At 32.0% G+C, this 72,089-nt stretch overlaps 4 protein-coding genes across 6 annotated transcripts in view; 3 read left to right on the top strand and 1 right to left on the bottom strand.

The window, feature by feature from the left end:
- Positions 1 to 3,127, top strand: part of LOC120089174 (putative leucine-rich repeat receptor-like protein kinase At2g19210) — an 8,810-nt gene extending 5,683 nt beyond the window's left edge. Inside the window, exons 10-14 of one of the 3 annotated variants that reach the window (XM_039046594.2) lie at positions 55 to 181; positions 736 to 798; positions 895 to 1,087; positions 1,266 to 1,661; positions 2,454 to 3,127. In XM_039046594.2, coding sequence (XP_038902522.1) covers positions 55 to 181; positions 736 to 798; positions 895 to 1,087; positions 1,266 to 1,661; positions 2,454 to 2,457 — 783 coding nt within the window. In that variant the 3' untranslated portion in view covers positions 2,458 to 3,127. Of the gene's footprint in view, positions 1 to 54; positions 182 to 735; positions 799 to 894; positions 1,088 to 1,265; positions 2,036 to 2,453 lie in introns of those variants that run through there. The other 2 variants (XM_039046587.2, XM_090307660.1) reach the window with 2 other exon arrangements.
- A 29,227-nt stretch (positions 3,128 to 32,354) lies between these two features.
- Positions 32,355 to 40,996, top strand: LOC120079735 (LRR receptor-like serine/threonine-protein kinase IOS1). The gene is made up of 13 exons (XM_039034089.2): positions 32,355 to 32,482; positions 33,286 to 33,820; positions 35,453 to 35,937; positions 36,684 to 36,822; positions 36,956 to 37,027; positions 37,378 to 37,449; positions 37,572 to 37,652; positions 37,812 to 37,969; positions 38,978 to 39,231; positions 39,357 to 39,486; positions 39,582 to 39,644; positions 40,105 to 40,297; positions 40,426 to 40,996. Exons 1-13 carry the CDS (start codon positions 32,389 to 32,391, stop codon positions 40,823 to 40,825), a joined length of 2,676 nt encoding a protein of 891 aa, XP_038890017.2. The 5' UTR covers positions 32,355 to 32,388; the 3' UTR covers positions 40,826 to 40,996.
- A 1,745-nt stretch (positions 40,997 to 42,741) lies between these two features.
- Positions 42,742 to 49,426, top strand: LOC120079728 (putative leucine-rich repeat receptor-like protein kinase At2g28990). The gene is made up of 13 exons (XM_090314611.1): positions 42,742 to 42,832; positions 43,370 to 43,904; positions 45,066 to 45,550; positions 46,108 to 46,249; positions 46,324 to 46,395; positions 47,376 to 47,447; positions 47,524 to 47,604; positions 47,726 to 47,877; positions 47,963 to 48,216; positions 48,324 to 48,450; positions 48,573 to 48,635; positions 48,743 to 48,935; positions 49,027 to 49,426. Exons 1-13 carry the CDS (start codon positions 42,742 to 42,744, stop codon positions 49,424 to 49,426), a joined length of 2,667 nt encoding a protein of 888 aa, XP_090170737.1.
- Positions 49,427 to 51,513: 2,087 nt separating this feature from the next.
- Positions 51,514 to 55,439, bottom strand: LOC120075980 (PWWP domain-containing protein 5-like). The gene is made up of 3 exons (XM_039029747.2): positions 55,176 to 55,439; positions 54,736 to 54,811; positions 51,514 to 54,336 (listed from the first exon to the last, which is right to left on the bottom strand). Exon 3 carries the CDS (start codon positions 54,060 to 54,062, stop codon positions 51,852 to 51,854), a length of 2,211 nt encoding a protein of 736 aa, XP_038885675.1. The 5' UTR covers positions 54,063 to 54,336; positions 54,736 to 54,811; positions 55,176 to 55,439; the 3' UTR covers positions 51,514 to 51,851.
- Positions 55,440 to 72,089: the final 16,650 nt, after the last annotated feature.

The raw sequence follows: 72,089 nt of genomic DNA, 5'->3' as shown, positions 1-72,089 counted from the left end.
TTCATCAATACTAGAAGTTATCGTATTTGACACCCAAAATTCAAACAATTGCAGGTTGAACTTCTTATGAGGGTTCACCATAGAAACTTGACTGGTCTTGTTGGGTATTGCAATGAACCAGCCTACAAAGGACTTATCTACGAGTACATGGGCGGAGGGAACTTGGGATCCCTCATGTCAGGTCTGCTTTTGGTCATTGTGCTGTAAAATATTTTGCTGACTTAATAATGTTTTCTTGTTATCTAAATCTTAAGAAACAGAAATATTTGAAGGCTAATTACAATTTTGGCCTCAGTAATTGTGTCAAATAGGTTCTGCAACTTTAAATAGCTTCTAATAGGGCTTTAAATTTTTAATTTTCCGTTTAATATGTCCCTAAATTTTGAAAAATATCTAATGAGTTCAAACTTTTTATTTTATATCTAATAACTTCTTGAAATTTCAAATTTATGTCTAATAAGTCTTCAACCTATTAAACTTTTAAAATTTCACAAATCACCTTTGAGACAAAAAAATGGAAGGTTTTATACAAAATTCAATTGTATATCTAATAGATTCATTAATTTTAAAAAATATTGAATCTATATGAGACGACTTATAATGCTGGTCTATTTGATATTTTTAATGTTACACAAAATTGAAAGCTGAGAGACCTATTAAATATTTTTTAAAGTTTATTTAACCTATTTTGAACTTTAGTAATAGATTCTTACTTTTGATATGGATCGCATGCAGATGGCAAGTCAGCTTTGTTGAACTGGGAAGATAGACTTCATATAGCAGTGGATGCAGCACAAGGTTAGTTAATAATATTAAGCTCAGTATGCTCAGATTTGTTTGGTGGATGCCACTTCTTTCAGTTTCTTATTGTTGTTTGATTTCTTTGTGATTTAGGATTGCAATACTTGCATTCTGGTATAAAGCCAGCTATTGTACATAGAGATGTAAAATCTTCCAACATCTTATTGGATGATAACTTTCGAGCAAAAGTATCTGATTTTGGCTTGTCGAGAATTTTTCCCGTTGACAATGGTGCCACTCATGTGATAACCAATGTTGTTGGCACTCCTGGTTACCTCGATCCTGAGTAAGTTCAAATTCGTTTGAAATGATTTTCCAAATGTTAAAAAAAGTCTTATTTTTGAGTATTTGGAAAGTCATTCCAAGTATACTCTTATTAGTTATTATTCAAATAATTTTCTAACAATTATCAGATAACTCCAAACTATCTTCCTAAATCTTGCGACATTCTATTTGCCTTTCAGATACTACACGTCTTATAGATTAAACGAAAAAAGCGACGTTTATGGCTTTGGAATTGTTCTTCTAGAAATCATAACTGGGAGACCAGTTTTAACAAAGACTCAAGACAATGTAACTCACATCTATCAATGGGTTGACTCAATGGTTTCTCAAGGTGATATCAGCTCCATCATCGATCCGAAATTGAAAGAAGACTTTGAGGTGAACACCATTTGGAAAGCGGTCGAAATAGCGATGTCGTGTGCATCTCCCGTGTCTACAAATAGGCCAACCATGAGCCAAGTTGTGATAGATTTGAATGAATGTTTGAATATGGAGTTACGTCACAGTAATAACAATCATCATCAAACTGAATCTGTAGTTGAAGATGATGTTTCTCTGTTTGGTCCAGAAGCAAGGTAAATAACCATCACCTCATTGTCAGGTATTTTCTTTAAGGCATTCTTAAAGAACTCTTATGTATTATACTGAGATTCCTTAGATTGTACATGAAAACATTCATCATCACAATACCATTCTTTTATTAGGGAGGAGAATAAATAGCTACCCATTTTCTTAATCTCTCAACTAGTTAGAAGTAATTTTTTATGTGTATTTATTTGCTTAAAGGTTATTCATTTATTTTTTCTTTTTTATTGATAGGATAGTTTCTATACAATGTTGTACAAGAATTTGTCTTGGGAAACTATCACTTTTGAGTCTTAAAGGATGAATGTTCTGAATTCGTTTTTATTTTTTAATGTACAAGCTATTGGATATTATCATCCCAAAATGTCCTTTTCTTTGGGGAGGTGGGGGCATTAACATATTCTATTTATAATGTTTTTTAAGAAAATTAAATAATTTCGAAAGTTATTTTAGGGTTGACTGCGAGCTATTATCCTTGATGACAATTTTTTCATGGCAACAAAAACTCACTCAAAATGGGTAATGTAGAATGAATTTGATAACCATTTGTGTTTTGATTTTTTCTCCTCACAATTTTCATACAACGATCTTCATCATTTTTAATGTAGCTCTTTATATGAGATTACAGAAGAAATTTAATTCGTCGATTACAGAAGAAATTTAATTCGTGGAGTTTGAACTTTATATTTGTATTAATTTCAATATAGTGAGTATAATCTCTAATACCATCATGTGATGCTTTCTCTCAAAAAATAAATTTCAATATTTGTTGATCTTGTTAGATGATCGACCTTTGGGTTTGATGATTATTTTCTTGGAGGATCGACTTTTGTGTTTGATGATCTTTTTGGAGGATCGACCTTTGGGCTTGATGATCTTCGAGGATTGACCTTCGGGCTTGATGAACTTCTTGGAGGATCGACTTTGGACTTATTGATTTTCTTGGAGGACCAGTCTTTGAATTTGTTGATTGTCTTGGATCAGCCTTCAACTTCAATCTTCTAGTCTTTTAGACTGAGAGCTTAAGAGCTTCAAACTTTGGAGCTCGTGAACTTGGGAACTTTAAACTTTTTTGCTTGAAACCTTTGGGAGCTTCAAATTTCGGAGCTTGAGAACTTTGGGAGCTTCAAGCTTTAAAGTTTTCAAAGCTTCTGATCTTCAAAGCCTATTATCTCCAAAGCTTCTAAGTCCCCCCAAATGTAGGGGATGAGGCCTCTATTTATAGAGGTTCCTTTATGGGTCTTACATAGGCTTGGGCCAAAAAATTGGGCTTGGGCTAAAGTTGAGCTTGGGTCCAATTTTTTTTGCCTAGATTTCCATCATGAGCTTGGATTGGGTTGGGCTCGAGCAATTTTAGTTACTCGGCCCAATCCAATTATAATTTCCATAATGTGCTTGAACTTTCATTGTGATGATGTGGCAACTTGTGATTAGTCGAAATTTCTCATACAACAAATGCCCATTTTTGAGATTTATGCACGTCTATACGGTGGGTGAATCTCATAAAACATAATTTTAAATCGAAATATGATTTGAACTCATTTAATTTGGTGCATCATTCTGAACAAAATATGAGAATTTAGCTCAAAATTATAATTCAAAATTTGTTTCTTGACACATTTTAGGCCATGTAAACAAAAAAAAAAGGAAAAAGAACTTTAGTAGTTGACTATCTTATTTGAGAGTAAGCTTTTATTAGAATTAAAGTAGAAAATTTATACTCCAATTTAATTGCAAATTGAATTTCAGTAGTATTTCATATTCTATCAATCCTCTTTGTTTCAATTTGGAATTCACTTAACTCTTGATGTGATTTTGAAGTATAATTTTGACTTTGTCTTTCTCGTCTTTCTCTTTCCTTCAACTTTGATTTGAAGAAGCTTAGAGTGCGCCCATATTATTTTATTTGAGACACTATTATGCTGAAGTTTGATATTGGAATAAAATTGGTTGGTACCCTAAATTTTGACTTGAATTTGGAATATGATTTTAATTTTATCCCAATTTTGATTTGACATAAAACTTGGATTATGCCAAATTTGAATATGAGAAAGATTTGATTTTTAGTTTAATTTGTATTCAATCCAAATTTTTAGTTTGGATTTGGATTACACTCCCATTTATATAAAGATTGAAATATACCTAAGAATTAGTAAAAATGAAAGTTTCACCTAAATTTGATTTTGATTTAACTTGAATATTACCTCAATTCTTATAATTTGGAGTAGAACTTGTGGAATAATTTGAAGATTTTTCTATTGGCTTGGTAGTAAATCAGAAATGGGATCTTGAAACTTTGAGTTTTGCCTAATTGGGAGTAGAATCACAACTAGCCTTGAGTTCTATAAATTGTAAAATCTATTAACCACCCAAATTTTGAAATAGTTGAGAAAGATTTGATCTTCTCGATAGAATTGGTATCATAAATCTCTTATATCTCGTAGTTTGTAAATATCTGTAAAAAAATTGTTATTAATATAATAATTGTTATTTTATGTGCATAACTCAATCTAATAAACTAAGATCCTATATTATTTTATGTAATTTAAACATGTATGTGGAGACACAAATGAATCATGTTTAAGTAATAATCTGAACGGTATGTAATAGATGAATAAGGCTAGGTACTTTATCCTAGTGACACTATGAATATGACCCGTTTTGTAATTGTTATAATTGTTGTAAAGTATTACAAATGATCTGATCATTCATATGGAAACATGTGAGCAGGGATATCCTATACAAAGACTTTGTATAAGATCGGGTTAATTTGAAATGTTCAAATTAATAAGAGGAATTTAATTCTATATAACATAATTAAATTGTTTCAATTATATATGATATAATTGTCATAATGTATTTGATACATTATAGTTTAACGAGAGGTATTTGAATGAGATTCAAATATATTTTCTATGAATGTGATTCATAGTTGTTAAATTTAATATAAATATGATTTATATTAAATGCCATAAAATAGAGAAAAGAAACTATAGTTATATTGTATGTGATACAATATTAAAAATATAGGTTATCTGTTATATTTGATATAACATATAATTTAATATAAATATAATATGATAAGTTAGTTATCATGTTTATTTATATTATTTTATTATTATTTGAATGATAACTTCCCCATCTTTTCTCTCCAACCACTTTAGTGGGTGGTTATTAATTTTATGGCAAGAAGAATAAAAGAAAAATGGTTTTCTCTTCTTCAACTACAATTTGCTTTTGCTAAACGATTGGAGAGTCTTGGCAAAAAAGTTGTGTGTTCTTGATTTCTTGAGAGAACTCTCAATCTTCTTCCTCCACCAAATCTTATCCCTCCTAACCAAAATAGTCAGAGCCCACCACTCCTAAGTTCTCACCCCGAGAATACCAAGGACTCTTCGTTGTTGTGTTTGGGTTACTATTCGAGGTTTCGATGAAGAAGGTCTTCAAGGAGGAACGTGACTGTTCGAGGGAGTTTTGTGAAGAAAGGTTCTTCAAAGGTAATGTATTTTGAACTTTTTTTTTTCTTGTAAAAGGCATGTTGTAATTTATTTTGAATGCACATCTATTGTATATTTACTGTAAACTTAGAATTTCATAATTTATGGAATTTGGACGATCCGCTTCCGCTCAAGATTCTTTTCATATGAGTTCCTTCAATATTATATGTGATATAATATAGACTATAGGTTATATGTTATATGTGATATAACATATATTTTTATTAATATATAATTAGGTGGTCATTATATATATTCAAAATTCGAAATTATGAAATATGATTTTGTTTTGAATTTTAACTAATAGAAAGGGAGTTATTTTTATAACCATCATCTCTGAAGGAACTCTAATTACAAAAGACCTTTGAGCAGAAGTGGATCGTCCATACCCCATTGTGAATGAATGCATGCATTTACAGTCCTACAATACATATTATGCATTATAAACTAAATTACGACATGCTTTGAAAATAAAAACAAAGGTTGAGAGATTATACCTTTGAAGAACCGTTCTTCAAGATAATCCCTTGATCATTCACGAATGCAGCGAGTAACACGATCTCCCTCGAACAGCCACAGCCAGCAACTCGATCCTTGAACTAACTGGACACTACCACTAGGTTACCTTAGTATTCTTGATGTGAGAATCCAGGAATGGTGGGCTCTGGCTTATTTTGGTTTGAGGGAAGATTTAGTGTGGAGGAGGAAGACGATCGACGAAAACACGATCGTATAGAAGATGAAGTCTATCGCATATGCAATATACTCGATCATGGAGGCTCTCAAATGATTGTATAGTAAGACTCTCTCACTCGATTACTAATAATGTCAGTTGTATGAGATTTTTGAAATCAAATTTCATTTTATCCCAAATTTACCATAAAACTTAATAACTACCCACTAAGGATGGTTATTGAGAATTTTTTTTTATTATCAAATAATTAATAAATATAAATAAATATGATAACTAACTTATCATATTATATTTATAACCTATAGTTTTAGTATTGCATTATATACAATATATAAACCATAGTTCTTTTTCTTTATTTTATGGCATTTAATATAAATCATATTTATATTAAATTTAATAACTATGGATCTCATTCATAGAAAATATATTTGAATCATATTCAAATATTAGTTCCTCCAATCAAACAATAATGTATCAAATACATTATATCAATTATATCATATATAATTTAATTAATTTAATTATATCATATATAATCAAATTTCCTCTTATTAATTTGAACGTTTTAAATTAACCCAAAAAATGATTCTCAACTTGAATCCATTGAGCTACTAAGGGGACCTTATGGACCTAATGGACCTGTAGCTTGAAGCTCCAACGGTACGTGAATAACTTATTAAACTTTTTAATCACATTATCCACCATCCATTAACTACCAGACAGTTCACTAAAGATCGATAGCTGCACTTTTCGCACTACAGATATATTTCTGTGTCCATTGGATATAACCAATCAATAGTACGATGACCCTTGCTTGTAAGTACAACTGGACCAAATTACCGTTTTGCCTCTATAGTTACATCTAACTTCTTAAGTACCATTGATCCCTCTAATGAATTAGTAGATCATAGTCCCGCTATAACTAAACCTTTCTCGGACAAAGAGAGGGTGTGGCACCACATTGTTCAAGTCCCGAAATCAGCCCTTGAGGGAACAATTTATCTACTTACCCCTGCTTCGGGAAAGGAGTGAATTTCATCTTGTGTAGCTGAGTTTCCAGAATCCTAATCAAACGAATCCCCAAAATGGTAGGTTTGTTGAGTAGGCGATCTGGCCACTCTCACCCATACAAATCAAAGCATCGCCTTTATAGGCAGGAGCTCACAATTCACTCAGGATTAAGGTCATGTTACCTATGGTCATCCTAGTGAAATGAAAGTCTCAATTATGAATGACATTATATAACGAGACTAAACATTTCGTGGTCTGGTCTTATGCAAACTCCTTTGTATAGAATATCCCACTCACATGTCTAATACATGAATGATCAAGATCACATCATTTCTAGCACTTTACAACATTTGTAACACTTACAAAGCGGGCCATACTCGTAGTGTCACCAGGATAAGGTATCCAGCCTTATCCATATACTACAAACCATTTAGGTTATCACTTAAAACACGATTCACTTGTATGTCTCCACATATATGTTTAAGTTACAACGATAACTATGGATCTTAATTTATTGGTTTGTGATTAATGCAACTAAAATATCAAATATTTCATAGACAATGTGAATAAAATATCATATATTATAAATCACAAAATATTTGTTCATACAAGTGTTTACAAACTACAGAACCTTACGAGATTTAGGGCATCAACCCCAACACTCTCCCCCTTTAACCTCTCCATAACATGAAGCACAGAGAAATTGTAGGAGTGAACGATTTTGTTCATCTTCACCTTCTCCCTTCCCTAAATTAATCAAGAGCGAGCCCACAACTCTTTTATGATTCTTATCTTAGAGAATAACGAGGATGCCCTCATGGTGGTGTCTTCTTATTGTTATGAACTCCCTGTTCATGATGTTGTGATTATGAGACTGGGAAGGTGTCTATTCATGATCGTGCTGTGATTTGGGAGAGGAAATCGAGAAGATGTATATCTTCAAGGGTGATTTCTCGATTTTTTTCCTCTGTAAATCATAGTCGTAAAAGTATGCTTGATGAATTTTGTTTATCATTTTTTGATCATTTGCTTTATTTGGTTCTTTAAAATGTAAATTGGGACTCAATTGTATTAACATACTTCCACTACAGGTATTCAAATCCTTTCACTTATATTTGAATTTAAACTCGCCGTTGATTGTGATTATATTTACCCCTATAAATACAAATGGGTGTCGCTTGCTTCTCTTCCATCTCTTTCTTCTATTCACCTTTTACAATCTTTCTTTGCTCTGCATATTTTTTTTTTTTTGTTGCAGGCTTTCCTTCTTCCCTTTCAACATACTTTTTAGTATTTTTTTTTAAGTGAGTTTTGAATTCATTCTTTCCTTTCCATTTTTTTTTCAAAGAATTTTACCTTTGAACTTTCATTTCATCCTCTATCTTCAATGATTAAATTGTTGCTGTGAATGTATACTAAGTGATGTGAATGTATACTAAGTCTCCTGTATACTAGGTCTCCTTTGGAGAGTCTTTAGGTGTTGGTTAATTTAGTTAGACTCTATTCTTAAGGTGCTAATACAGTATTTATACCCATATATAGTTCCTTGTAAACAATCCACTTGATAAATACATCTTTCACATGGTATTAGAGCCTTACTAGCTGGTCTTTTCTTCCTCTTTTTCTCTATCATCTTTTCATTAGGTCACCGACCGACCACCCAGAACCCCTCTCCGGCATGAAGAAGAATCACATAGACCCCCTGTCCAAAGCCACTGTGAAAAAACTCGACCCGCGATCCCCACTGTGAAAAACTCGATCCTCGATCCTGTAGCCTATGTGAAAAACTCGATCCTCAATCCCTACTGTATAGAACTCGACCCTTGATCCCTAATCCAAAACTCGATTAAACCCGATCCTTGGTTCTCGATCCAGAACTCGATTTGGTCTAAAACTCAATCCAGTCCAAAACTCGATCCTTCGATCGAACTCGATCCCTGATTCCCGATCCAGGAATCGACCTCCGATCCCCGGTCCAAAACTCGATCCTCAATCAAACTCGATCCTCGATTCTCGGTCTAGAACTTGACCCTCGATCCCCAATTCAGAACTTGATCCTTGATCGAACTCGATCCCTAATTTCAAGAACTTAGCTTTTGATCCCTTTAGCCACGCCACCTAGCCACAAACTTGACCCCTGATTCCCTAGAATTCAACAGTTGATCCCCTCAGCCAAGCCACCAAGCCTTTCTTGTCGCTGGTTTTCTTCTTTCTCCAAGCTGCCTAGCCACATGGAAAAGGATCATTTATTTCGTCCCTAGCCATAGCGACCACCAGAACATACCTCTAAGTCTCGATCTTTTACACCTAATCCTGACTCTGGCTCTACTGTTGCTGCTGCTGCTTTTTCTGCTACCTCTGAACCTTTTCCATCTACTTTTCAAATGAGTGACTTACAAGACTTGCTTGAACAAGTGATTTGATCCAATTTCTCCGCGCTTGCAGTCTCCCCAGGTAATAGATGACTTATTGATTCCATATGTTGCAACCATATGATGTCTAATCTGCTTGCACCTATTCCTGTCAAATCTCTTCTTACCATTTATATTGCTGATGGTAATTGCATAACCATATCCTATGTTGGCTCCATTGACACCTTCCTGTTACAACTTTCCAATACTTATCGTGTTCCAAATTCGTCCTTTAATCTTGTCTCCGTTGGGCAATTATGTGACCTTGGTTTAACAGTGTCCTTTTCTTCTACTGGGTTTCAAGTTCAGGATCTGTGGTCGGGACAAACGATTGGTACAGGCCGCAAAGTGGGAAGATTGTTTGAGCTCACATCTCTTTGGCTTCCTATTTGTTCTCTTTATGCCCTTGTCACCGACTCTGCTATCTATTAGTGGCACCTTCTTCTCGGTCATGCTTCTTCCGAAAAACTCCGTCGTTTAATCTCTAGTCATAATTTGAATAATGTCTCTAAATTTGCATCTTTTGACTGTTAGAATTGTAAACTTGCAAAACAACCCACATTGTATTTTTCTTAGTCTAGTTCTATAAGTGATAGTCTTTTTGACTTAATTCACTATGATATTTGGGGACCTGCTCCTATTTCCACTGTTAATGAGTATCACTACTTTGTTTTATTCATTGATGATTACTCTCGATCTATCGGGATATATTTCATTAAACACCGCTTTTCCCTGTCTTTAATATATAACATGGTTCACACTCAGTTTTCTCGTCCAATCAAAGTTCTGCCTATAGATAACGCCTTGGAATAAAAGGACTATAGGCTCCTTTCCTTTCTCACCAGCAAAACACTCTTGTTCAGTGCTTTTGTCCTCATACCTCTCAATAGAATGTGTGAGTGGAGCGGAAATATCGTCACATGCTAGACTCCGTCCGGGCCTAGCTACTGTCTGCCTCATGTCCTGCAAAGTTTTAGGGTGAAGCCGCTCTTACCTCTGTTTACACAATCAATGGTTTTCCTTCATTTGTTCTTCAAAATATTTCTCCATTTGAACACTTATATGGTACTTCTCTTGATTACTCTAACCTCAAGGTCTTTGGTTGTGCATGTTTTGTACTTTTTCACCCTCGAGAACATACCAAATTAGAACCACGTGCCTGTCTCTATTGCTTTCTTGGCTATGGAACTGAACACAAAGGTTTCCGTTGTTGGGACCTTTTCTCTAACACATTGCGTATCTCCCACCATGTCACTTTTTGGGAGCACATTATGTTTTCTAGTCTCTCAACCAACTCATACCAACCCATACCAATATAGAAGACAACCCATACCAAACCAAATACCAAAAAACACGAACATCGTCTCACGATCGCAACTAACCCATTCTCCATCTTTTTCCATGAAGAAAATTAGTCAGTAGAAAGGGGCTAAGAAGAATTTCCATGTCCAAAATCAACATCAATCTATTCCATATTTAATTCATTACCACAAACATTCAACTCGAAAATATCTTCATGTATATTCACATCAGAGAGAAGAAGATTGGGAATAATAGGATCAGTATAACAAAGAATATCTTCCTCAAAGATAAAATGATCAAATACATCTTTATCAAAGCTATTTTTACCACTACCTGGACCATCATAACTCACAACCATTTGATCAACCAGACCATTATCAACATTTATTTTCTTAAACACATTCAAATCAGCAAGTCAATTTATATTAGTAACACTAGTAGATATATCAGTAGAAGTAATGTCATCCTTTAACACAATCTCAGAATAATCAACCAACTGACTAGTTGAAGCAATATTAATAAATTTATTAACCTCAGGAACACAGACAATGCCAGCAGAAGTATTATCAACAGCAGACACAACATTCCATACAACATTCTCAGAAAAAGCATGATCAAAAGTTTCTTGGGAATCAATGACAACAACAATAGAAGTAGTGAATTCAATTTACGTTTCTAGTTGTAATAACAGATTCAACAACGATATTAAAAGACACAATGACTTTACCCAGAGATTCAGCAAGAGCACCATTATTAATAACTCTATCACACAACATATGAGGCTCAACAAATGTCTCAGTGCCACAATATGATCTATCAGAGTTTCAACAGAAGTAACATGGTCAATATAATTCACATAATTAATCTCAGTACTTCCAATGACAAGTTTTGTGAGTACAACAATATGAACAACACAAGTTAATACAATAGTTCTAACAAGGACAATATTACCAATAACAGAGGAAACAAGTAGATCAACATTCTCATCAGTGGGTTCAGTATGCGCATAATGAGAACATCAAACAACTCAGCATGATCAACAATAGACAAAAATTCTATCACAGTATTATCAACATCATTAATAATTTGATCATCACTCTCAACTTTAGTTTCTTCAGTAAACACAAGCAAGTCAAGAGAAGTCAAATTTCTAGACATCTTAATAGAAAAATCAGATTTAGCAGTAGATGTGTACCCTTCAAGATCTTTTCTGTATCCATAGACACATACTTGGAGAGCTCAATGACATGACTTATGAGGTATTTCATTGTTAGGACAACCAATTTAACATCACACCTTTCCTTCTTAATTTTATTATGTATCATAGGCTCACCACTGAAAGAGAAACAAAGGCCTCGCACTTGAACACCATAGGTGTTGACTCTTGATGGAGAGTTGCCCTTTTTGACACCTTTTTTTTCCCGTTTTACTGATCTATTAACCCTTTTACTTTCAGAAGTCTGAGTATCTTGACAAGAATTTACCCTGGTGATAAAAAGTAGAATATGCACAATTGAGGATAAATCAAACACAAAACTGACAATCTTAATATATTTTAAAATCACAATCAAGAATTTCCTACTTATAAAAGCTAACTTGACCCACTTTGACTTTCTTTGATCAGATATCTTTAGTTGCTATATGAAAGTTCTGCAAAGATATAAGGTTTTCCTGAGAAATTCAAATTGACAATCTTCACAACTTCCATTTGTTTATTTCGAAATCTTAAAAAGTAAGTACGTTGTTTGACCAAACTCGTTTCAAGCTAAGTTTGTGTGTGTTGGACAGAATGTTCCACCATCTTCTTAGACATCCTTTTGAAAGTTATGTCATCTCCATAAATTTGAAAAACAATAAACTTTCCTTCCGTCTTCTTGAAAAATAGACATGCTTCAGTTTGTACTTATGATACACTCGACTGTTGGTAGAATATCTCATAAATATATTGTCATCACTACATGGAACCCCTTTTTGTCTCAAGGCACAATTAGCCAGAATATAACTACGCCACCCAAGTGATGGAAAATTTTAACATTATTAGAATTATTAGAATTCCTTCCTTCTCCATATTTCAAAATTTGGGCACATATAAAATCTACTTGGGTTGATGCCCTAAATCTCGTAGGGTCCTATAGTTTGTTATTGTAATGTATAAACATCTTATTTATTTAATAAAATATATGATGTTTTATTTCAATTTTATTACATTAACCATACACCAATAAACTAATTAGATCCAAGGTTATCATGTAGCTTAAACATGTATTAGAGATATACAGGTGGATTATGTTTACGTGATAACCTAAATGGTCTGTAGTAGATGGATAAGGCTGGATACCTTATCCTTGTGACAACACGAGTATGGCCTTCTTTATAAATATTACAATTGTTGTAAAGTGCTACAAATGATCTAATCCTGATCATTCATATGGAGACATGTGAGTGGAGATATTCTATACAAAGGGGTTTGTATAAGATCGGACCACAGAATGTTTAGTCTCATTATATAACGCCGTTCATAATAGAGACTTACATTTCACCAAGATGACCATAGATAACATGACATATATCCTGAGTGAGTTATGAACTCCTGCCTATGAAAGCAGACATTTTATTTGTATGGATGAGAGTAGCCAGATCGTCAACTTAAAAAGCCTATCATTTTGGAGATTCTTTTGATTGGGGAGCTGGGAACACAGTTACAAAAGAAGGAATTCACTCCTTCCCCAACATCAGGGTAAGTAGATAAATTGCTCCCTTAAGGATTGATTCCGGGGCTTTAACAATATGGCGTCATACCCTCTCTTGACCCAAGAGGGATTTAGTCATAGTTGGACTATTATTTGTTGTTCATTAGAGGGATCAATGATACTTAAGAAGGTAAAAGTAACTACAGGGGCATAACGGTAATTTTGGTCCAAATGTACTTACGAGTAATTTGTGAAAGGTAATCGTACTGTTGACTGATTATATCCAATGGACACATAAATATATCTGTAGTGTAAAGAGTGCAGATGTCGGTTTTTAGTGGAGTGCCCGACAATTAACATATAGCGAATAATTTAATTAAAGAGTTTAATTAATTATTCATGTACTATTGGAGCTTCAAGTTACAAGTCCATGAGGTCTCATCTGTAGCTCAACGGGAATTGATGAGAATCAATTTTTGGATTAGTTTGAATTGTTCAAATTAATTGAGAGAATTAATTATATGTGATATAATTAATTTAATCTAATTATATATGATATAATTACTATAATGTATTTGATACATTATAATATAAAGTATATATGAGAGAAAATAAATATTTGAATATGATTCAAATATTAATTATGTGAATTAGATTCATATAATTAAATTTAATATAAATGGATTTATATTAAATGTCGTTGGTGAGAGAATAGAAACCATAAGTTATATTGTTTTTTATACAATATAGAAACCATAGGTTATATATGTTATATTTAATATAACATATAGTTTAATATATATTATATGATAAGGTAGTTATCATATAAATATATCCTAAACTATTTATTAAAATTAAACTTATTTATTTATTTTTGAAGAATCATTTTGGAAGGACTCCCCTCTTTTCTCTCTTGTACGTGTTAGTGGGTGGGGGTTGTTTCATCATCTTCTCCCTTTGCCTTCTACAGTGACTAACATACAGAAATAACACATATGAGTTTTGTTCTGTTCCATCATCTCCTCTCATCTTTCTCAAACTCCATCTTCCAAAATAGTTAGAGCCCACAAAAACTCTTGGATTCTCACCTATAGAATACAAAAGAAATTTCTTGGTGGTGTTCGTTTGTTCAAAGGAATCCATTGAAGAATTGTTCTTCAAAGGTAAAAGTTCTGAACCCTAATTTATTTTTATGTATTTTTTTTTAAGCATGCTGTTAATTTCTAAATTAAATGCATAGTTTTTTGTTCATCTCTGTAAAATTCTGTGTTATGTGAAATTGGGAAATTGGGACAATCTTGTGTTCTGCTTAAGGATCCATATCAATAGGTTCCTTCAACACCTTGACTCAAGAGCAAGGCAATTCAAAACATGATAACTAGTACATTGCATCATATCAAAAGTCGTCTCTTTAAGAGTACTAGTCTTGCACTTGAATATTCCACTTTTCTGTGGAGAGGCTACAATTTCATTGTGCTTAGGACTGTTAAAAATATGGTTAAACAACATTAGGAGTCCATAAGTAATAATTATCAGATGAGCACATACCTGACATGATAGTCACATTTTCTTTGTTGGTCACCAACATTTATCTTTTGAGAAGCTTACAGTAAGACCCTGATCATATAGCTGTCTTATGTTGATGAAGTTTGTTGTAAACGCTTCTATAATAATGACATCCTCTAGTGCTAGAAGGCCAAGGTACAGCAGTTGTCCTTTCCCCAATACTTTCCCTTTTGTTCCATCTCCAAAAGTAACATGACCAGAACAGCATGACTGCATATTGGACAAATAACTTTCCGCTATGATGAGAACATCCCACTATTAAAGTATCAATATTCTTTTGTAAAGGTACGGAAAGAGGTGAATGCCCTTTGACATCGAGACTCAGAAGAAGATCCAGACTTCTTAATTCTCCATTTAAATTTATTTCTATGTACTGGTTTGACAGGATTGGCAAACATCCTGGTCTTTCTAGAGTGATTCTAGAAATGTAAATGACACATTCTTGTTAACAAATTAAAACAGTAAGGATAAATGTATCTTGCCTTTTCACAGTAATGACAAATCCATCTTTGTTTCTCACTACAACTTCGAGTGGATATTGACACATCCTTTGTCTTTGTGAAAGGGACTGATATCGAAGAGTCTTGGGCTAGAAAAAAATGATTTGACAAAGATGATTCACCTTTATAAAATCGTTCACCCTCCTACTTGAACCCAATGCCATGCTTATCTGAAACCTACTTGCCAAAGGACATAATCATGTTAAGATCATCAGTGCTTGAATTCATCATGCAAATAGGCTTTGACATCGATTCAAGTTCAAATTTTGATGGCTTCAACTCTTTCTTTAGCTCAGAAATGGTGCTTAACAGACGATGATTGCCTTTAATTAGTGTTACGAAATCGATAATTAAAGAACACCAAAAGGAATGTAGAGATAGAGAAGATCGACACACAGATATATGTGGTTCACTAACAGTGTATTAACTACATCCACAGACAGAGGGAAAACAATATTATTTGAGAGAATGTTTTCAGAAATTTCATCAAAGCGACGCCTCTAGGGTTAGAGAGTTTATATAGCGCATTACTCTAAACCCTAGGGTCAAAATCATAAATAACTACAAATAAATAAATATGTTGAATATGAAATCTGAATAGGTCAAGCGAGACCCCCGTACTTGGTTGTTCAAAGCGCTAATAAACAGATTCAAGGCATTTCAACAAATATCCACCTTGACTTGAAATTCTCTCCCAGATAACAAATGTACCAAATGCAACATAAATCAATATCGCCAGACGTACCCAGACTTCTCCCTCATGCCTCAAAGTGTCCCACAAAGGGGACCACTAACAATTCAAAACATTCAGCAAGTCCAAACAATGTTGGAACTTGCCTTGTGGAATCGGTTTAGTGAACATATCAGCAGGGTTATCAGCAGTACCAATTTTCATCACTTTAACTCTCTGCTCACCTCTTAAGAAGTGATATCTTACATCTATGTGCTTAGTTCTCTCATGATGAACTTGATCCTTGGCTAGGGATATTGCACTCAAACTATCACAATATACAATAGCTTGGTCATGATGCAAACCAAGATCACCAACTAACCCCCTCAGCCATATTCCCTCTTTAGCAGCTTCTGTCAAGGCCATGTACCCTGCTTTAGTAGTAGACAAAGTAACTGTAGGCTGTAAGGTTGCCTTCCAACTAACAACAGAACACCCAGAGCGAACACATAGCCAGTCATAAACCTCCTACTGTCAACATCTCCAGCATAGTTAGAATCAGAATAACCGGTCACCAAACACTCGGTGCAATTCCCATAAACAAGACCAACATCAGATGTACCTCTAAGGTAACGAAAAATCCTTTTAACAGCTTGCCAATGCTTCTTCCCAGGTTGACCCATGAACCTGCTGACAACACTAACAACATGGGCAAGATCAGGCCTAGTACAGACCATAGCATACATCAAACTTCCCATTGCAATAGCATAAGGAATTGAGATATGTACTCCTTCTCAGCTTCAGACTGTAGTGAAAGCACAGATGACAAACGAGCATTTACAGCACTAGGAGTATCTATAGGCTTAGCTGATGACATACCAAACCTAGACAATATTTTCTAAATATATCATTTCTGTGACAAGAAGAGCTTATTCTTATCTCTATCCCTATAAATCTCCATACCCAGAATTTTTTTAGCAGTACCCAAATCCTTCATATCAAACTCAGCACTGAGAAGATTATTCAATTTCAGAATATCAGACTTGGACTTTGCAGCTATGAACATATCATTTACATATAAAAGTAGATAAATCATTGAACCATCATCAACTTTGTTGTGATATACACAATAATGATGCGGACTCTTCTGTTATAGCCAAGTCCAATTATATAGCTGTAAAATCATTTGTACCACTGCCTTGGAGACTGCTTTAACCCATACAAAGTTTTCTTCAACTTGCAAACATAATCTTCTTTACCTGGACACTGGAACCCATCTGGTTGAGTCATATAAATCTATTCCTCCAACTCTTCATGTAAGAAAGCTGTCTTTACATCGTTCAAGTTCCAAATTCTGATGTGTTACTATAGCTAGTTACACCCTGATAGAAGTATGTCTGACTACTGGTAAGAAGATCTCATTATAATCAACTCTTTCCTTTTGTGTGAACTCTCTAGCAATAACTCGAACTTTATATTTAATGCCCTCTGAAGGTGATATTTCTTCCTTTTTCTTGAAGACCCATTTACAAGTGACATTTTTCTCTCCTTAAGTCATTTAACTAATTCCCAAGTTTGATTTTTGTCAAGAGATTCCATCTCATCCCCCATAGCAGCAAGCCATTTAGCAGACTCACCACATGACACAACTTCTCTATAGGTGGATGGCTCATGAGGATCCACCTCTTCAGCAACCTGCAACGCAAAAGTAACCATATCTTCAAAACCATACCTCACAGGAGGTCCAACACTAACTCTTCTAGCTCTATCATGAGCTATGCTCGATTGATCTACTCGTGATCTAGAATTCTCAGGCAAATCAACTTCTGACGTTCTAGGCACATTAATTTCTAGTTGCACATCAGTTTCTGTAGTAACGTGTTGATCTTCTCCACCTTGATGTTGTAATTCATTCACAGCTGAAGTGAATTACATCTCCACCTGCTTATCAACACTACTACTTTCTCCCACATCAGTAGACGTCACAAAAGGCTTTACAGTTGAGTTAAGCATGGAATTTTCATCAATATCATAGTCCTACTAAGTATAACTCTATTTTCAGAAGGTGACCAGACTCTATATCCCTTAACTCGATCCCCAAAACCCACAAATATGCTCTTTTTAGCTCTCGGTTCTAATTTACCTTCATTAACATGATAGTAGAAAGTACAACCTAAAACTTTTAATAAAGAATAATCTGCAGGCTTACTAGACCACACCTCGTAAATACAATCAATAGTTGTGTGAGGTCCACGATTGATCAGATAACATGATGTATTTACTGCTTCTGCCTAAAACCTTCTAGCCAACCCTGTATTAGAGAGCATGCATCTTTCTCTCTCCAACAACGTCTAATTCATATGTTCTGTAACCCCATTTTGCTGTGGAATATCCCTAACAATGTGATGGCGAATAATCCCCTCAGCTTTACAGAACTCATTAAATTAAGATCCACAGAGTTCCAGACCATTATCAGTTCGCAACCTTTTGATCTTCTTCCCAGTTTGATTTTCAATCAACATCTTCCACTACTTGAAATTCTTGAGGGCTTCACTTATATGTTTCATCATAAAAACCTAAGTCATTCTTGAGTAATCATCAATTATAGACAAAAAATACCTACTGCCTTCAACAGATTCAACTTTGGAAGGCCCCTAACAGTCTGAATGAATATAATCAAGTGTCCCTTTTATATGATGAACACCTCTTGGAAACTTGTTGCGATGAAGCTTCTCAAATACATAATGTTCACAAAATTCAAAATCCTGCACCTTGTACCCACAAAAAAGAGCTCTTTTTGACAGAATTTGAATCTCTTTTTTACTCATATGACCAAGTCTCATATGCCATAACTTAGTCATATTATCCTTGTAAACGACCAACGATGCAACAACAACATAACCTGTTATTGTGAAATCTAATAGAAAATGCAGTGTTTCACGCTTTATGCCTTTCAGAACTATCTCAGAACCTTTATAGACATACATTGCTCCACATTTACCTTCAAAACTGTAACCCTTGCTATCGAGTACACTAAAGGATATCAAACTCTTCTTCATTAGTGGAACATGCCTAACATCTTTTAAAGTTTAGAAGGCACCATTATGTGTTTATATCTTAACTGAGCTGATTCCAACTATCTTGCACACAACACCATTAGCCATGCTAACATTCCCTCTATCTATTTGCTGATAGGTTGAGAACCAACCACTCTCTATTTGGGCACATATGATAAGATGCCCCAGAATCAAGAACCTATACATCATTAGAATGTGAATGTTCATTCACAACTAAAGCTAGATCTCCTTCAGAATTGATCTCGACTTCTTCAGAATCAATCTCAACTTATGCAACAGAGGCAGATACTTCCCTTTTGTCACTCTTTTCCTTCTTTTCCTGATTCCTTTTTATCTTAGGACATTCGATTTTACAATGCCCCTTTTCTTTACAGTAGTTACAAATATCATCTGACCTAGAATCTTTAGACTTCGAAGACCTTTTATTCTGATTCGAGTTATGCTTACCAGAATTCCTATGTCCCTTTCTCCTTGTAGCAACTAACCCAGATGCCTGACTTTTTGTAACTGAACTTCTTGCATTTTGACGGTCCTCTCTCATAAGCAACGTGGACTTTGAATCTTCTAAGGCCAGAGTTTTTTTCCTTCCAATATACGAGTCAACGAAAGTCTCATATGACGGGGGCAAAGATGTCAACAGAATTAGGGCAGAATCCTCATCATCAACCTTAACCTCTACGTTACGCAGATCTAATAAAATTTTATTTAATTAATCAAGATGGTCTCGAAAAGATGTACCTTTCTGCATACGTAGATGATACATATGTTTCTTCAGAAAAAACTTCTTGGTTAAAGATTTCGTCATGTAAAAACTTTCCAACTTCAACTAAAGACCAACGATAGTTTCTTCATCTATGACCTCGATGATGACGTCATCAGCCAAACATAGTATGATTGTCCAATGAGCCTTCTCCTCAAGAGTCTGCCACTCTTTATCATCCACGGTAGCCTTCTTTGACTTACCTGTCAGTGCCATCCACAGCCCCTGCTGCTTTAGCAAGGATTGCATCTTAATCTGCTATAAACCAAAACTGTTCCTCTCGGTAAATTTGTTGATCTTTACGTTCACGCCAGACTTCTTCAATTGTCGAACAAATGCGAGATTTCGAAAACCCTAACTAGGCTCTGATACCAGTTTGTTACGAAATCGACAATTAAAGAACACAAAAAGGAACGTAGAGATAGAGAAGATCGACACACAGATATACGTGGTTCACTAACAGTGTGTTAGCTACGTCAGTGGGCAGAGAGAGAACAATAATATTTGAGAGAATGTTTTCAGAAATTACATCAAAACGGCGCCTCTAGGGTTAGAGAGTTTATATAGCGCACTACTCTAAACCCTATGGTCAAAATCGTAAATAACTACAAATAAATAAATATGCTGAATACGAAACAGATTCAAGGCATTTCAACAATTAATTTTTCTAAATTTTCAAGACTTTAAAGTTCTCCATCCACAGTTGATAGACTTCTTCAAAAAATAAGTTTTCAGAGGTAACTGCATTTTGTTCTGTTTCCTTTCCTACCATAGAAATAAGTTCATTAGAATGATCAATCACATTAGAATATTCAAGAGAAAGACTTCCCATAAGAGCTCGAACTTTCTCATCAGAGTCACTCCTTGACTCAGTTTCATCATCTAAGAGGGTAGGAGAATATTCTTTATTTTGTCTTCTCAGAAAGTTTAAACATTCAGTTTGAAAGTGTCTGAACCCCTCACATTCTTGAAATCTAAAATTTTTTCCTTTGACACCTTGATTACTGCGGGCTCATTTATCATTTTCTATCCTCTTGGGAGGAACTTTTGAGAGCTTTGAATTAAGGTTATTGCTGATGTTACTAATGTCTTTGACATGGGAGGACACATAGTTTCCACAGGATCTTGAATGTGTGTCCAATCGTATAAGAGCTTTGCCAAACTACTTTGCCATAAGGGAAATAAAGTCAGCTAGATTTTCATCACTTTCTTTATTCTTACTCTTAGAAGTTTCATTGCTCACAGAGGATTGTAATAGCATTCCCTTAGAATTCTTCTCAGGTTAACCTTCAACGGAAATTTCAAACGTTTAAAGGGATCCAAACAGTTCATCAACTTTCATGTTGAAAATGTCATGGGCCTTTTCAATAGTTGTGACCTTCATATCAATTTTTTAGGTAAGAAGCACAAAATTTTTTGTACAAGCTTCCCCTCTAAAATTTTCTCTCTGAGGGCAAAAGATTCATTGTCAATGTCCAGAAAATGTATGTTAAACTCTACAATAGTTTCATCATCAAACATCTTTAGAGATTCAAATTTGGTAGTCAAAAGCTGCAACCTTGGCATCTTACCGTAGATGTTCCTTTATGAGCAATAACAAGTATATCCCAAATCTCTTTTGCTGGAACACAAGTATTGACCAATCTGAATGTGTTCTTATCCGCTCCATTGAAGATTGCATTCAAGGCATGAGAGTTTCCTAACGATACTTCATCTTCAACCTCTATCCAATCTCTTTCAGGTTTTGGACTCATAACTCCATTCTTATCAGCAGCTTGAGGAGGAAACCCTTCAATCACAATAGTCTTCCATGACTTACTATCAATAGATTTGAGAAAATCAATCATCCAAGCTTTCCAATATGAGTAGTTCGTTCCATCTAAAATAGAAGGATGAGTAGTTGATCCACCTTCCTTCCATCGAATACTCAATGAATTGGCAGTCAGCCCGCTCTGATACCAATTGAAAAATTAGGTAGATCTAACACAGAATACAATGTCAAGTACGATGTCACAGACAATATGTATGACAAGTGGACAATATGATAGCAAATAGAAAAATAATGAAACAGAGATTGGTCATCCAGTTCGGTATAAAAATTACCTACGTCTGGGGGACAGTGTGTCTGGTAGAACGAAACATCAATATAAAGAGTTTAACAATTACAACGAAAGTACTTATCTGATAGACTCCCTCTTTAGTGACTTACATATTGTCCCTCTTTAGTTTCAACATATTCCCCTCCTAAGTTTGAGACCCCATCACTTCCACAATAATGCTTCTTCAAGCTTTGTATGAGATTCCCTCAATACAACATACCTAGGCTCCCCCTAAGAGCAAGATCCCTTCACATTCATCATATTTAGGCTCCCCTAAATATGAGTTTTCATCATCTTCAACGTACTTAGGCTCCTTCTAAATACAATATCAAATCAAACTTCTTCCAAGTTCTACAATAGTTGCCGAACCAAAATTTTCAACGACAAATACAAAGATTTTCAATAACAATACATGAAGGTTAAGGCTTAGACAAACCCTAAGCTCAAAACTCTTAATACACACTTTTCTAATAAATAGGCTAACCCTAAAAATGAATAAGAGTACAATAAAAATAAGGCTAGCTATAGGAATATATTTCTAGAGTGAATAAATACTCTCTGTAGGAAAATAAGGGAAGCAAATACGAAAATTTGAAAATCATACGGACAGATATGGAAAAGATATTCTGCAAAATCTGCTGCCAGCATGTAACAATATTTATGACAATGTCTTTGATATGTTGCACATCATGTTGTTCAAATTTTTCCTGTAATAAAATCAGCTAACCACACTACAGACCATAATAAAATTAGTCAATCACATTGTAGTAACGTTAAGATTAAGCAATAAAGCACTCAAACAAAACCACTAACACAACCTTAAATGTCATTTAACTACTTTTTTAAGCCTAAAACTAATAAATCAAATTTGGCCGAGGATTTTATCCCAACGTTCCTCGGGAGATGAAAACTATGGTAAAGAAATATAAAAAAAAAAGAGCATATTTTTCAAAAGCTAAATAACTATGAAATTGACCCTTAATTTTCAAATGAATTTGTACCTTTTTGTTGCATAAATCATCAATAACATTGATCTATTAAATACAAGGTAAAAAAAAAAACACTTTCAATCCCTAAGGCCCTGTTTGGTAACCATTTAGTTTTTTTCATTTTTCTTTTTGAAAGTTAACTCTATATACATTACTTCCCCCTCCAAATTTCTTTCTTCATTATCTACATTTTACCAATAGTTTGAAAAAACCAAGCAAAAATTTGAGAACTAAAAAAAGTAGCTTTTAAAAAGCTTGTTTTTGTTTTTGGAATCTGGCTAAGAATTCAATCATTATACTTTATAAAAATGAAAATCATTGTTTTAAAAAATAAAATAGTTACCAAATGGGACCTTAAACTTTCATACAAGTAATAATATAGTTTTGGAACTTTAGTTGGTAACGATTTGATCGCTATACTTTCAAATTTATAACAATTTAAGCTCCTAAACTTTGAATAATAAATAAAATTTTGTCCCTGTACTTAATTTTTGTAACAAGTCTCTATCATGAAAATATTTTCAAAATTAAGGGTCAACTTTTATATATACACATAGCTAGTATTTATATATAATTCACAAAAAAAAAACAAAAAACAAAACAAAACAAAACATCGACTCCCCTATCATTTTACCAATCTAGTGTGTAAGAAATTTCATAAAATCTTAACAACATTCTTCATAATAAAGACTAAATTGTTACAAATTTAAAAATATAAAGACTAAATTATTACCCACTGAAGTTCATTTTATGCAAAAAAATAAAAGGAGCATGGCAAAATTTGTGATTTAAGAACCATAAATCTTTTTACGACCTTACTTAAACAAGAAATGTTCTATAGGTTGTATAATAAGTCTTCTTAAGTATTTGTCCATATTGGATTGACTTAGAAGACTTGGCCAAAGTCTTTTAGGGTAATTAAGTAAACCTACATGCACTCCAAGAGAGAAAACTGCATTAATTAGAAGGGGTTGGTTGCACAAAGAATAATTAGAGTCAAAATAATAAAAAAATGATTAGGAAAATGGTATAAAATTAGTGCCAGATATCATTAATAGTAGCTATCAGTGATGACTATATATGTAAATGGGAAAAAAAAGCCCATACGCAACCCAAATTTTGCACTTGTTCTTCCGATTCTCTCAAATTTAAAACTACCATTGATAGTTGCTATCAGTGCTAGCTTTTGAGAAATATTAATACAACCATAAAATAGTAACACTTGAAATATCACCTTTCAATTTACTATTAGTTTTCAATGGCTATCATTGATACACTTTGATCAATTGTAATCAAACTTGAAATATTAACACCTAAAGGTATTAGTAAATATCAATGATAGACTTTTATAAGTAGTTGTTAACTTTTGAAAGGAAACTATCATCTTTCAAAGATGACATTCAAAGCTATAAGTGATAAAAGTCTATCAATCAGAGGTCTATAAATGACTATCTTTGATATGTACCTAACTCATATCACCAATATCATTAATATTATTCATTTTATTGACGTATACCTAAGTTATATCACTGATATGCAGATATCACTTATAGTTATGGATATCATTGATAGCTTCAATCAGTGGCTATCACCGATAACTTTTAGCAGTAGCTATCAGTGATAGACTTTCATCAAATGAAGTTGATTTTTGTATTATTAATATCATCGATATATGGATATCACCTAAGTTTTATCACCAATATCACTTACTTATATCGTAGTTATCGGTGATGGCTTCTATAATTGATGACATGCTATCAGAGATAACTTTTGCTATTCATTTTTACCATCAAATTACATGTCATCGTTGATAGCTTCTATCACTCATAACATGCTATTAGTGATAACTTCTAGGCATTTCATTTACATTTTAGTTCGAGAGTCAACTTTATTAATTAAATTCACTAAGTTGGCTATTAATGATAGACTTCTATAATTTTTGAAAAAATATCAAAGATAAAGCTATCAATGATAGAAAATATTAGTAACTATCACTGATAGACTTTCATTGGTGACTATCAATTTTGAAAGACTAACACTAAAAGCTATCAGTGGCTATTATTAAGAAAGTTTTATCATGACTATCAATAATGAACTTTTATTATTAAGAGACTTCTACTAATGATGTCTACCTAAATTTGATATCATCAATACATGAATATGACTGATATCTATCTAAATTCTATCACTAATATTATTAATAATTGTTATTATAAATACACAAATATTAGGTACACAAATACACAAATATTTCAACTTGTGCCCTTCATTTTGGATCATCTATACCATTTTTTCAAGTTTATTTTTTATAGACATCATATTCTTAAAGTCCTATAAAAAGGAAAAACGGTTGGCCTTCTGATATCGTTCACATTTCTCATTTTTTGAGAAATAAACTCATTTAATAACTATTCTCATTTCTTATTTCAAACTTTTAAGAAATATTTCTAAAAAGGTGCAAATTTTTAGACTAACAAAGGTAGTTTCTTTCAAATCCATTTTCATTTGCTATTTATATTTAATGTTTCGTTATAATAATCAAATTTGATGATTGACTTGTTGGTGTTAATTCACTTATGAATTGAATACTTTCAAGTCTTGGATACGAAATTCAGCCTCATAATTCTTATGAAGATAAAAGAAGTAAAAATTGGATAAAAGAAAGATTATTTAAAAAAAAAAAAAAAAAAGGAAGAAGCAAAAAATGAAGAAAGAAAAGAAAATTAAAAATATATATATATATAAAAAGAAAGGGAAAAAGTAGAAATCATAAAAATGAAAGAAAATAAAAAAAATAGAGAGAAAGGGAAGAAGAAAAAACTGGAGGAAGAAAAGAAAATTAAAAAAAGAAAGAAAAGAAGAAGGAAAGAAAATAAAATTAAAAAAATTAAAAAAGGGAAAAAGCAAAAACCAAACAGAGAAAAGAAAAAAAAATAACAGAGAAAAACGGGAGAAATGAAAGAAACAAAAATCGAAGAAAAGAAAGAATAAATTTTTTTTTTTAAAAAAAAAAGGAAAAAGAAAGTGTGGAACAAGACAAAATAAAAGAGGGCGAAATTGGAAATGAGAAAAAGTTTAAATGTTAACTAGCCAATACTTCTATATTTGTAAATATTTTAAAGAGGTGATATAGTTTTAGATTTTTTCCTTATTTTATTATCTATTACAAATATCCAATTAGAAATTGATCTGTAACAATGTTGCGGCTTCTTGAATTCTTAAGGATGTTGTGATATATATTGTTCATTTTGGATATTGGTCTTACTAGTTTTGTGTTTTGTGTTTTGTTTTTGTTTTTTTTTTATTTTTTTATTTTTTGAGTTTCTATAGTTTTATTTTTGGTTTTATCTAAAAAGGCACTATATATAATTGGGGATATTTGTCCTTCCTTTATAGACGACTCATGATTCATTCCCTTATATCTAACTAAATGTGAGACTTTGATCGCATTTTCAACAATTCTCTCCTCGAACCAAGAACCACCAAGTCTCCTCTCAAATATTCATATCTCCAAATTACACTTAAGCACACCATTTGTCTGAGAAAGCATAATCATGAAATAGTGTGATATCTCCAAATTACACTTGAACACACTGTCTATTCAAAAGCACAACTATGAATGGATACTACCATGACTTCATCTTCCAAGGTCTAGACTTTTGTATTCAACACCCGAGGATTCTTCCAACATGGCTAAGTCAAGGCATGTCTCTGACACCACACTATGTTAGGGGCAATCAACCTCCACATATCTTCATAACAATATGATATTGTTCACTATGGGTATACCCTCATGACTTTACTTTTGGCTTCACTCTGTTGCATACCATTGTAAATAGTTTTCCTCCCTTATAACCTTATGTGATCCCTTTATCTAATCATTGTGGGACTTTAATCACATTTTCAATAATGTATAAATTTGACATCGATATAATGGGTGAGTCAACATTTTCATTATATATATCTTGGAAAAATCAACGTAATATATGTGGAAGGATTTGATACTTGAAAATTAGGAGACCTTACAATGCTTATAATTGTTTCTCTCATAGTTAATTGGATTTGAGATAGAACCTCATGTTAATAATATTAATGATAAGAAATTTAGTATTATTTGTTAGAGATTTGCTGATTGTCTCTATATTTTTCTACGGCAGCTTCTGTCGGGTTTTGTAGTTGTCTCAAATGATGTCTTAAACATCTGCATCAAGCATATCTAATTACTGCATAATTTTTTTATTTTCCTAATCTTGAATTTATATGCATAATATTTTTATTTCCTAATTCTAAAAATCTCTGCAGAAATATATTGGTCAATATCTTTTTATGGTGCATTTTATCTTTTTAAAAAAGAAAATATTTTCTAGACATTCTTTCCTTAACTGGCCACGATCATTTTAAGACGAATTCTGATCTTCTTCGAGGGTTTCTACTGAAGAAAATCAGACATGAGAATTTTCATGAGCAGCAGAATGATCGTTCCAAATTCCATTCGTATTTGAACATACACAATTATAATCAAGAAACAGAAACTAAGTGGTCATGCACAAAACGAAATTACAGCATGCTTTAAAAAGATCAAGGGAAGAATTATATATACCTTTGAAGACTCATCTTCAAACTCCCTCGATCATGAACGCTCGTGCAAAGTCCAAGATTGCAACTCACGAACGCTCGTGCATACTCCAAGATTGCAACTCGTGAACACTCGAACACAGCGACTGCAACATAGCACGATCACAGTGACTACGAACACAGCGATCTCCAAGATCACAAACACAGCGATCTCCAAGATCATGAACACAGCGAACGACCTCCAAAAACCTTGGCTTAGCCGAGTTGAGTACGACACCACCACAATGGCTATTTTGGTATTCTTGGTGTGAGAATCCAGAAGTGTGTGCTCTGTGTGGACTTGATTAGAGGAATAACAATCATGTAAACGATTGAGCAAGTGGGAGATGACAAAGGTCTATCGTATAGATGATGCCCAATCGTTTAACAAATGTTATGCGATCGTTTAGTAAAAGCTCTGCGATTGTTTAGCTAAAGGCCAGCTGAGTGAACTATCGTGTAGTGTCACTCCATGATCGTCTAGCCTCTCTTCAGTTATCGTTTAGTGAATCTAATCTACTTGACAGCCTTTCCGTGAGTAATTTCTGAGAATGGAAAATCTCTGACAACAACTACTAAATTTAGGGAAAAAATTTCCTTTTATCTCACAGTTACCATAAAACTACCAATAACCTCCTACTCAATTGGTTATTAGAGAAAAAGAGATAATTATCCAATAATTAATATTATTATAAAAATATATGATAACCAACTTACTATAGTATTTTTATTTATAACCATAGCTCTTTTTCTATTTTATGGTACTTAATATAAATCTCATTTACATTAATCCTCTACTTTATGTATCTTATACATCACACCGATCATATCATATATAATTGAATTACCTCTTGTCAATTTGAACATTTCAAATCAACACCAAGAACTGATTCTCAACTTGAATCCATTGAGCTACCAAGGGTTATGAACCTGTAGCTCGAAGCTCCAACGAAATCTACCATCTGTTAACTGCCAAACACTCTACTAAAGGCCGACAGCTGAACTCTCTTTACTACAGATATATTATGTGTCCATATCAACCAATCAACAGCGCGATAACCCTTCACAGATCGCTCGTAAGTACAGCTGGGCCAATAACCGTTATGCCCCTATAGTTACATCTAACTCCTTAAGTACTATTGGTCCCTCTAATGAACATAAATCATAGTCCTACTATAACTGAATCCCCCCCTTCAAAGAGAAGTTGTGGCCACTATGTTTAAGACCTAGAATCAGTCCTTAAGGGAGCAATCTATCTACTTACCCCTACTTCGGGGAAGGTAGGCATGTTGAGTTGACAATCTGACCACTCTCACCCATATTAAGCAAAGAACTGCCCTCAAAGACAGAAGTTCTCAAAACACTCAAGATTGAGGTTATGTCACCTATGGTCATTTAGGTGAGATGTAAGTCTCCAATATCAACAACGTTATATACATAGACTAGTCATCTCGTGGTCCAGTCTTATACAAACTCTTTGTATAGGACACCCTCACTCACATGTCTCCACATGAATGGTCAGGATCTACCATCTGTAATAGTTCACAATACTTGCAAATCTCTACAAAGCGGACCGTATTCGTAGTGTCACTAGGATCAGGTATCCCTCCTTAATCTTTATACTACAGACCTTTTTAGGTTATCATTTAAGGCATGATCCACTTGTATATCTCATATACATGCTTAAGTTTTCATACAATAACCATGAAGCTTTGTTTATTATATATGAGTAAATGCCAAATAAAATAACTCTTATTTTATTCATAACAATGTGTATAGATTACAAACTATAAAACTCTGGGAGAATTATGAAACCAATCCCAACAGCTGCATTTGTTAACTATTAGAAGAGTGTAATTCTTTGTGATCAAATAGTGCATCATTTTGATTTGTTCTGGCAACCGATTTGTTCTTGACGTTCGTTTTCTGCATCGTGGGTTTTGTCGATCTTTGCCCACTTTATTATGTTGTATATATCTTTTGGATAAATCATTCAAAGAACTTGAAGATATTACTTGCCTTAAGGGGAGCTTAAGGCATATTTGAAGAGAAGGGATTATCTATCTTAGAGGGAGCTTAAGACTTCATACTAGATAAAGATTTCTCTATCTTAGGGAGGACCTAAGATTCATCAGTGAAGGGAGTTCACTGAGTTGCAAGGAAGATAATCAAGTGGAGAGGAGTCTCACATACTATTGGAAGCTGAAGTGTTCAACACTAATATTATCATATTTAGGGGGAACCTAAGGTCATTTGGGAGAGAGTCTCACATCTAGGGAGAGCCTAAGTGACTTATGAGTTGGGCTCTATGTGAGTCACTATAGTAGTAAGAGTATTACAGATATGTACTACATTGTAATTGCTTAACTCTTTAATATTAGTGAATTATATTTTTTGGGCACATTGTCTCCCAGACGTAGGTGGTTTATCGTCAAACTGGGATATCAATTCCTGTGTGTTTTTACTTGTTTTCTTGTTGTTGGTATTTTGTTGTTACAGTGTTTGTTAGTTCTTTTCATTTAACCTCTATATTTCGAGTTACTAGTCATCCTATCACATTTTTTATTATTAAATCTAAATATTCATAATATCATACAATGCACCTATTAGTAATAATAAGAAATATTAAGTCAGTTAAAAAGGTGAATGATGATTATTAATTTAGATATTTTTATGCATTTTTTATATTTATATTTTTTAAAAAAATATCAATGGATGCGCATCAATATTTCATTGTTATTTCTCAATAAATAAATATATATATACATACATTTCATCGTCTTTTTCATTCACACATAAAATTGAAGATTCGACATTTACATTTTCTTTTCTTTTCTTCTTTTTTTATATAAAAAAAATTGATACTAATATTTAAGACACTAAATCAAATTGACATACAAATATGTTAGTAATCATGAAATCTATAGTTTAAATCCTTTTACCTCAATTGTAATAAAAAAAATCATTTAAAACTTTGGGTTAATTATACATATTGACATATAACTATTTATAAATCCGATCATTTTGAAAGAAAAAATGTTCGTTTTTATACTAAAATTAGGTCAGCCATGAAAATACACGCCATTTGAAAAGGTACCAATTGAGTTGACTTGTTATTTATTTCGAAAATAATTTCTCTCATTATTTGAAATTTTTGTCATCCTTGAAATCTATTATATTATTTAATTTAATTTTTTTTAATTATTTATTTGAGTTATTTAATGCCACGAACTAGTCAAATATGCGAATGGCTTTTTATATTCTAAAAAGACAACTAATCATCCCAAGAATATTATCTCCATACCCTCACCAATCCACAACATGATTCATCTATAACATTATCATAAATTAATCACATCATAAAAATATTGATCAATTGTTAGTTAAAAAAAATAAATGATAACATTTCTCGGTCTCCTATAATTCCATTTTAAAAATGATAGTTTTACTTGGAATTATCTAGTTTCATTTTATTAGATTGTTGTTTCAATTTTGATTTAGTACTTAATAGAACAAAGAGGTAGAAAAATTAGAGTTTAACATATATAGTTTGGGTTATGATTAAAGTCATAAATGATGTTGATTTATTTATTAAATATTAGTTCTTTAACAATTTTGTTTAGAGTTCAAAAAAGTCAAATGAGATTATACCGACATTTTATCTCTGTATCAAATATGAAAAAAGAATACATGAGAATTTGAACATCTCACATTTTGGTCGGTATCATAATATGCCTTAATTAGCATAATTATGTCAAGTCTTTTTTGTAAATACAAAAATTGCAGAGTGCATACCAACACATACATAGCTCAAGAGAAAAGGTCTCTAAGAGATGAGTCTCCTTGAATCTCCTCAATAGAAGTCACTAAGAAACATCTCAAACCACACAACTTGACTAACTATCTAGGAAGGACGAAAGGTAGTCCCATAGACTCCCATAGACTCAAAGATATATTACGCTCACGACAAAAATGCTAGATAACAACATACCAATCAATTCTTTAAACCTTACCCCTAAAAAATCGGACATTACTCTACTAATTGGTTAAATGGGCATTAATTAGTAGAGTTACATTAGATCTTTTCTTATTTTTTTAGCACACCAATGGTAAAATGAATATATATATATTAATATTAGCATTAAGTTAAGATGATAATGACAAGATATGCATAGATAAAACATAATCTAGGCTTCGTTTGGTATCTATTTGATTTTTTATATTTTGTTTTTAAAAATTAAGTCTATAGATACTACTTCCATCTTAAAAATTTTTTTATTGTTATCTATTTTTTACTAATAGTTTAAAAAGTCAAACTAAATTTTGAAAACTAAAAAAATAGTTTTTAAAAATTTATTTATTTTTTAAATTTGGCTAAACTATTGTAGCTAGTAAAGATGCAAATGATCAAATATGACGTAGGTTACGGAAGGATTGTTATTTTAAAATAAAGGTGAAGTAGACGTAAAATTACGAAAGACTTGGGGGTGCATGTATTCATATATAATATACATATAAATAAATAAATGAATTTTGGTTGACCATTCAAAGCCAAGTTGGCAACAGGTTGAGCCTCACCCGGAATGATCATATTACATTACAATCTGCCAGATAGTTGACTTTTGAATATAAGGCAGTCTGTAATTAAATTTTAGAATATAACAAAACAGGGCGTAAATGAGATTCTCTCATAATTTCCAAGTTTTTTCAATACACATCTCATTCATTCTTCTTTGCTCTTTAATTAATTAGTTTGACCAATTCCTTTGAAGAAGCAAAAAAGCCCATAAATTGTTCGACGAAATGCCTCACTCTTTCTATTCATCATCTTAATCCAATGGCAACATTATTATTCAACGCCTTCCTTCTTGCCTTTCTCCCCACCTTTTCTCTTCTCCATTTGCTTGTTCATGCCCAAACCTCCCAAAACGGTCTGTTATCTTTTTTCATATTTTTGTTTCTTTTCAACCATTCTAATGTGTTTTAGACTATTAGATAAACTTGAGATTATGAGCCAAATTCTAATTCTTTACGACTGTTTAGACGAATACTTGTTTGCGTTTCGTAAGATCTAATATCATATTAGATAACTATGTGGGTCCATCTCAAAACTAATAATTGATAACAAGAGGAGTAACTGATGACCATGTATTTATCAAGATTGTGAGGTCTCTTCATCTTTCCAATGTAGAAATTCTCAACACGTTCCCTCAAGATGGTGGCATTTTGGGGTTCATCGTTTTTATTGAGAAGCACACATTGAAAAAACCAAGGGCTCTCACACTTTTTATAAAATAGATAGACTATTCCTCACATTATCAATTATTTTGAGATGCAACCTCATATTATCTAATAGCTCTTAAGTCGTTGTATAGGGATTCCAAATTTTTTACTTTTTTCTACTGGACCAAATACCCATTTAGTGTTCTATCTCAAAATCATTTGAAAGTGAGATGAGCATATCATCCTTTCATTTTTTTTCAATGTGAAATCCTCATTCCTTAGCATGTCCCCCTCAAGCTGATGTAGCCTTTTCAAAGTACATCATTCTTAGATCAGATCTTTTTTCCCCTCCTTTTTTCTATTCGTCAATGGAGATTTGAATCTTTGACCTTTTAGTCGAGGATATACACTTTTACACTAAACTTTTGTTGAATATCAAAGCCTATGGAGCTTAAACGGATAATTGTATCCTTAAATCTTCTAATTCTAGTAATTAACTGTGTTTGTTCAGGGTTCATCAGTATTGATTGTGGGGCAAATTCAAGTTATATTGCAGCAACTACGGGTATAAATTATGTTCCGGATTCAAATATGGTGGAAACTGGGATGGTAAATACTGTAGCAACAGATTACAGATTGGATAGTCTTCTTAAACAACTATGGACTTTAAGAAGCTTTCCTGAAGGGATGAGGAATTGCTACAACATTCCAGTCAAAATTAACACTAAATATTTGATTAGAGCCAGTTTTTTGTATGCAAATTATGATGGCCAAAATAGTGCTCCACAATTTGATATCTATTTTGGACCAAATTTTTGGACAAGAATAGATCCGCCAGAGGTACAAACTATTGTAGATGAGGAGATGATTCATATCACAACTTCAAATAAAGTGCAAATTTGCTTAGTGAATACAGGAAATGGAGTGCCATTTATTTCATCTATTGAGCTAAGGCCATTGCCAAATACAACTTATGTAACAGTGAGTGGATCATTGACAACTTTCTTGCGGTTGGATATTGGTGCTCCCAATGATACTTTCATCAGGTGACTACTAATGCCTTTTGTGTGTGTATATATATATACGAAACTCATTTTCTCGACTTTAATACATCTTTATTCTTTTCAAAGTTGTAATATATGTCTTTTAACGGTTTGTAAATCTTTGAAAATTAGCTTTAAAGTAGTAGAAATCTCTTTTCAAATTTTGAATAGAAATTGAGATCTAGAACAGGTCTGTCAGTGATTGAGAATATGATGTGTTTCAGGTCCCAATTTTCGTGACACCACCGTTCTTATAAATCATCTCGATTTTCATCCAAGATTTTAATAAATTCTAGTACTCCAAGAGTAGTTTTGAAATATTTATGAAGATCAAGGATTTAAGGGTAATATTACAATTTTTTTTTATACAAAAAAAAAAAAAAGCGGTTTTGAAACGAAGGACAAAGTCCAATGATATTTTTGTTTTTGGATTTGTAATTTTGCACTTGTTAATAAAGCATAAAGTTTTTTCATGGATAAGTTACAAGTTTAATTTGTAAACTCATAGTATCTTTGTATTTGGTTTCATAAACTTTAAAAAATTTAACTGAACCTGCAACTTTCAATTTTATGTAATAAGTGTTTAAACTTTAAAAAATGTTAATAGTTTCCCACATTTTTTATTTTATTATCCTTGAACTTTCAATCTTATTTCTAACAAGTCCTCACCGTATTCAAAATATATATTTTTTTTAAATTACAAATTATTTACTAGACAAAAAATAAAAAATTTAAGTAAAAGTTTCTATTAGACATATAAAATTCAAATCTCTAAATTTAATAGATATATTAGAGAATTTTATTAGATAAAATTGAAAGTTTAACTGTTTGGTAAACATTTGGTTTTTCATTTTAAATTTTTTAAAATTAAGTCTATTTCTTCTCCACTTGTTTTGTGTTTCTTAAGTAAAAAATGTTTAATTCTAACTCAAATTTAAAAAATAAAAAGAAAAAAAAACTATTCTTTTTAGTTTTCAAAACTTGGTTTGGTTTTTTAGAATATTAATAAAAAGTAGATAACATAAACAAAAAATGTAGAGATGGAATGGTTGTTTATTAGCTTAATTTTAAAAAACAAATACTAAACATCAAGCTTTGTTTAATAACCATTTGACTTTTAGTTTTAAAAAATTAAGCCTACAAACATCCCTTCCATCTCTAGATTTCTTGTTTTGTTATCTACTTTCTACCTTTTACAAACAAAATTTAAAAACTAAAAAAAAAAATTCTAAAAAGGGAAATTTTCAAAAATAGAAAAATAAGGAAAATTATTTACACAAAATAGCAAAATTTAATCAAGTCTATCATTGATACTATTTGATAGACGCTGATAGAAGTCTATCAATATTTTTGTTGTTATTTCTATAAATAGTTTGACATTTTTTCTATTTGTGAAAATTTTTCTTTTAAAAACTTGTTTTTGTTATTAGAATTTTAAGAAAGGTACTAACCGTGGTAAGAAAATGAGAGAATATAGACTTAATTTTAAAAAACAAAAAACAAAAAACGAAATAGTTACCGTAGGGGATCCAAATGATAACCGAATGACACAAATTAAAAAAGTTGAAAGAGAAAAGTATAGAATTTATGTTATATATATAGTAACATAATTATTATATATGGTTATGGTTTTAGATATCCAGACGATACATATGATCGTATATGGAGTCCACCAGCTGCACTCACAAATTGGAGTCCATTAAGTACTTCACTTACAGTTAACAACAATGACGAACCTGGTTTCATGGCACCTTCTAAGGTGTTAAGTACAGCTTCCACAGTCAAAAATGCAACTGCACCAATGGAATTCTTCTGGAGAGATGCCGATGCTTCCAATCAATACTATGTCTATATGTATTTTGCTGAAATTCAAGTCTTGAAGGCCAATCAATCAAGATTATTCAAAATCTATCTTAATGATAAACTTTGGATTAAAGATGATATTCTTTTTGAATATCTTACTGAAAATGTGGCTCGTAGCTTGGTTCCTTTGACAAGTAGTACTACTTATGACTTCAAATTCATCATGTCTCAAGCTTCAACTCTTCCTCCGATTTTGAATGCAGTTGAGATATATAAGGTCATCAACTTCCTACAACTCACCACTCAACAACAAGATGGTAACATTTTATTGTTATATACATTCTTTTTTTTGCTTATTTATATATCGTTGCAATATTACCCCGGTATCTTTTTATAAATGCTTTAAAACTACTCTTGGAGTAGAAATTTTGTAGAATAATGTTTGATGAAAATTGAGACTTGAAACGTTGTGGTTACCGGTGATCTGGAAACGGAATATTGAGACCTGAAATATACTGCTACACACCATTCCACGTCATTATTACACCCTTTCGAGTCTTGCTTTTTCATCCATAATGCTTCAAAGCTACTATTGGAGTAGAAATTTGATAGAATAATGTTTGACCTAGAACACATGAATTAGAACCTAGAATGATGCTATACCGTTCTACGTCATTACCACACCCCTTCCAAGTTCCACTTTTCATTCATAATTGTTTCACAACGACTACTCTTGGAGTAGAAAGGTAATGAAGTGTTTAGATGAAAATTGAGAATTGAAACAGCGTGGCAGTAATTTGGAACGAGAATTAGAATCCATAATACTATTATCATTCCACGTTATTGCCACACCCTTTCAAGTCTCACTTTTAATCTAAAATTTCAATGAATTTCTACTCAAGATGTAGTTTTGAAGCATGTATAAAAGGTCAAGAGGGCAATAACTATGGGGATATTTTTGCGCGTTAATCATGATAATTTATTTATTTATTTATTTTTTTTTTGTAGTTTCTTTAGAGATGTATTTGAAAATTAAATGCCAAAAAGAATTTGTTAATTGCAGTTGATGCCATTGAATCCATAAGGAAATATTATGGGGTTACAAAAAATTGGCAAGGAGATCCATGTGCCCCAAAAACCTTTGCTTGGGAAGGTGTTAACTGTAGTTATGATGCTTCAAATCATCCTTCAATCACAGGGCTGTGAGTATAATAATATCTTTGCATTTAGTTAATTTTTGCTATCAATTTGTTGAAATTGGTTTCCTCTTATATATGTATGTAAATATGTATATATATGGAAGTATAGTATGATATATTTCAATTATTTTTACAGAGATTTATCATCAAGTGGATTAACTGGAGAAATTTCATCCAACATATCAAATCTAGCAAGCCTAGCAGTTTTGTAAGTGCTTTTTCTTTATACCTTATTATATTATTATTTAAAAAAATCCATATCTTATCATTTCAAAAGTAGTTTGAGAGGGTGAGGAATTAGTATTATCTATGCCCGATAAGTTTTTACCCACCAAACGAAAATAAATATTTTAAGAATATAGAGACCAAAAAATGAATTTAAAAAAAAAGTACATAGTAATTAAATATTATTTTTATCATCATCCAAAACAAGAATATTATTAAATGGATATTAAAGTTTCACCCAAAAAAAAAAGAATATTATTAATGAATTAAAGTGATATTTAAAAAAATGGTCACCTTACCAGAGATTGATAAATAATTACTCATTAATTTCAGGGATTTGTCAAATAATAGCCTAAGTGGACCAGTACCTGATTTTCTTGCTGAAATGCCAATGTTGACTTTTCTGTAAGTTCACTTTTGAATTCCATGGGATATATATATATATATATATATATTTAAATACGTCTCGAACCATATTTATCTTTGTGTATTTTACTAAATTATTAATTTAATATTAATCACTGCAGAAACTTATCTGGAAACAACCTATCAGGACAAATTCCTTCTGCACTTATTGACAAAAAGAACAAAGGCTCTCTTTCATTAAGGTGATTTCCTTTTGACTTTCATTAATTAAATCCCCTATAATTAATGCATGCTTAATTATAAATTAAAATTCTTTATTCTTTTCTTGGAAATGAGGGGGAAATCTTCTCATACCCATTTTACTAATTTTATTAACTTTTGATGAATGTTAATGTCACAAGTTTGGAGGGAAACCCTAATCTACAAGAGACAACACCAAGTGAAAAGAAGAAGAATAACATAATAGTTCCTATAGTAGCAGCAATTGGTGGTTTTTTCTTCATTTTGATATTGATTTTAGTTTCAGTTTACTTCATTCGACGGAAACGAAATTCTAAAGGTAAGTCAAAGGTTGATTCGTTTGATAGTGTTTTTATTTTTAGTTTCATATTTCTTATTTTCGATTTTTTGAGAAATAGTAGCATTATTTAACTGTTTCTGTTTTTGTTTCTTGTTTTTTACCTTTCATTCATGCGATAAAAACAACAAAGTCAAGATTTCTTGTTTCACGTTTATATTTCTAGGTTTTTTTTTTCTTCAAAATATAAATAAGAGTTTTTTTTTATATATTTTTACTTATAAAATATTTTACTTAAAACTTTATATGTTTTGAATAAAAAATTTCAAGCAGACAAGAAACCAAAAAATGTTACCAAACATGTCTATATTTGTATGACAAAAAATAACAAACAGATACTAAACACAATTTTTTTTCTTTTTCTTTATTAAAAAAATGAGAAAACAAAAATAATAAATGATTTTTGTGAATGATAAGAAATAAGAGTGATTTTCAAATATAGGAAAATGCATCAACTTATTTACAAACAGTGATAGATAGTGACATTTTGTTATATTTAAAAATATTTTCAATAATTTTATCATTTAAATGATAAAAATAATTATCAAACAAATTTAGTTTTAAACGATAAAAAAGAATGAATATACAAACTCATCACAATATTATTTTTTTAATTGAGAAAAAATAGTCCCCTTTGTTTCAAATGTTCACAAAAAAAATGAAAGAATCGGAAATAAGAAACGTGAAATAAAAAATAATTACCAACGTATATATAAGTTATCTTTTTATTATCGTTTTTTATATAAAAAATATAAAATTTTCGAAGATAGAAAAATGTCAAACTATTTACAGAAATAACAAAAAACAAAGATAGACTTCTATCCACGTCTGTTAGTGATAGATTTCTATCCGCCTCTATTAAAAAATATTACAATTTTACTATTTTGTTAAATAATTTCCGTTATTTTTCTATTTTTGAAAATCTCTCAAAAAAAAAAAAATCATTAAAAAAAACAATCTTTATTCATTAATTACCTGTAAATGCTATAGGTCCAATGATAGTGGATCACCATTCACCAATAAATTCTGAAGTTGAACTTCATCCACATGATCAGCCGCCATTGCAGTCACCAAGTCGCCAATTTTCCTACTCAGACATCTTAAAATTTACTAATAATTTTAGTAGATTATTGGGTGAAGGTGGATTTGGAAAAGTTTATTATGGTCTTATGGGTAACACTGAAGTCGCTGTCAAAATGCTCTCTCCAAAATCAGCTCAAGGATATAGAGAATTTCAAGCAGAGGTAAATATTTTTTTATCTTTAACACACCAATTATTAACTTTATTTTCAATCCTTATATTTATTATATTGAGTTCAAATTTTTCATTTTGTTTTTAAAAAGAAAAACTGTTAACTCATGAATACAGGTTGATCTTCTTTTGAGAGTTCATCATAGAAACTTAACTAGCCTTGTTGGATATTGCAATGAAGGGGAGACAAAAATGGGGCTTGTCTATGAATATATGGGCAAAGGAAATCTAGGGTCAATTCTTTTAGGTAGGAATTTACTAACATTTGACTTCAATAATTTTAATGTAGTAAGATTATTTTTTCAATATATAGTTGTTTTGATTTATATATTATATATGCAGATGGAAAAGGAGAGGTTTTGAGATGGGAAGAGAGACTTCAAATAGCATTGGATTCAGCACAAGGTTAGACAATAACTTAAATCATAGCTTTGCAAATATATGCTATATTAATTCATGTTTTATTATTATTAGGTTTAAATACTATTTTACTCTATGTACTTTTAGTTTTGGTTTATTTTAGTCCTTGTACTTATAAAATATTTGTTTTGGTCATTATACTTTCAACTTTTGTTCATTTTGGCCCATGTACTTTCAACTTTAGTTCATTTTGGTCATTGAACTTTACGTTTTGAAAGTAGTACAAGGACCAAAATAGACGAAAATTGAAAATATAAGGATCAAAATGAACATTTTCAAAATATAGATATCAAAATGAAACAAAACCAAAAATACTGGATCAAAATAGTATTTAAAGCTTATTATTATTATTTTTCTTTTACCGTTCATTTAATTTGAACCTCCGATCTCTTGGTCAATTTGACAGTCTTATATCCATTCTAATGAAAAGATTGAATGTTTGCAGGATTGGAATATCTACATAATGGTTGCAGGCCACCAATTATTCATAGAGACATTAAATCAAGTAACATTTTATTGAATGAGTATTTACAAGCAAAACTTGCTGATTTTGGCCTATCTAGAGCTTTTCCTATTGAAGGAGGTGCCACTCATGTGACAACGAAGGTGGTCGGAACTCCAGGATACCTTGATCCAGAGTAAGTCCTTTCCAAACCTATCTAGAGAAAGTCATTTCAAACATGCTTAATTAAATACGAGAAAATAGCAATTAAAATCTCACGTTAAAAGCAATAGCTAACTTTGATTTTTTTTTTTTTTTGTCTAGGTATTATACATCGTACAAATTGACAGAGAAGAGCGATGTTTATAGCTTTGGAATTGTGATTCTAGAACTCGTGACGGGGAGACCGGTACTAGTGAAAACGAGTGATAAAAGTCACATTATTCAGTGGGTTGATTACAACATTAACCAAGGTGATATATATACTATAATTGACCCAAAAATAAAGGATGAATGCAATACAAACTCAGTGTGGAAAGCAGTAGACATAGGAATGAGTTGCACTGCTATTAATCCTATAAGTAGACCAGCAATGAGTCAAGTTGTAAGTGAACTTAAAGAATGTCTAAACCTTGAGTTCAATCACAGAGCTCCTCATCAAATGGACTCTACAACTTCCATTTCCTCAACATTCCATTCTGAGCTTGGCCCTGTGGCTAGATAGTTTATTTTCTATTATTTTGTATTACAAAAAAATCCTTGTAATGGTTCTCCCTTTTTTAAGTTTTTTTTTTTTTTTCCAATTATTATGTCAAGAGAAATTAACTTGTCATTTTGTTTGTATGTACTAGATTACAAACTGCAATGTAGAATGTATGTGAAGCGTTTTGTTTTATTTATTATATTTATGTTAAATCATCGATTGGCTCAAACGTTTATATATACAAGTTATTAAATCGTGATTTTTTATTTTTTTGCAATAATGATAGGATGGAACATCTAACAATCAACGTTTGAGATGGTACATATTTTATTAGAGGAATTATAAGCTACAGTTGGCAATGTTGCTAGCTACTAATTATTATCTATATAATTATTGACAAACTTACAAAATTATTTATATTATGAGAGAAATTATATATTTTCATACTTTTATATCTATAATTCATATAAGAATTTTTTTTCCCTCAAAAAGACAATCACGTCAATATCATCTATGTAAAGTCAACGGTAATGGTTTAAAAGGCACAGAAGTATGACTTGATTACACGATGTTCATTTTGGTTGACATAGTCACTTTCCTAGAACTCAAAACAGTAATAATAATAAGGGTAATTATTTTAAATTATAAAATTGTTAAAAATATTTTTAAATATAACAAAATATCAATATCTATCAGTAAAAAATAGTGATAGATAATTATAAACTATTATCATCTATCAATGATTAACAATGATATTTTACTATATTTATAAATAAATTAATTCATTTTGTCATATTTAAAAACAATCCAGAATAGTAATGTACTTAAAAATAATAATAAATAAACAAAATAAGGTATCTTTCATATTATCTAGCCTACACCATTACAAACTACATAGTTTTTCTTTACCCGTAATAAAGTTTAGAGCAAAATATTCTTTTGTTCCTAAGAATTGAGTTTAGTATCTATTTAGTTACAGAAGTTTGTACATTATACTCTTTAAGGTTTAAAAAATAGTTATCAAGTTGATTGTTAGTTGACAAAATGATATAGTAGTGATAAAGTGACCAATTTTAAATCACTATACAAATTTTATAATATTTTATTGATATGACAATTTTTTTGTCCTTTTTTTATTCTTCAGTTCTCACTCTTCCCTTCTTTCTTTCTCTTTATTCTTTTTTCCTCGAAAGTCACGATGGAGCAGATTTATTAAGGGATCAGGATACACATGTCCTCTAGTCAAATGATGACGTTTTACATAATTGAGAACGAGAGATTTTAGTTAGTTACATTTGATGAACTTCATAACTAATCTCTCTTAAAAAACAATGGAAGCATGAAGATGTTTTGATGGATTCTACAAGATACATATCTAGATTGATGGGTCAAAATTGTGATTCTAAAACTAGTCACTGGAAGATCATATTAGTGAGATATTCTAGTGAAAAACTCTCACGGTTGTCGTCGTCCGTAGTCACGTGCCAACGGATTGACAACTATTGGCTCATTGTGAAGGAATCCCTATATTTATTAGGTCATTAATCTATAATCATTAATGTTTAAATTGGATTGACAACTAGCTAGCTATTGGTTCATTTGAAATAAAATCCTATGTGTAATTTGACTAGGTCATGAATCTATAATCACTCAAGTTTAAGCATTATGAAATTGGATTGACAACTATTTGCTCACTGCCAAGTCTTTGGTTGACATTGTGAGCTTTCGTGAGGAGAACTAATTAAGCTAAGAAAATGATATTTCAATAATCAAATCCCAACTTGAGGCAAAACAAATATTCTAATTGCCAATTTATTTGAAACATCCCATTCCAATAAACCCCACTTTAAAACCAAAGTTGACGACCAACTAGTTCAGCAAATAAATAGGTGGATGAAATGATTCAATGAAAAACGTTCTTAAAAACTACTAGATTCATGGGAAACATCATATTCATACACTTCTTCCTTCTAGGCCTTCTACCCAGTTCTGTTCTTTTCCCATTGGTTTATGGCCAGAGTCAACAAGGTTCTGCTCTGTACTGTGATTTTCCTACAATTTTGATTTCCACATCGTTTTCGTTATCGACTTTATTTCGTCCCTATTTTGTTTTAAGGTTTTAAGACATGTGCCATTATATAAACTTTTAAAATGAATGTTTGGGACGATGATTTGAGTTCTAAAGTCTAAAGTTAATATGTTGGAATTAGAAAGTTAGCATTTGGGGTATAGGGTCGTAAAAATGAAGTTCTTTGATAAGTGGGAAAAAGAGAGAATGAGAGATAGATAAAATTTCTGCGATAAATGTGCAAACTTCAATAGTAAATACTGTTGAAATTGGTGAAGTGGAGTTATTTAACTCTGATTTATGAAGTCGATGGGCCAAACACTTCCTAACTCTTACCTGCATAGTGTCTCTACTCTATTGGTAGATGTAACTAAGACATTATTAGTAAATCACGCAAATCAATGTGTCGTTTTCTTTTTTTTTTTTTTAATTCTTTGCTTGTCGACTGTTTCTGTCATAACACAGGCTGATATATGGTTTTTGTGGTATTATTTCAGGCTTTATTAGTATTGACTGCGGATCCAATTCTAGCTACACAGAGAAAATTACAGGCATAAATTATGTCCCAGATTGGAGTTATATCGACACGGGCAGAGTAAGAAGTATACCATCAAATAGAATATTGTCTGATCTGGAAAGACAACTCTGGAGTTTAAGAAGTTTTCCACAAGGAAAAAGGAACTGCTACAATGTTAAAGTGAAAGTTGGGACTAAGTATTTGATCAGAGCTAGTTTCTTATATGAAAATTATGATGCTCAAAATACAGTTCCTGAATTTGATTTGCACTTTGGACCAAACTTTTGGGTGACTGTGAAATTGGGACTGCCACAGACTATTATACACGAAGAGATAATTCATATCACAACTTCAAATAATGTAAAAGTTTGTGTTGTCAATACTGGAAATGGAACACCCTTTATTTCTGCCTTGGAGTTGAGACCTTTGGAAAATGTAAGCTATGAAACTGTGTCTGGATCATTATCAACTTACATGCGATTGGACATTGGAGCAAATAACAACACATTCATTCGGTGAGTCTTTTTAATTAACATCTCACTATTTAATTCACTTTTCATGTCTAGGATGCCTTTAGAATTCATTTCCTATGAGTTTAGAGTGATTATAAGATAACTTTAAGAAATCACTTTTTACCTTTATAAAATCTAACTAGTCTATCTAATCATTTAGTTTTTTGTTTTTTGTTTTTTATTTTTAAAATTAAGCCTATTTTATCTATATTTCTTTTAATGGTTTGCATTTTTATGTACAATGGTTCAATATTTAGCCAAATTCCAAAAATAAAAACAAATTTTTTAAAGCTACTTTTTTTAGTTCTCAAAATTTGGTTTAGTTTTTTAAACCATTGGTGAAAAATAGATAACAAATGAAGAAATTTGGAGGTAGAAGGAAATAGTATCCATAGGCTTAATTTTTTTAGAAAAACAAAATGGTTATCAAACGGAGTCTTAGCTTTTAAAAATCAAGCATACCTCCTCTTAGTTTCTTACAATAGTTTTCATCTTTCTTAATTAAAAATTTGAATTCTTAGCTAATTTTTTGTTTAAAAAAACATATATATATTTTCAAAATTTTGCATGGTTTTTTAAAACATCGGTAGAAAGTAGATAATAAAATAAAAAATTTATAGGTGGAATAAATATTTATAGACTTCATTTTCGAAAATTAAAAAGAAAAAAAATAAACAGTTACCGAAACAAGTAGTAGTTTTTGGGATTAACATCCTAAAAAGTCTCATACATGTTCTATTTATGTATTACAATTCCTTATCCCTATTCTATAATATTTTTTCACGTTTAAGATCGATTTTCCCAAACACTTGTTTAATTCATTTTGCAGCTGGTTTTTATAAACATGCAACTATTAGTAATTATTTTAAAAGCTACAACATTTTAAAATAATCATTGAAAGTTAAATGCTAATTCAAAATTGTACCAAATAACCTAGATAATTATGATTCTCCCATGATTACTTTTTACGCTTACGAACACAATCTCAACATATGCTCTCTTTTTCTTTACACACGAATTTAAAATTTTTTTTTAAAAAAATATCATTTGACAATTTTTTATTAGACGGTTATCTGAATTACACAAAGATAAGTAGAGAAAACACCTAAATATTTCTAATTTGAGTATTGCTAAACGTTTACAATTCCTTCTTGAACTGTTTAGATATCCAGATGACGTTTATGATCGTATTTGGAGTCCACCAGTCCCAATCTCAGGATGGGTTCAAATACAAACCTCTTCTGAAGTGAACAATAATGATAACAAAGGTTTCAAAGCACCATCTTCGGTGCTTAATACAGCATCCACAGTAGCAGATGCAAGTGCACCAATGTTCATACCTTGGGGTGATCCTGACCAATCCACCAAATTCTATATATACATGTATTTTGCTGAACTTCAAACCCTCCAACCTAACCAATCAAGAACATTCAAAATCTATAATAATGGCAAGCTCTTCTATAATCGAGATGTTTCCCCTGCATATCTCAATGAAAATGTCATCTATAGTCCGGCACCCTTATCTATTAATGCAACACATGAATTTACTCTGGTCATGTCCCAAGGTTCGACTATGCCACCCATCTTGAACGCGCTCGAGATATATAAAGTGATGAACTTTGATCGACCTACAACAAACCAAGGAGATGGTAATATGTGTGCACTTTCATTTCTTAATGCTACTAGTTCTATAGTTGACATAAAAGATAATGGTAATGGATAGCACTTCTAGAGCTAATAATTAAGTAAATAGCACGTTTTTAAAGAATTGCAAATGTAGCAGAATATATCCGTGATAGACTCTATCGCTAGGGGGTTGGATCTAAATTTTGCTATATCTGCAAATTCTTTTGCATTGTGCTATATTTGCTAATACTTTGTGTCTTATTGATATATTTACAATTTCCCTTAACATAAACATCATTTAACTAGTTTCTTGACTCCATATCTTTCTTTGTTGAAGTACCTCGAATCTGGTAAAACATGCGTAAATCTATTTTATTTAGCATTTAAGAGGGGTGTCATATATAAATCTTCTAACTCTCACGTGCGTACAAATCTCTCTCCTGCTTCTCAAGATAATAAAACAGTTTCTCTCTCCATGCTCGTAGATGTAGCTAACCTACCATTACTAGCGTAAATTTGCGTGTTGATTTCCTTTTAAATTCTTTGCTTTTCAATAGTTTTTGTCATACATGCTTTGCAGTTGTTGCTATTGAATCCATCAAGAAAGATTATAAGGTTACAAAAGAAGATTGGCAAGGAGATCCATGTGCTCCAAAAACTTTAGCTTGGGGGGCTCTTGTCTGTAAATATGATGCTTCAGATCCTCCGACAATTATAGGCTTGTGAGTGACTCAACCTTAAACAGGGATTATTCCCTTACATGAATATTATAAGCTGATCTTATAATTCTTGACAGGAACTTGTCATCCAGTGGATTGATGGGAGAAATTTCAAGAAACATATCAAATCTGGCAAAGCTTGAGGTTTTGTAAGTGTCTGATTCTACTAAAGATCTTAATGTGTTAAAGCTTTCAATGTTCTTAAAACCTGAGTCATATTAAAACTTACAAACAAGTTCTTCTTCAATACGACTCTTAATGAAATTACTTCCAAATGCACAAAGGAAAACTAATATGTTAATTTGAGGTTGGTTTCTCCATAATTGAGTTCTTAAGTTTGAAAAAAAATTATTTTTTTTAAGAAGGGAATTGAATAGGGTGGTTGTATTGTATTGTTTATTTAAAAAGGGAAAAATGTGCTTTTGGAAACTCTACTTTCGGTCTATGAGATTTGAAGTTGGTGTCTATTTGGTTATGGAAGTTTCAAGACGAACATTTTAGTCTTCAAGATTTGGCAAATGGTTCTAAATGGTTCCCAAGAATCCTTGGACCATTAGATGGTAAATGACGTGGTCGTTAAATGATGAGTAAGTTAGATGATTTGGTAAAATATATTAATTTAATTGTTTTTAATGATGTGACCTCTCTCTTCTTTCCCCCTTCTCCATTCTCTTCTTCAAACCTCCTCCGGCGAACCCTCCCCCACCATCCCGCCAAGTGAAGAACAAGTATCATCGTTGTCAAACTTAGCCAGATGAAGAATAAAGGAGAAGTCAAAGTTTAGATCTAAACGAAGAAGTCTCCCTCCATCATTCAAATTTGAACGACGACCCACCTAGAAGATGAAATCTAAAGCTTCTAATTATCCTTCGTTAATCACCTAGTGTGATGCACGGCAGTAACGAAATGTAGATCTCAATGACTGAAGTATTTGTTTTGAAACTTCATAGACCAAATAGACATTCACTTAAAACTTCAAGGACCAAAAACAATACCTAATCTTTTTTTTTCCTCATTTCCAGCAAATGAGTTTGTAACTGAATTTCATCTCTATTTCATAGAATTAAAACAATACCTAATATTTCCTAATGAGTAACAAAATTAACAAGGGATTTATGGCTCATTTCAGGGATTTGTCAAACAATAACCTAATTGGACCAGTGCCAGAGTTTCTAGCTGAAATGCCATTCTTGAGGGTTTTGTAAGTTTACTTTTGACTCCATGAATCCATCTGACAAAGACTTATCTATATCACATTCTACTTGTTGCTTTTACAGAAACTTAGCAGGAAACAACCTAAGCGGCCAAGTTCCTGCTGCACTTATTAACAAAATGAACAAAGCCTCTCTTTCACTAAGGTTAGCCTTTGATACTAAAACCACATGCACGTCCAACCAATATTTCTAAGCTTCAACACAGTACAAAATTTGCCAAAAGTTCTGATATCAATTTAACTTTCATAAATATTTCTTCCATCAGTTTGGATGGAAACCCAAATCTACATGTGACAGCTACAAATGAGAAAAAGAACGATATACTCATGCCTATTCTAGCAGCAGTTGGTGGTGTTATTATCATATTAATCATTTTAACTTCAATCTACTTCATCAGGCGGAAAACAAATCGTAAAGGTAAACTATCCCAATAGACTGTTAATTAATTGTTTCTTGCAATGAACACCAAAATAACATATATTAAATTTTGGTATTCTTACAGGCCCTGTTATGGTACAGCCTCATTCACCACAAAATTCTCATATCGAACCTCAATCTCATGGGCCATTAGATCAGCATCCAAGAAGAAGATATTTATATGCAGATATCTTGAAAATGACAAATCATTTTGACACATTGCTAGGTGAAGGAGGATTTGGAAAAGTTTATTATGGTCAAATTAGTAATGGTACTGAAGTGGCTGTAAAGATGTTATCTCCAAAGTCAGGTCAAGGTTATAAAGAATTTCAAGCAGAGGCATGTGGTTTTTTTTTTTTTTTTTTTTTAACATAATGAGATTTCTTGAACCCCCCTTATGCTTTTGTTGTTCTTATGAATCACTCAGAATAGATATTTCATGGCAGGTTGATATTCTTTTGAGAGTTCATCACAGAAACTTGACTAGTCTAGTGGGATATTGTAATGAGGGAGACACGAAAATGGGGCTTATCTATGAATATATGGGCAGAGGAAACCTTGGATCACTCCTAGGTACGGATTTTTTAAAAATTAACTTAGGACCTGTTTGGATTGCCCGGGAAAAAATGTGTTTCTCAAAACTTCATTTTTGTTCATATTTTTTATAAAGACAATAACTTTCTGTTTTTGTACAGGTGGAAAAGGAGAGGTTTTGAGATGGAAAGACAGATTACAAGTAGCACTAGATTCAGCACAAGGTTAGCAGCAAGTGTATGATACATGTGAACTGTTTTTGTAAAATGACATTTTTGTTCTATTCCCGTTTCAAATGATATTGGTAGAAAAACAAAAAAAAAAATTGCAGGCCTAGAATATTTGCATAATGGTTGCAGACCACCGATAATCCACAGAGATATCAAATCAAGCAACATTTTATTGAATGAACATTTTCAAGCAAAACTGGCTGATTTTGGCCTATCTAGAGCTTTCCCTACTGATGGAGATGCCACTCATGTCACTACCAAAGTGGTCGGCACTCCTGGCTACCTTGATCCTCAGTAAGTTCTTCCAATTTGTCTTTATAAAACAAGATTAGAATACAGTTCCATTGTGATTATTTGACAGAATTTTGCTTGTGATTATTTGCAGGTATTACATATCATTTAGATTGACAGAGAAGAGTGATATTTATAGCTTTGGAATTGTTCTTATGGAACTCATTACTGGGAGACCAGTGTTAGTAAAAAGTGGTGAAATAAGTCACATAACTAAATGGGTAGATTTCAACATTAATCAAGGAGATATCTACTCTATAATGGACCCGAAAATAAAAGAAAGTTGTAACGTTAACTCTGTATGGAAAGCAGTAGATATGGCAATGGCTTGTACTGCTTCAGATCCTACAAATAGGCCAACAATGAGTCAAGTTGTGAGTGAACTGAAGGAATGTCTAAACCTCGAGTTAAACCACGGCAACGACCGTCAAGTTGACTCTACAATGTCTATTGCCTCAACATTCGACAACGAACTTGGTCCTGTGGCAAGGTAGTTTGAATTTGTTGTTAAGATATGTTTGAGCATAGTTTTCTTTGATCTTTGTTGTTGGAAGGATGGCTTTCTTTTGTTATATTTAAAGTTCACTGTGTTACTGTCTGTTGTGTTATCGTGAGTTTTAAACCAAATTAATTCCAAGGACTGGCTGTTTAGTTGTCAAACTACAAAGGCTGATTTGTAGCCTTCATATGGTTGGATCTTAAGGCTGTTTTCAGTTCGACATTAATAAGACTACCAAGTGTTTCTCTGTAAACACAATTTCTACACTTCTTTCGGCAGCTGGTTAGTTATAATGCCTCACGCCACCAGATAAATTAATGTGGATATCATGGAACAGCTAATGGTGGCATTTTCTATGCAACTCTTGGATTCTAACTAAGATTACAGTTTTGATTAAGAGACCTTCCCCTACACCCTTCCTATTCCTACAAAGCCAATCCTTGTTTCTACAAAGGATTTTGTTAAGCTCATATGGAAAACAGTGCTCTCGTTTCGATCAAACTAATTTTGTATGTATCTTCAAAATTTAGAACTTACTGAAATTAATGGTGTTTGACTATCACCTTCACTTCAACCAATTATGCTTTTCGCCACTACGGTGGTCCAGAGGTTTGTTCTTCGCTGCATGGTATTATCAAAAGAGACCAGAGATATTTTTAACCCACTTTCAAGGTCCTGGGAATTCTCCATCCGCCTTTTAAAGATAAAAGGTTGTTTTCTTTGGTTTCCGGTGCCGTGTGCGATTTTCGGATCTCTGAAATAGTATTTAATATATCAATAAAAAAATTAATTACGAATGAATAATAATTTTATTATTGAATAATTTGTAATTAAAATTAATCAATTACTACATTTAATGGACGTCATACTAATTATAATCTAATACTTAATCATTTTTATTATTAATTAAGTTTAACATTAGTAATTTTAATTTTAATTAAATAATATAAGACAATATATTTTAACAGACAATATATTATATAAAAAGGAAGAAAATGAGATAAAAATATGATATATTAATAAAAAATACTAAAAAATATTTTATGAATATGATATGTTAATAATGAATGGAATAATAAAAATTAATCACAGTAAATAATTAATTTCTTATAAATAACCAGTGATGATTATATGTTCATAATGAATTACTAAATTAAAATTAATCTCAATAAATAATTACTTGTTTATTAAAAAAATAAAGTAATAAATTATTATTATTAAAAAAATGAAGTTTAATACTAACTAAATTTAACTAATCCTAGTTTACTAATTAAATATATTTAAGATAGAGTTGGCTAATAAATTAATAATTTATGTAAAAATAATAATTCTATTCATTTAATAAATTTTTATTATAAAAATAAGTTAAGTAAATATTTTAATAGATCATATTGATTTATTAAAATAAATATTTATATTATTACTATTAAATTAATATTAATTAATTAATTAACTATATTCAAAGGGAAATCCCACCGTTGGAGAATAGAAAACTTTTATATGTGGGAAATGAGATGTCAATTCTCTTGCAGAAGGTTTTGTGGGATTAGTTTTTTTGGTATGCCCTTGTGTTCTCTCATTTATTCTCAATAAAAGGAGTTGTTTCTATCTAAAAAAAAGAGTCATGATTGTTCAAATGCCTACACTATGAATAAAACATATATAAACTTATCTCCTTGAAGTTGATCTCTCCATGAAAACTCTGGTTTTTAAAGTTTCAACCTCTTCCTCTCCATTGAGATTATACTCAAGTTCAGTTTGATTCTACCCATTTGTGTTGGTTCTTGTTAATTTTGACGATAATGTAAATTTAATCTTAAGTTTTTTATTTCTCTTCCTCTCAGTCAAGTTTGTAGGCAAGCTTAGTTTGATTAAATACAAAGTTTGTCAGGTGGTTTTTGTTAATTTCGCTCATAAGAAGGTAAACCTAATGGTCCTAATCCATTCTAGGAGGAAAAATACTTTAAACTTGACCAAAAAAACAAAAAAAGAATGAATTATGTTCATTGGGTTCTGATCTTTCCATTCACTGCAACTTTATTATTAGTAGTAGACTAGTAGTAGTAGTACACTATAGTAAAATTCGGTTAAGAAAATACATTACCTTAGACAACAATCCAAGATTCAGTAGTACAACATACAAATATATTGTCCTACAAAATTCGAAAGGCAGTGCATGAGGACATGATTTCACTCCAATATGCCCTTTGACAGATAAACTACCATGTACAAACTAATTCCAAGTATCTTTACTACCATGCCTAAGAAAAAAGTATCAGCCATGTCCTATTTATTTGCAAGTTAACTCTACCAAGTTAAACTATCAATATGAAGTGAAAACAGACATCACTTAAGGCGAAAGTAGTACATGCTAGTTTCTCTTTAAGTTGGAGAGAAGCTGCATTTCAAAACCTGAATCTTTAGGCATCAAGTAGCAGTTTATTCTCAAGATTCGCTTCTTTTCTGCATCTCCTGGTCTGACGCAAAGAAACTTTGGCAGGAGGCAAGAACTTGAGGCGGTAACTAACAAGTGCAGTCCCAAAAATGCTACATTTTCCCGTATTGCTGAAAGCTGTTTCAGCATCAGAAGTTCTCTTGAAAACTACTTTAGCTCGTCTACTCTTCTTCATTACTTCAGTCTTCGACTCGTACAGAGGGCCGTATTTTCTAAATATATCATTTAAATTTGTTTCTGAAGGAACAGAATCCAAGTCTGTAAAGGTTAAAATGAGAGCTGTGGGATAGGGATCCTCCACACTATTCTCTGATTCTGGTCCAACACTTTCATGAGGCTCATCTTGATCGCTAGAATGCAGAACAGTAGGGACAGCCCTTTCAATTGCAGTCTGGACATGGATATCCACAGTTTCATTTTGATTTTCAAAAGATAATTGATCTTCAGCAATGCCCTGGATTAACCTATCTTGAGGTTCTGATTCTGGTTTCACACATTCATGAGGCTCATCTTGATCAGTAGAATTCAGACCAGGAGGGACAACCCTTTCACTTGCAGTCTGGACGTGGACATCCACAGTTTCATTTTGATTTTCAAAAGATAATTGATCTTCAGCAATGCCCTGGATTAACCTATCAGTCCAATATGTGTCCTTCATAAATTCAGAGTCAAATGATTCTACTGGGTCTGCGTTTCTTCTTCTATTTGGCTTCGTCGCTTTATTTCCAGTCTTCCCGCGAGAAACTAGTTCTGAAGTTTCCTTCCGCTTTCTGCCTCGTCTCGTCTTGGAAACAACTTTTTCAGATATTCCATCATCATGCTTCAATATTGGATTCGACTCATTCAATATGTAAGCAACCTTTTGAATGCGATCTCCAACTCTAAAAGTTTGGCCAGTCTTCATTGGAATGTTGGTATTAGTGTCATTACAACCTACCTCATCTTTAGTACTTGAAGCATGCAAACTTAGTTCATTACCAGCATACTCTTCAAATCTATGTTTCTTCTTCCTGCCACGACGAGGCTTCTCGGACATTGAATTAGACAGATTCTTGCCCATTTTACTAGACTCAATATGAGTTATTGGAATGTTGGTATAAATGTCATTACAACCTACCTCATCTTTAGTACTTGAAGCATGCAAACTCAATTCATTGCCAGCATAGTCTTCAGATCTATGTTTCTTCTTCCTACCACGACGAGGCTTCTCGGACATTGAATTAGACAAATTCTTGCCCTTTTCACTAGAGTCTTTTAAGTCTTCAGAATTATCCTTGCGCTTGCCACTGGAATCATCTTGAGATTTCAAGTTTCCTTCCCCACTTGGGGTCGCTTCATCATGTTTGATGTCTATAGCTATATCCTTCACCAATTCACTTTGATAATTGTTTTTTACATCCAAAATGTGATCAATATCATTGAACACTACACTGTGTTTATGAAACTTGGGCAGTTCATAATAGCCCTTCCATCGATTGAATGCCAACAACTGAGCACGTGCGCGAACTAGTTCTAACTTGTCAGCTTCACCAACAGGTGACATGGATACTTCCTTAACAATGTTAATAAGCTTCATTGGATCGAAAGATTCTGCAGTAAGAAAGCTGTCCCCACCCACTCTTTTACTCAACTTCTTGCGGATTCCTGCATTAGTAATTGTTTGAGTTCGAAGCTTGGAATACAATTCTTCTGATAAACAAGAGCATGCAAGGCTAAACTCAACTCGTCTGGAGAACTCTTCCAAAGCACAATCAATTGCCTGATGAAAACTTTCCAATTTGTTCTGCTTCTGCAACTCTGAAAAATATTCCTCAAAAGGTTTTACCATCGCTGCTTCTTTCCATGCAAATGTATGATCCCCAAAAAAGGCTATCAGATATCTGCCTGTTTTGAAATATTTCATGGCTTTTTTTGATGATGTTGCAGGATCACATATCTGCCCTGGCCACCAGGGATGGCTCGGTACTCTGCTCCATACTAGATCAGAAACATTGAACTCCACAACTGAGTCAGCTGAATCTCCATTGACATCATCAAAAAAATCTTCTTCATCCATGAAAACATGTGGGTCCACTTCAACAACAACATCAAATAAATTTGCCTCATCTAGATCTGTTAAAACCCCTGTCTTCATGATATGACTGTCAGTGGCTAGATTTTCAATTCTGTCCACCATCCACTTACACTGCAATTTTATTCTCTCCCTTTAATATTCTAGCTTCTTAACTGACTAAATGCTTCAAGATTTCAATTTTTATCATTACCATTTGTGCTGTATGGACCAACCAAAATCACTACCAACCTTCTCGAGTGAGTTGCAAATTATAGCAAGTGTGGCTAGGTCGAGTTTCAAGCTTCATCTTTTAAAAGCCTTCAAAGAATTATCGTAGGTGGATACCCCCAACATAGGGTTAATTTAAACCAATGTCGATCCTGCCTTTAGTGGAAATCTGCCAAAAGTAGCCTTTGTTACAGTCATTAGGAAAAACAATTGCAATTATGACTCAATTTGCCCATCATATTTTAAATGGTGAGGTAGCTAAAGCAATCACTATCAAGAGGTTGATTTAGTTATGACTATACTATATTGTATTCACCCAATTTGACTCTGAACCTAATTCACTAGGTGTTGTGGATAGTTTGATTATTGATAAATCTGAACTTTATCATCCTGTTCGAGATATTAAAGCTTCGGAAGCATCTGAATGGTTTGTACTTCATGGTTGTAATTGAAAGTTTGCCTAAAATCTTTTGTTGCTCGGTCAAAAAGTATTCTTAAACCAATGTGTTCAACAGAGACTATATCATACATTATTGGCGAGATTCGTAACGAAACTCTTAAAGCATACCTCAACAGAGTGTGGACCGATCGGTTGCCCGGTTCAAATCAAAATCAACTTCTAACATCTTGCAAGTAGCAGAAATCTGAAGATAAAACGAAAATAGAAAAGTACGAAGGCAAAAGATTGAAAGCAAGTCTTTGGCCAAAGGCAGACTTAGAAAGAGGATCATCAATCGGAGAACGAAAACAACCAAAATCGAGGAAAAAGCTAATCTAGCATACAGCTTAGACAGATAGAGAGAAGCAATTAAGGAAGATGAAACTCACTCTAGGACTACATACATAAAGCAACCATTAAAAAGCAAAATTAATCTCCATTCTCGCGTATCAACAGAAATATGAGCATAAAATGAAGAGAGGAAACTCAAAAAATCCTTCTCCAATGCAAGATTCAAATTGAGGATCATTTTCCGTTGAACAATGGAAGAAGATTAAGAAGACGCTTACCATACTGCAAGCCAAGATGAATCGCTGATGCAGAGAAACAGAGAGAGAAGAGGTTCAAGAAGATGAAATTCACACCCTAGGGTTCGAGCAGTGCATCGATCAACCATTGAGAAACGAGAGAGAAAGGGCTTTACTTTTTAGACTAAAAATACTAAAATGTCCTCGAAATACGGCTAGAAAACCAATATGATTTTTTGTGTGAATGGTCAATTTGCCAAAATTGATTCTACAATTCTGGATAAGGTTCAACAAAGCAAAAGAACCATTGCCAAAAGCACAACTCGATGTAATTTAAATGTACCGTAAAATTGAGGAGCATGATGAGAATTGGATACGAGGGATAACTAAATAATTAAATTAAATTAAATTAAGAAGATTATAGAAAATGAAAATTTTGGAATTCTCTCCAAACTTTTTCGATTTCTCCACCAATATATGCATCTTACAAAACCCACCAAATGTCACTATTTATAAGTAATTTGGCAAGTAGGAGATGAATTACATGGACACTAATAGTGTGTAATCTTGATACACATGGACAATACTTAGGGTAATGAAGGTATGATATATGGTCAAAGGACACTTAAGTATGAGTATCTAATGGACATCTATTATCATAATATTTATAATACTCTCCCTTAGATGCCCATTATATATATATGAAATATGTCTCATTAAAACTTTACTAGAAAAACCCCAATGAAAAAAAAATCTAGTGAAGGAAAAAGAGTAAATATTTCATATAATATATACTCTTAAATGAATACAATATATTTACTCCCCTCCTGAAAACATCACTTAGCTTTTTGAGTTGCTGCATTCCAATGTTGTGCACCAATTTTTCAAAGGTTGTGATTGGTAATGATTTTGTAAATAAGTCTGTCAGATTATCCTTCAAACAAATTTGTTGTATAGTGATGCCACAATTTTCTTCAAGATCATGAGTGTAGAAAAACTTTGGTAAAATATACATTGTTCTATCTTCTTTAATATATCATCTTTTGATTTGAGATATGCATGTTGTGTTGTCTTCATACAATATTGTTGAAAGAATTTTATTAGAAGGCAGGTCACATGTTTCATGAATGTGATGAGTCATTGATCTTAGTCATACACATTCTCGACTAGCTTTGTGAATTGCAAGAATTTCAGCATGATTTGAGGAAGTGATTTTTATGGTCTGTTTCATTGATCGTCATGATATAGAAATTCATCCACATGTGAACAGATAACATGTTTGAGATCGAGTTTTATGTGAATAAGATAAATATTCAGAATCTACGTAACAAACTAGATCAAATTTTGATTTAGTTGAATAAAAAAACGCATATCAATCGTTCTTTGAGGATAACAGAGTATATGCTTAATTTTGTTCCAATGTCTTTGTTGGAGAAGAACTATATTTAACTAATAAATTTATTGAAAATGCAATATCTGGTCTTATATTATTAGCAAGATACATAAGTGCACCAATTGCACTAAGATATGGTATTTTTGGACCAAGAAGTTCTTCATTATCCTCTTGAGGTAAAAATATATCTTTCTTTATATCCAATGAACGGACTTTCATTGGAATATTTAATGGATGTGCTTTGTCCATGTAGAACATTTTCAAAAGTTTTCCTGTATAGGTTGACTGATGAACAAATATCTCATCGGCTAAATACTCAATTTGCAAACCAAGGCGAAATTTCGTTTTACTGAAATCTTTCATCTCAAATTCTTCCTTAAAATATTCTATTGCCTTTGAAAGCTCTTTAGGAGTTTAAATTATATTTAAGTTATTAACATATACAGTTATTATTGCAAATCTTGACTGTGATTTTTTTATAAAAACATATGGTATATTGGATTATTTTGATATCTTTCTCTCAACAAATATCCACTTAGGCGATTGTATAACATCCGTCCTGATTATTTCAATCCATATAGTAATCTCTGTAACTTTATTGAATATAATTCTCGAGAATTTGATTTATATGTTTCAGGTATCTTAAATTCTTTTGGGATTTTTGTATAAATATCATTATCAAAAGAGCTATATAAATATGTCGTGACAACATCCATAAGATGCGTATCCAGACTTTCGTAAACATTCAGGTCAATTAAATGTCTTAGTGTTACTTGCATCCACCACCAGAGAATATGTTTCCTCATAATCAATGTCAGGTATTTGTGAAAAACCTTATGCAACTAGTCTTGCTTTATATCTTATGACCTCGTTTTTTTCATTTTTTTTTCTCAAACATACTTATTTGTATCCCACAGGTTTATACCTTCTGGTGTTCGAATTATTAATCCAAAAACTTGACGTTTTGAAAGTGAGTTTAATTATGCATCGATTGCATCTTTTCACTTAAGTCAATCTTTTCTATGTTGACATTCTTCAACAGATTTTGGTTCAGGATCCTCATTTTTAGATATAATATCAAGAGCAATATTATACGCAAAATTGTTGTCAATAACTACATTAATTCGATTCCATCTTTTTCCTATCATGACATAGTTTATTAAAATCTTATTATTATCTTTAGGTATTTGACCTTCCTCACTAGTCATGTCATGAATTTATTCATGGATATTTCACCCTGAATCAAGTATTTTCTACTATTAATTATTCTTTTGAAATTTTTTATCTTTGGAACCCACTAGTCTACCACGCTTCTGGCGTGTTCCAAACTCACTAGTGACAACTTGCTGTGTTGAGATAGTAATTTTGGATGGAACATTTATAGCTGGTATTTGTGATTTAGTTACTTTCTTTGCATCTGTAAATGCATCTGGTAGTTGATTTGTTATATTTTGCAAACAAATTATTTTCTAAACTTCAAGTTCACATTGATCTATACATAGATCTAAATAAGACAATAATGATGCATTCCAAGTAATTTCTTTTTCCAACTTCTGAATTCCTCCCCTAATGTTGGAAAATTTGTCTCATTAAAATGACAATCAGCAAATCATGCAGTAAATACATTACCCATCAAGGGTTCAAGATATTTAATAATTGATGGAAAATCATATCTAACATATATTTCTAACTTCCTTGGAAGACCCATCTTAGTGCGTTATGGTGGAGCAATTGGTACATATACTACACATCTAAAAATTCTCGGATCGAAACTATTTGGCTCGTGACCATAAGCTAATTGTAATGGCGAGTACTTATGATAAGCTATGGCCTAATGGGATCCAAATAGTTTGAAACTGCAAAACTAGAACACTAGTGTTATCTCAAGCATTTATATAGACAAAATGTTGTCTAGATATAAAATGCAAAATTTCAAGAGAGGTATGTTACGTTTCAGGCACAGAATTCATTTGTCTAAAGAAAAATGTCTTAAGACATCTCAAGAGGTTGAAGTTATGAAACAAATTCTCATGCATCACCAGTCAGAAGTTTATAAATGATGCATGATAATGTTGTTTATGCATGCATTCATATATTATAAATCTTATATTATGTGATGCACGAGCATGCTCTAATAATTCATGCAACTATATATTATAACATTTATAATAACATAATGCATGAATAATGCACATCCTGTGGTGGGATTTTCTCTATATGGAATACATTATGACATATATTTAAGAAAAATCATACATCCAATCCATAATTTAAGTAACAACATTTTGGACCGAGATTGACCTTTTAGCCATTGGTTAAATCAATATAACTATTATATTAATTTAATTAATAAAAAAATTAATTATTACAAATAATAATAAAAAAAATAGGAAAAGCTGATGTTAGACCACTAGAGAAGCCGAATTGCTGGTTCAAACCGCCTGGACCGTGAACTGCGAACTGCCTGCATCAATACGCATCAGAGTATCGCAACACTACAGGAACCTTTCCCATTCGCCTCACGTCGAAGCGTCGTGGTACTAAAGTACAGCGTCGTGATGCTACTATACAAAATGCCTTCTGTACAGTGTGTTTCTGCTCCAACTTCCTCTGATTTTGGCCCCAAAACCTCCAGATCTTCGCCCAAAAACACCACGAAAGACCCGAACTAATAAATTTACAGACACGATAGCAGTTATACCCAGATACAATAGGCCCTTACATAACAAATTGTTTAAAAAAAAAATCTAAAGGCCAATCCCCAAACATCCAAAAATGCAAAATCAACATTCATCCACATTCATCAGCATAAATGCAATACAGGAAAAAAAATCTCGCCATAACTCTGAATTAATTTCGAAAATAATAAAAATTGGGACTCAAAACGATCGTGCTCTGATACCAATTGAAGGATGTGTGAACACCCCACCGAAAGTGGATCGTATCCCAATTTTTAATTTTACAGAAGCAATAAATTCAAAGGACGAAAATAATAGATATACGTTCTAAATTATAACATGCTTTACTGGAAAAAAAACCAAAAGAAAATTAGGGGTTTGGAATTACCAACTCTTGAAGACTAAAACCATCACGAAATTCATCTCCAAATGATTTCCTTGAATTTTTTCCATAAACACGAACACACCAGAATTCAGAAAGACACAAACAAAAATTGGACACCACCACAGTGTAACCTTAGTATTCTCTTTGGGGCGAAAAATCACGAGAGTGTTTAGGCTTCATATAATTTTGGTAGAGGGAGATAGAGAAATTATTTTGAGAGGAAAAGCTTTTTAGGTACAATGGTTGGGGATCAATCTCTGTCGTCATCTACGTGAGAAGTAAGGGGGAAGAAGAAAACTGAATTAATCTCAACCAACCCATTTGCACGTCTTTTGAATGAGAGAATAAGGAGGAAGTTGTTCCCATGACTCTCTTCCTTTAATTAATTCAAAAAATAAAATTAAAGAAAATATTTTTTAATTTAAATTATATATATATATAATTAACTTATTGGGTTTTATGCCCTAAAACTCGTAGATACTAAATGTTATCAATTAACCGTCATCAATAAATAGTTATCGATGTTAATTCAATAAATGTTATTGATTGTGTTGTATTCTATTTTGTCTTAATAACCCTAAATCCAATAAACTAATATCCAAGACTATCTTATGAGTCTTGAACTGTATATGGAGACATAAAGGGATCAATATTCAAGAAACAGCTTAAAGAGTTTATAGTATAGGGATAAGATTAGGTACCTTATTCTGGTGACACTATAGCTATGGGTCACTTTGTATTTAATACAAGCGCAATGATCCAACGCATTCGTGTAGGTGACACGCGAGTGGGGGTATCCTATACAATGAGTTTCCATAAGACCGGACCACGAAATAGTCACTAGATGCAATGTTGTTAACTAGTTTGGTTCCTATTTCAATTGAATGACCTAGGCAACTTAGTCTTAATCTTGAGTGTATTATGAACTTCTGTTCACAAGGGATCATCCTTTGATTTGTATGGGTGAGAGTAGCCAGTTTTCTGACTCAATAAGCCTACTATTTTGGGACAAGGTCGAGTGAGAAGCTGAGAACATAATAAAACAAGATGGAATTCACTCATTCTCAACTTTAGGGTAGGTAGATGAGTGTTCCCTTAAGTGGTGTCTCCAGGACTTGAACAAAGGATCCTACACGTTCACTTTAAGTGGTATCTCCAGGACTTGAACAAATGGTCCTAGGCTCGAGGAGGGTTTCTGTTTATTAGTTGGACCATAAACAGGTTGTTCATTAAAGAAGCACTGGTACTTAAGGATACAGAGGTGACCTAAGAGTAAAATATTAATCTGACCCAGTTGGTCTGGACACCCATGAAGGATTAACTTGTTGTTATTAGTCTATATCTGTGAACACAGAAATATATCTGTAGTGAGAATAGTGCAACTGTGGGTCTTTAGTGGAATGTACCATTGGTTAATGAGTTTAGCCAATTAATCTCATATCTTTGGAGCTTCTGATCTATGGGTCCACGAGACCCCCTTGTTAGCTCACTAAAGATATTAAAGAGAAATTATTTGAATTGTGCAAATTAATTTGAGAAAATTTATGATTAATATGTAATTAATTATGGACTTGATCTATAATTTAAATTAAGTTGGAGAGAAATACTTGAATGAGCTTCAAATATTTAACTCAAGTGAATTAGATTGATAAAGAATTAATTAATTAAATTAATAGAGAGGTGATGCACATAAAATATACAATGTTTATTTGTGTTAATTAAATATATACATTAAATTGGATTTAATGTATAAATATTTATTTAATTAATGTGATAATTAATTAAATAAACGTTATTTAATTAACTGAGCATAAGGAAAGACTTGGAGAAGGGGTTAGCCCTTCTCCATTTAAATTGGCCCTTTTAAGGTAAGAATTTATTTTGGTGAGATTTACCCCAGCCACCAAACCACAAATATTCTTTTTACTCTCTAAGAAAAATCTCTCTACCTCTTTCTCTTCCAATTAGTTGGATACCACATATTATTCTATTGGAATCCTTGAGAATAACAAGGTTATTCTCGAGGTCGTGTCCAAGTTTGATATAGTGCTAAGATCGAGAGGATTTTTCGGAGCTTAGGAATCTTCAAAGGTAAGAATGGTTTTTTTTTTTTTAGTTTCCCTTCTCCAAACCATGTTATTTCATATGTTTATCCTTCATATGTTCCATATGGATACGCTTCATATGAAAGAATGTGTTTTTGTTTCTTCAAAAATTAATTTTCGAGATGTAAGGCGTTTATACGCTTCCTCTCGAAAATGGATCCCTACATAACTTACTATATATATAACATATATTGCTAAATGTTATATCAAATATAATATGTAACCTATAGTTTATATCATACCATATATAATATAACCTATAGTTTGATATTCTCTCATTTAACTTATAATATTTAGTATGAATCAAATTCACATTAAGTTTAACCTATAGTATTTATATGAATCACATTCTTATAATTAATATTTGAATCAAATTCTACTTATCCCTACTTCAGGAAATGAGTAAATTCCATCTTGTGGATTGAGTTCCTAACTCCCAGATCAGACAAGTCCCCAAAAAGGTAGGCATGTTGAGTTGGCAATCTGGCCACTTTCAGCCATACTAATTAAAGAACCGCCCTCAAAGGCAGAAGTTTCCAAAACACTCAAGATTGAGATCGTGTCACCTATGGTCGTTTAGGTGAGATGCAAGTCTCTAGTATCAAACAACATTATATACAGAGTCTAGTCATCTCGTGGTCCAGGTCTTATACAAACTTTTTGTATAGGATACCCTCGCTCGCACGTCTCCACATGAATGGATAGGATATACCATCTGTGGTAGTTTATAACACTTGCAAACCTCTACAAAGTGGGTCGTATCCATAGTGTCACAAGGATCAGGTATCACACCTTAATCCTTATACTACAGACCTGTTTAGGTTATAATTAAATAACAATTATTTTATTCATTAAACAATGTGTATCTTTACAAAACAACGAGACTCCGGGATAATTAAGACATAAATCCCAACAGTTTTTCAAAAATTCCAAAGCATATTGTTCATCCTCCACTTCTAATCTTTCAAATGCTTTTTGAAAATTTTCAGCATCTAACCTAACATATGTGGAATTCCATCTAGTAAGGAACATCCGAACAAAGTGAATTTTTACTAGCTATTTTTTCATTTCTCGCACAATTTTGAAAAGTAGCTAGTCTAGATGGTGAACAAAGTGAATTTTCACAATTGAATCACTGAGTTCTTTCAGAGCATCCTCCACAATGAGATAAAGAATATGAGCACAACATCTTACATGCAAATATTCTCCATCTAAAATGGTCTCATTCCAATTTCTCGGTTTTCATCTCAAATAATTAATGGCCACAACATTAGAGCTAGCATTATCTACCGTCACACTCGAAATATTATCTATCCCCCAATCCAACAAACATTTCTCAATTTTTTTCACAATGGTTTCTCCTTTATGATTTGGAATCAAGCAAAAGTTTAAAATTCTTTTTTGAAAATTTCAATTATCATTCATAAAGTGTGTTGTGAGAACCATATAACTAACATTTTGAATTGAGGTCCATGTGTCTGTCATCAAACTAACCTTCAACCCTTTCTTCCCAATAAATTCTTTCAACCTTTTTTTTTATCCGTATAAAGTTGAAGACAATCTCTTGTAACTGTACATCATGATGGCACAATAAATTTAGGTTGCAAAGTACTAGAATATTCACAAAATCCTTCCAACTCAACTACCCTAAATGGCATCTCTTCAACGATAATAAATTTTGCAAGTGCTAATCTACATTTCCTTGTGCTAAAAGTTGTGGCAACCAAACTACAACTTCCTTTTCTTTCCTTTTCTGTTTTTTCAAAAAGCAGTAGTTTTTGTTTAGTTTCATTTATTCTTCCTGGATATTTTTTGCACTTAGTACGAATATGCTTTAACATGTTTATGGTACCATTCTTTTGAGTATCACATGCAAGGTAACATCACAATAATTACACTTTGCTCTTGTAAAATGTTCCCACGCACCTGAGGTGGTCTTATTCGTAGTAGTGGTCTTATTCTTCTTCACCACTTTTGTTTCAATAGATGGCGAGTTGGGTGGTGACTTTCTCTTGTTTTCTTTGTACTCAGATTTGTATTTTTAGTCACAAACTCCATAGAAAACAATTGTTTAACAAAATAAAAATGACATTAACAATTTTATAAAAATTAATATTCTAAAAATGACATTAACGATTTCCAGCAAGTACAGATGACATTAACGAATGAAAATTGAAAATTGATGTACACCCAATATGCCATTATTTAACGAAATTATGACCTTCTTTAATCTTTACTCTATGCCTTATTGTTAATTGTCTTTTTATCGATCTTCAAAATTATTTTCTTTTCTTTTAAAAACATTAAAATCAACAAATCCATTAATTTGGAGAACGATACCTGAGATGGAAGATGAAACTTGGAAGTTCGAGTACAACGTGAAGAAGGCGACTGGCTGGAAGTTCAAGTACAATGTGAACGGCAGGCTGGAAGTCGATTTCGCGTTGGATGAAGCTGCCGGAATCTGACTGAGCATGGATGAAGGTGGCAGCTACCGACTTGGATGAAGGTGGCTAGTGCCTTGGTAAGGCATGAGTGAAGGTGAGACTCATGATTCCGGCGTGTTGACGTGAGGGTAAGGCCGGTATGAGGGTGAGGCCGGCGTGATGGTGAGGCTGGCGTCAGGGTGACACGTGAGGTGAGGGTCAAACATCAGATTTCAAAGTTTGGGTATTCATATTTATTTATTTATTTTTAATTAGATAAGGCCGGCGTCAGACTTTAGAGAGTTAGGGTGAGGTCGTTGGCTATTGGGCTTATAGTTAAGAGTTATAGATTTAAATTTTAATGGAAGCCGGTTCAATTCGATTTTTTCGATTTGTTAGGGCAGTGAATCGTGGACCGAACCAAATCGATCGGTTCTGCTACTTAGTGAACCGCAAGTTATTTTTTTAAATAAAACCGGACCGAACTTGTTGGTTTGGTCTGGTTCATCAATTTTCGTTAGTTCCTGCACACTCCTACTAAATATGCAAAGTAACATTTAATTTATTAATTATAATAAAGAGGAAAAAAAACAACCTACCTTTAGGACCTATCTTCAGTTGGAGAAACGACATGATAACATGTTGTAAAATTTTAGAAACACAATGAGAACCCGAATATGAAGAAAATATAATATAATAATAAAATAAAATAACTAAATAATTAAATTAAATAAAGAAAACTATAGAAAATGGAAAATATGGAATTGTCTCCAAACTTTTTAGATTTCTCACCAATATGTGTATCTTACAAAACCCACAAAATGCCACTATTTATAATCAATTTAGCAAGTAGGAGGTAAATTTCATGGACACTAATAGTATGTAATCTTGAGACACATGGGCACACTTGGGATAATTGAGGTATGACATACGGTCAAAAGATTCTAAGCATGGATATCTAATGGGCATCTATTATTATAATATTTATAATAAAATGTATTTATTTATTTTAGGTTGAATTATACCAAATTTCTTGTGAAAAATATCCTTAAATATTCAAATATTTCAAAAATACCCTCAAACTGTTAAAATAAATTTAAAAATTCTCTTATGATTAATTTTAAATGAAAATTATTAGAATTTTGTGTTAATAATACTTCTGAATTTTTAAAAGTTTCAAAAATGTCCTTAATTTTTTTTAAAACAAAAATAATACTCTTACTATTAGTATATGAACATAAATAGTTATGGCTCATAGTTCTCTATTTTTCCTTTTTTTTTTCTCATCCCTTTTCTTCGGTACTCTTCTACTCCCATTCTGTTTAACTGATTGATATTTGTTTGTCTCAAAAAAATTAAACAAACAAATAAATTGTCTACTTCAGTTAGGGTATAACAAGGAAAAAAAGAATAATGGAAGCACCAACCAAGGGATCTTAAGACTTATATGTTTTAACATGGTTGTAGGTTGGTAGTTGAGTATATGTTTTTTTAGTACTATAATTAGGGGTTGGGGGATTAAACTTCCAACCTATCATGTCAATTACCGTTGAGTTAAGCTCACTTTTGTTAGGGTTGATGCCTTAAATCTTGTGAGTTTCATAGTTTGTAAACTTCCAATCTCGTGACCATGGGTAACTTGACCTTAATCCTGATCGAGTTGTGAACTCCTGCCTATGAGGGCATTTTTTTGATCTGTATGGGTGAGAGTGTCCAAATTTGCCGACTCAATATGCCTATCATTTAGGGGATTCATCCGAGTGGGGAGCTGAAAATACAACTAAACAAGATGGAATTCACTTATTCCCAGACATAGGGAAAGTAGATGAATTGCTCCCTTAAGGTCTGATTCCATGTCTTGAACAATGAGGCATCTCACCCTCTCATTAGCCAGAGAGAGGTCTAGTCATAGTTAGACTATAACTAATTTTTCATTAGAGGGATCAATAGTACTTAAGGAGTTAGATGTAACTATAGGGGTAAAATGATAATTTAGGTGAAGGGTTAATTTACTGTTGATTGTATATAGTGCAAAGAGTGCAGTTGTCGGTCTTTAGTTGAGTGACCAAAAGTTAATAAATATTGATCAATTTAATTAAAGAATTTAATTAATTAATCTCATATCATTCGAGCTTCTATTTTGTAGGTCTATAAGGTCCTAGCTCAATAATGAGTTAAATAAGAATCAATTTATTTTTGGATTAATTTGAATTATTCAAATTAGTTAAGAGCATTAATTGTATGAGATGCAATTGATATAATATATATGAATATATTATAGTATAAAGTTTGATAAGAGAGATAAATATTTAAATATGATTCAAACATTAATTATATGAATGAGATTCATATAAAACTATAGGTTAAAATTAATATAAATATGATTCGTATTAAAACTAAGATGATGTGAGAGAATATTATTTGAATATGATTCAAATATGTGACATTTATATTAAATATGATTTATATAAAATTTTTAATTTAATTACATTAAAATTAGTTTTAATGTATTTTATATTAAATGAAGGATAACTCCCTCCCCCATCTCTTACACATAAAGGATAACACAAAGATTTTTTTACCGTATGTTGGTTGGTTTTCTGCAACATTCCTTCTCTAGGAAATCTTTCAGAACAATTCTCTCACAGGAAACTCTTAAACTTCTTGTTCTTTGCCAACAAATCAAAGAGTACACAACTCCTCTGATTCTTACTTTGAGAAAATAAGGACGAGTTTTGTGGTGGTGTCTAGTGTTGGAGATTTGATCTTGTTGTGATCGTGAGGAAAAGCTTAGTTTGTGACTTTGGGAGAGGAGAACGTGAAGAAGGATTTTCATCAAGGGTGAGTAAATTCTTCTTCCCTATTTCTTCATTTTTAGATAGCATGTTTATAGGCTTTACGTTTATGTTTATAATTCAGTATGTTTTTCTCTAATTTTGAGTTTTATTCAAAATGAAATTACTGACACAAGGCGATCACTCGTTTCCACTTAGGATTATTTTCCTTCGACTTTTGGCTAAGTGTGTCTTAATAGCAATTTTTTTCCCTGTATGTGGCTATTTTTTGTTTTGGTATATTTTAAGTGGAGACTTTGAATTTGAAATTTTGTGAAATTTTGGAGAATTTTATGTTTAAACTTAATGTTTTGGTTTTTACTTTGGTAGCTGAGAAAACTGATGTAATAATTAGTTAAATAAGAGTTTCTATATGAAAAGAAAGAGAGAGAATATCTATATAATTTTTTTTAAAATTGGTTTTTTTAACTCAAGAAAACTTCAAATAAATTGATCATTATAATAATTGTATACTCAATTTTAATTTTTTTTTTTTTTTAAAAAAATTGCAACGAGGTATTAACGGTTTATATTCATACACTAACAATAAGAGTTTTTTAAACTTTTGTAAATCTAAGGGTAGTTTTTATACTTTTAAAAGTTGACGAGTATTTTTAAAACAAAATACTAACGATTTTCATCTAAAACTAACGGTGAGACTATTTTTTAAACTCTTTTTAAAAAGGGTAATTGTTTAAAATTGTAAAGTGCCGAAAATATTTTCAAGTATAGGAAAATATTATTGTCTATTAGTGATAGACAGTGATAGACATCTATCACTGGGCGATTGACTGCGATAGACATCTATCAGACACAATATATTTCTATTGTGGTCTATCGCGGTTTATTTCTAATAGATAGTGATATTTTGCTATATTTGTAAATAGTTTACCCAATTTTCTAAATTTGAAAAGACTCCTTTTAAAAATGTAACAATATTTTTTAAATTTTTTTTTAGAACTTTAAAGGATATTTAAATTTTGTTTACTCTAGATTATTTCTAAGTATGTTCGTTAAATATAAGAGAAATATGGGCAACTTTTTTAAAGGAAAATATGATATTATTTAATGAAAATTTTGGTTGCATTTTAACTAATCAATCTGAAATTTAGGACAAAGAATTTAGTTTTGTGATGGATATATTAAATATACAAAATCAATTTTTTTTGTGTGGATTCTCCATTTAGGTGGAGAATGGAGAGAGAGTAAGGGAAGAATTTCTCAAAAGCTAAACTGAGACGAAGAACATTCTTCATCACCATCCCCGCCCTCACGCCCCATTTAATTCTTTTTTAATTTATTATAGTAATTATTGTTATGTTAATATTATTATTATATTTAAATTTCAAGTTTTATTGTTTAACTATTATGATAATGGGTAATTGTAGGGGTGTTCAAAAAACCTAATGACTCGAAAAAATGATCAATCCAACTAAGGTTGGCAACGGGGCCGGGCGGAGACGGGGGTAGGGATTCCCCAACTACTTCTCCGCAGGGAATCCCCTACTAATTTCCCACGGGGATTTTTTATTTTTTTAAATAAAATTTTATTTAAAACTTGATTTTATTTAAAATATGATTAAAATTTGGGCTTGACTTTTGGGCGTAAATTTAGAATTTAGATATTTAATATTGGGCTCCACAACACTATAAGTCTATATATAAATAAGTTATTTTATATATTATAAATATATTTATAAAATATTAAAAATATAAATATATCAAATTAGGGTCGGGGTGGGGATACCGTCCCCGTCCCCACCCCGTCCCCGAACAGGGCCCCAAAAAATTTTCCCGGTTTGACCCCATCCTTGGTCAAATCGGGGATTCCCTGCCCCGATCGGGGTGGGGCCTTGCGGAGAATTTTGCCAACCCTAAATCCAACCCAACCCGTGTGGTTTGGGTTGGGTGATCAACTCATGATTGGTTCATGGGTTCACCTAATATAACTCAAACCAATCCGAACTTATTATTAACTTTAAAATATATATATTTTTTGTTACTTATAATATAATTATTTATACATATATTGATTTTAATTTTATTTAATTTCATCATTTTTTGAATGATTTATTCTCCAAAATTCTTAAATATAGTTTCTTAGCACTTTGAAAAAAAAAATCATTATATGAATTGAAACGGAGTTGTTAATCTTAATTGAATATATGAAAACAATTAAATTAGATTTTTACGTCTTTACATTTTACCTCTTTTTAGAAAAAAAAATTAAATAAATGACCTAAGTAACCCGAACCAACCCAACCCAAATATTTTTTGATTGGGTTGAGTTAGGATCATTTTTCAATAACGATTATTTGGGTTGAAGAAATTTACCGTCCCAACAATTGAATTGGGTCTAAAAAGTCATTCAACTCAATCCAATCCAATTTAACCCATGAATATCCGAAGTAATTATCATAAATAGTAAAAAAAAAAAAAAAAATTTCAACTTTTGCAAAATAGCACTTTTTATGATTAATTGTTTTAATGAATCGTCTGGATGCATCTTGACCAGAATCGATATCGAGACCAAAATAAAACTTTTAACTTATTTTAATAGCACATTCAAATCACCAACTTTTTAAATATTTTATTATTATTTTTTTTTTTATGAAATCTCGGCTAGGATGACAACCAGAATTGAATAAAAATAAAGTAAAAAAAAAGTGAAAGTCTTGGTCAACTGTTTTGCATTCGATTTGGTTAATTTTCCTCCGATGAGATTTTCTTATTTTAGATTAAAAGGAAAAAAGAAAAAAGAAAAAAAAAAAAAAAAGTTCTCATATATACCTTTTTGCCAGGAAAAAAAAACCATCAAAAACTAAAAACTCCCAAATCTCAGTTAGCAACTCAAAACAATGAAATCTTAGAAACTTCTATTTCATTAGTCTTATCTTAATCATCGTCCTGGTCCTTATCTTGGTTAGAATTTTCACCCAACACAACTTTAGTTGCGTTTAAATGTGCCACTTGTAGAAGGCTTATTTTGGTTTCGATATCGATCTTGATCGAGATAGTACCAACGTATATTATTAAAATAATTGGCCAAAAGGACTGCTATTTGTGAAGGATAATGAAAACTTTGTTTCTTATTTCTGAAAATTATCCTAAGACAATGAATCTGTTTAAATTGAATATTTGAATTTAGGTGATATATATGAACAATTTGATATGTAGTTATTTTTTTCTACTAAGAAATATAGGTAATTTCTTTTTAAATTCAAATTATCCATATAAAATTAACTATATATATAAAAAAAAAAGCTGAAAATTTAGATATTTAATTTTAATCTTTTCAATATTGGTTATTTAAGTCTATTGTTTTAGAAAAACAAAATAGGGAAAAATTCACTCCATTCCCTCACGAATTCCTAGGAATCTCAATCTTAACCCTCGCAAAATTAAATGTCGATCTTTTACCCAGAAGGAAAATGAAATAGAGAGTGGGAACAGGGACGAAGAAACGATCTTCGATAATGTTTTGCCCCCGTGAACATTTGAATGAATGTGTATTCAGAAAGGTGACTTTAACATATGCATTTCCAATCAATCTTGCAAAACAGGGAAAAAAAACCTTTAAGCATACAATCCAACAAGTATGAACAATGCACCGACCTTCTTCTTGCTAAAGATTAGTTTAATTCTTCTTTTATTTTTGCCAAAAGCAAAGTAATACATTCAACTATTAGTATTTGATCAAGATGAAATTCTGTCTAAGCCAGGTCCTATTTAGGATGAGATATTTTAAGTTGGCTGTATTAGTTTTATGCATTTCATTATACCATATGTTTTGATGATAATAAATATTTATTTATCGAAAATTTTAGTATTTTTAACGTTCATAGTGTAAAATTTGAAAAGACGATTCTAACACCATTTGAATTATTCAAATCATACGTTCAATTTATGTTTAAATCTCATATTTTTCTCTCTTCTAAGATAGTCTCTCATCTCCCAATCTTATTGAAATTGTTCTCAAATTGTTCATTATTGTCGATCTACCTTTAAAGCTTCTTCTAAAAATTATTTTTTCCAGAGAAATTTATTTTGAGATTTAGGTTACTTTAGTACTGAAAGCTTTATACATCAACTCTTTGTGAGAATTTAATTTATGTGTGATTTCAATTTCATCAATTCAATTTAGAAGTTATAATAAGGTATGGATGAACTTTGAGTTTGAACCCAATAATTTAATCCTGAACTTGCAAAAAGGATTCATTGTAGTGGTTTAATCCTAGACCCAATAAAAGATCATAGTGGTTTGATCTTGAAACCATTAAAAAAAATATCGAAATAGGTTGCATCCTAAACCTGCAAAAGAATCCGTTGTAAAAAGAGTAGTAAATTGGTTTGATTCTCACTCATAATAGAATCCTTGTAATAAAATACTCAAAGAAGTCTCAAAGAATAGAGTAAAAATTTAAAACCATTATAAAATTACTAGTGTCATCTCTCTTTCTCTTTACTCTTTAATTTAGACACTTTAGTTATTTTTGTTTATTATTTTCATTGGTTTCTTTAATTTTGTCTTAAATTTCTTGAAATGGTTTTAATTTTATGAAGCAATCTAACCATTAGTTTCAATTGCTTTAATTTCATTTTAATTTTATAAAGCATTTTAGATTATATGAGATATAGATGTAATTGATTTTTTTTAAATAATATTATTTTAATATATATTAACAAAAATAGGATAGGATTGAAAAGATTGATAAAAATAGGTTTTTAAATCGTGTACTCGGTACACAATTACACCTTAATCATGTACCCGGTATACGATTAGCTCTAAATCGTGCATCCAGTACATGAGTACCTGTTGATCTGGCATATGCAGCGTTGACTGAGATAATCTGTACCCGGTACATGATTATCTTAAGTCGTGTACTGGATACACGACTTCCTTCTCCATTAAACCGCCGTGCGACCCTTCTTCTTCCTCATCCGAAAGCTTCTTCCTCCATTTTCCTCCGTCTTCCTCCGTCCAAACATCATCCGAAATCTCCCAATATATTCAAAAAATTAATCGTTCGTCTAAACATCGTCCGAAAACTTTGATCTTCCTCGGTCTTCCTCATTCTCCATTAAACCGTCTATCTTCTTTCTTCTCCATTAAACCATCCGTCTTCCTTCGATTT

The sequence above is a fragment of the Benincasa hispida genome, chromosome 1 (genome assembly GCF_027475165.1).
Source record: "Benincasa hispida cultivar pf3 chromosome 1, pf3_genome.v1.1, whole genome shotgun sequence".
In the NCBI taxonomy this organism is placed as follows: Eukaryota; Viridiplantae; Streptophyta; class Magnoliopsida; order Cucurbitales; family Cucurbitaceae; genus Benincasa; species Benincasa hispida.
This window is presented reverse-complemented; position numbering and strand designations above follow the sequence as displayed.

Excerpts from the sequence above, each read along its gene's own strand:
- LOC120079735 (XM_039034089.2), top strand. The coding sequence starts at position 32,389 with ATGGCAACATTATTATTCAACGCCTTCCTTCTTGCCTTTCTCCCCACC. Across the intron at positions 36,823-36,955 it reads CATCCTTCAATCACAGGGCT|AGATTTATCATCAAGTGGAT; the intron begins GTGAGTATAATA and ends TTATTTTTACAG. Across the intron at positions 37,028-37,377 it reads CTAGCAAGCCTAGCAGTTTT|GGATTTGTCAAATAATAGCC; the intron begins GTAAGTGCTTTT and ends CATTAATTTCAG.
- LOC120079728 (XM_090314611.1), top strand. The coding sequence starts at position 42,742 with ATGGGAAACATCATATTCATACACTTCTTCCTTCTAGGCCTTCTACCC. Across the intron at positions 47,878-47,962 it reads GCGGAAAACAAATCGTAAAG|GCCCTGTTATGGTACAGCCT; the intron begins GTAAACTATCCC and ends GTATTCTTACAG. Across the intron at positions 48,451-48,572 it reads AAACCTTGGATCACTCCTAG|GTGGAAAAGGAGAGGTTTTG; the intron begins GTACGGATTTTT and ends GTTTTTGTACAG.
- LOC120075980 (XM_039029747.2), bottom strand. The coding sequence starts at position 54,062 with ATGGTGGACAGAATTGAAAATCTAGCCACTGACAGTCATATCATGAAG.